Here is a 72,089-nt window from a genome sequence, read left to right as displayed (position 1 = left end):
TCCTGTTCTAAAGTTTACAGTGGTACTCTACTTCATTCTTAGTGAAAAGTCAAGGTCCTGGTACTTATAGTAGAAGTAATGACTATTTTTTTCTGATACAAATTAGCCATTTACTTATTATGAAAAGTAAAAGATAGGTATCTCTTTAGAAGCCCTTTAACTTTTTGTAGTAAACTGCAAGGCTTAGCAGAATGGTACATGAAAGTTGGAAAACATTAGACATTTTTATTATAGTCAACAAGCAAGTATTAAACATTTGCCACAAATAAAAAGACATGTTAGATAAGCTGGGGATTAAAAATCATAGACTAATCCTCTAGGGACTCATACAGATACATATTCATAGAGGTGCATGCCATAAGTGATTCTCATACAAGGGATACATGCTTTAGTAGAGGTACAAAGTACTGATGGAATATAGAGTAGGAATATTAGAATGAACTGAGTTTTAAACAGAGTTCTGAAATTTGGGGTAGATTTAAACAGACTGGAATACAGGGTAGTGCCAAACAAAAGCGTTGCATAGGGAAGTGAAAATAGGAACAAAGTCAAATACGAAAAAACTTCCAAACATGCTACAGTACCAATGAATAGTCAGGATGACTGAGGGGTAATGTGATTATCTGAAAATGGAGTACTAGAGAGGTTGTATGTAGTGTATAGGTAGAGACAAATGACAAAATTTGAAAGAGCTGAGGCCTGTTAACACAGGATCTTAAATTTCTTAGCTTGACATTCTAGTACTTTTCTTTATTCCAAGGGGAGCCATTAAAATTGTCAAGGGAGTGCCTTGCTTGATTCACAGCTTTAGTTTAATTAATCCAATTGTAATTTATTAAAGAGCCAATCTGTCCTCACTACTACTATTCTGGATATTTTGATATTCATAAAGAGCACGTAGGCCATTTGACAAAATACAAATTCCAGGGCCTATATCCAGATGTTATCTGGCATGGGATCCACACTGAACACAAACCTATGAATGATTGTGTGGGCAGTTGGTGTGCTGACCTATTTTGGTGAAATACTGATTTATAGTGTACAAAGCTGTAGAAGATTTTTAAGCTTGTGCTCTCTAGTAGAGCTTCTATATTTTAATGTTTTAGTTTGAGTCACCATTTATGTTCCTAGTCTGCAAATCTATGTGTGTATGTGTATAATGCTTTTAGACACAAACACTTCCCCTTTGTTCATACCATCCAAAAAATGTAATAGATGTTGTGAAATATCTTTTTTTTTTGTAGATCCCAAGAATAAAAGCATTCTTCTGCACAAAACATCATTGCCAGAGTTAATGAAACCAATAATTTGATACTATCATGAAAGGTGTAATTCATTATTAAAGTCCTACAGTTATTCCCCAAATATATTTTATAAACTATTTTCTTAAACCCAAGATTCACTCAAGGATTATGCATGGCACTCCCTGTTTAAGGGGAGTAAGAACCTTCTTACTGCCTCCTTTTGTTCTTCATGAGATAAAATAATTTGAGGAGTTCACTTAAAAGCTTCCATATTCTAGATTTTTCTGTTTTCTCATGATTAAGTTCAAATTTTTAAAAAATCTAAAAATAGTTCTACAAAGGCTATGTTCCATACTTTCTATCCATCACATCAGGGAGTACATGTCAGGTCATCCAGCAAAAAGATATACAACCATACAGATAAAATAATTTATTCAAATACACACAATTCTGATTGTACTCTTTTAGTGGAATATGTTCCCAGGACAAAAATACTGAAAAATTTTGGACTTCATTTTGCAGGTTTTCTTATTAGTTGCTTTGTCTTAGTAATTGTTGGGCAAAGCAAATGAGAACATGTATTATTTGTAGAAATATATTTTTGAGGGCAGCCAGGGTGGCTCAGTGGTTTAGCGCCACCTTTGGCCCAGGGTGTGATCCTGGAGTCCCGGGATGGAGTCCCACATCAGGCTCCCTGCATGGAGCTTGCTCCTCTCTCTGCCTGTGTCTCTGCGCCTCTCTCTCTCTCTGTCTCTCATGAATAAATAAATAAAATATTAAAAAAAATATATATATATATTTTATCTCATTTTCTCACTATTCAAGAAATGAAATACAAATAAGGAATAGCAGAAGCTTTTGAATTTGGATTAGAAGTATTAGTAGGAACTCATGATTAAAAGAAAGTAGGATGGGTCAGCCTGGATGGCTCAGTTGGTTAAGTGTCATGATCCAGCCCTAAGTTGAGCTCTATTTCAAGCTCCCTGCCCAGCAGGAAGTCTGCTTCTCCCTCTCCCTCTGCCCTTCACCCCATTCATGCTCTCTCACTCTCTGTCAAACAAATATATAAATAAGAAAGTAAGAAGAAATGATATTGTAAAACCAATTAGCACACATGTTTCTTAGTTATTGGTTTCTAAATATCATTTCTCAATTTTAGTGCCAGAATTCCTTGTAGAAATTGCTAATTTCAGGAAAAGTACAGGTTGAGCCTAGAATAAAAGCATCCTTTTATGCCAGAGCAAGAAAAGGCTCACATATTAATGAAGTTATGTCAAAAGAATAGGTGCTTACAGAAGTTGGTGTTAAGGGGATTTAGCTGGCCAAATTTGGGATAATTAAATTCTCAAATTAATCATAATGGCAATGGGTTATAACATAAGGAAAAAATATATGTATGAATTTACAGCAATATTCACCACCACCACCACCTAAAGAGAATAAAGAAGGGCAGATAGATTTTTTAAAATAGGATAATGCCACTTCTGATGGATTAAAGATTAAATTATTTGTTACTTTTCCCAATTAGAGGTGAGATATTGAACCTGGGTTGGATACATGTGGTAGAAGGGATGCCATGACAATTCTGGGTTTAAATTTTAAGAAGGTAGGAAATCTTCTATTTCCTTATTCTTTGAACATTGGATCTGGCATGATCATGCTCTCTCTGAGAACCCAGCTACCATGCAGTGAGACTCCAAACCCACAAGAAGGTGCTAAATTTTGGGACATGGGTCAAGAACCTCAGCTGAGTTCCCAGCCAACAGTTAACTTTACCTGCTAGCCAGGTAAGCCAGCCATCTTGGAAGTCCCAGCTAAATCCAACTCCTACATAACTACACTTAAAATCATATGAAGCTAAAGAACCACCCAGTTGGTCTCTGTCAATGCACAAAATCATGATGGATAATAAAGTAGTTGGTTTAAGCCATTCCATTTAGGTATGGCTTATAATGTACAATAGATAACCAAGACAGTGGCTAATACATATAGAGGGAACATTAGCATAGAAAATCTACACCTTTTTATACTGCAATATAATAATGGACTCAGGCAGGGATATTAAATGGATGCTAAAGCTTTTGGGGAAAATCAGACAAACAATAATATGTATTCTCATCTAAGGTACTTAGATTTATTTACATTTATTCAACTGGTCCTTTAAATCTCAGTAGATTTGGGGCTTTGACTTATTCACTATTAGCTATTATTTTTTCACCCAGCTTGGAATACAGTAGATTCTCAAAAAAGTTTATTAAATGAAAAATAAATGAATATAAGCTTAAGGAAATGGAAAAATGGAAAGTGAAATCACAAAGGATATTACCTTTAAAAGACTCTTTTCTCTGTTTGATCCTTGTCCCCAAGGATATTCATTTATCTCAAGAAGACAGAGGCATCCTATCCCCAGAGAAGAATAGGATCTTAAAACCATATTTGTCCAGATCATTTTCTCAACAATAAAAGACACATTGCAAACCAGCTGTGTACTTCAGACAATTCGTGGGTCCTGGTGTCAAGTGATTGACACTGAACTCTGAGTTGGAGCCTTATATTCTAGATGAAGTTTCATCCCTTACTCTCCCCTATGACCAACGACTGAGTCTTTGATCATGAGCTTCCACATTTCTTTATTTCTAATGTGGAGCAAATAAGAGATTAAAGTGAGAGAATATGTTAGCACAAGGAAGGAAATATATTTAAGTAAACATCTTTTGAACATTATATATTGTTGACTAGATGAAAGAAAGGGGGAAAGCTGAGAAGGAGATAAAGTAAACAGCTAATACTTTGATATTACGGTAATAGGAGGAATAATCACAGATTTCAAAAGTGAAAAGTACTGAATGAAAAGAAAATATAGGGAAATTCAGAGGGATCCAAACATAGAAATAGGCTCTGCCATGTCCTGAATATGTGATTGATGAAAAAGAATAGGTAAGCAAATCACTTGTTCTTAAATATCATCTTATTCATGATCCTGTTAGAATGCCAGGTATTACATGATTTTTAGCAGTAATTTGTTACATTGATAATGCTTGCCACAGAGAAGGTTGGGTAGTAGTTTGTAATAAAGGATGTCTCAAAATGGCTGCCACATGGGTTCAATTCATTAGTAATGGATAGTTAATATATGTGTAATCCCTGCTTTCTAGAGGACAACTGGAAACAAAAGTGACAATATTAAAAATATTTTTTAAGATTTATTTATTTCAGAGAGAGAGAGGAAATGCAAGTGGGGGGTTGGGCAGAGGGAGAGACAATCTCAAGCAGACTCCTTACTGAGCACAGAGCCCAACACAGAGTTGGATCTCACAACCCAAGCCAAAATCAAGAGTCAGACGCTTAACTGACTGAGCCACCCAGGTGCCCCAAAATATTTTTAAAAGATAGGAAAATGACCACACCTGAAGAGTGGTTGGCTGGAATATTTATGCAGTGATTGTCATGCATGGTGACGGGAGTGGTAGAGGCAGAAAGTCCTGACTGGCTAACTCTCGTTGATCCTTTCTATTGTCACTTATACAGGTTCAATTGACAAAGAATACTCACTAGCTGAATTTCTCTATTATCTAGCCCCTTCTTGCCTGCTATGTTTGACTAATTATGGAGTAGTAAATATCCAAATCAAAGTTTTATGGTTAATTGGTGAGTTAACAAGGCAACAGAAAGCACTTTAATTAATTCCCCTTGTTATGCTGACAAGATAGACAGGACTGAATCTGAGTATTTGCATTGGAGATGTTCAAAATCTTGATAACAGCACACAGATGACACCTCAAAAGAACTACAATCTGCATTCTATTTGAGGTTAGAATTTTCTTAAGACAGTCAACCTTTGAATAGTTGTCAAGATGTGGATTTCATATGAGTAACAAATAATTCCTTTTGTCCATAACCTGACTTCTCTGGTGTCAGAGAATATATACTCTGGTGTAATCAACCATTCCATCAATCTCCCAGTCACCTAGACTTGAAGCTCAACACAATCTTTTATTCTTCCCTTTACAAGTCAGTAATGAAAGGCAAGAATGTTAACAATTATTTACTAAAAACAGTATTGTGGATTTTACTATATCATTTATTTAATTACCTAATTTTATCCTGACAAAAATGCTATGAGGTGAGTATTATTAGCCCATTACATAAATGAGAAAAATTAGACTGGTGAAGATTAAGCGACTTGCCCATGGTTTCCCAATTATATCAATAAAAATTTAACAGGAAGTAATTTATATTGAATACACACACACACATATTATACACAGAACAGAAAAACATGTTGTATTTTAAGTATACAATAAACAAAATCCAGTGTGGGAAACTTTAAAGGTCAAATCATCTAGCTTTTTCAATACATGTTTAATTGGAACAAGATCAGATAGTTCAAAGAATCTACAGAAAATCTGAGAAACTAGACTTGGCAAAAGAAAGCACTTAAGAAGATTCTAAAGTGATAGATAGTATATTGGGCATTCTAGCTTGGGAATTCTCAGGGCTGTGGCCACAGAATTCTTATTAATCATTTCAAAAATCTTTTAAAACTCATTTAATTTTAAATTAAAACACAGAGAACATGACATAAAACAAATGTATAGCTTAAGGAATTATGATAAGGTGACTACCTCACCATTACTCCTAGAAATCTGCGCCCCCGCCCCCCAGCATTCCTCTTTCCTTCTGTGTCTCAATCCACTCACCCCCTCAAATGTCATCACTACTTCACTCTATATTAATCATTTCCATGCATTTAAAAATTTTCACCCAAATGTGCATCTCTAGACACTATAGTTTGGTTTTTCTCATTTTTAAAATACATATGTATGAGTTTCTATTTACAGGTTCCCTCTTCATCTCTATTTTACTTAAGATTTCTTTGTTGGAGAAGTGAAATCCATTTGACCTGTAGAGTTTCCTCTGTCTGAATTTTACTTCTTGCATACTTTCAATGTAGTGCAACATGCTGTTGTTGGTGTTGTTGTTCTTTAAATTAATCCCTTCTATATTGCATCATTCTCTGTTTTCTTTCAAAATGAAAATCCTGGTTCTCAAGGGATACAAAGGACAGTGATTTTAGAATATCAGATACTAATAATTTATTTACCCCAATTTTATGTCCACAGTCCACAGTGACAATACTCCAGCTACTATTTTAAATACTGAAAATAGTTGAATATTTTTGCATATGTTCTCTCTATTCACCAATTTATATTTTTTTTTATTATTTTTTTTTACCAATTTATATTTTTAAAAAACAATTATATTGTATCTATTTAACTGAGACTATAACCCTTGCTTACTATATTTTATTTATTTAATCTTAGCTTGAAGGTAACCACATTTAATGCTTACAATTCATACTTAACTTGTCTTTTTTTTTTTTTCTTTGTGGTTGATTGAAGCATGTATTCTAGTAAGTTCCTAAGGAGTGGCTCATGGGAGTAAATTTCTCTGAGTACTTGCATGATGACTTCAGTTTATGCCTTTACACTTGAAAGTCAGTTTAGCTGGATATAAAATCTTTGGCCCATATTTTCTCTACTTAATATCTCTTATTTTAAATAAAAATGTTATATACCTGAAGAAAATGGAATAACATACTATATAATTTTATTTCCTTTATAAATCATGTCTTGCTTAGATACTTGGGGGTTTTATATTTCTTTAAATTCTAATAGTTTTGCTATTTTATAATTTTGTTATGGGTCATTCAAATATCTTCAGATATATGATACAATTTTGATATGCAGTCAAATCCTATTTAATGTAATGGATTTTTAATAATTTTTTTTAATTATAATTTAATATTTGTTTCTATTATTTTGGATTACTTTTTCAGAGACTCTCAGCTACATTACTTTTCAGAATATTTTTATCTCTTTATTTCTTCTTGATTTTTCAGTTTTTTTCTTTGTTCCCTCTGTATGTTCTATGGTACAATCATTTTGTTTATCTGTCTTATGTTCTTTATAATTTAGTCTTTGTATTAGTTCTCTGGTGCTGCTGTGTTACAAATTACCACACAAAAAAAAAATGACTTAGAACAACAATAAACATGTTTTTTTTTTTTTTTTTTTTTTTTTTACCATTTCTGAGTCAGAGACTTTTGTAAGGTTGTGGTCATCTTAAAACCTGACTGAAGGCTAAAAAGTTCACTTTTAAGGTAGGTAACACTATGGCTGAAGGGTTGGTGCTGGCTCTTGGTAGGAAGTCTCAGCTCCTCTCCTTATTGGTCTTTTCCATAAGGCTGAATGAACCCACCATATGGAAAATGGCTTTCCTCAGAGCAAGATATCCAATAAGGTAAACGAAGCATACAGTGCTTTTTATGACCTAGCCTCAAAGGTCATGTGCCATCACTTCCATGGTCCTCTACTGATCAGTCCTGTGTCAATGTAAAAAATATTATAAAAAGGCTTAAATATTAGGAGACAAGAGTCACTGGAGGTTGTCTATCATATCTTAATGTCTAAGGTAATTTTTAAAGTTTTGGAGTTTTCCTAATTCTGGTTTATGCTGTTGGTAATGTCTTGTATCTATTTTTTAATATCTATTAGTTCTTTTCAATATAGATATTTACTTATTTACTGTTTTGATGTGGACTTTCAGCAAGACTTTCTGATATGCTTTCATTATCTGTAAAAATGGTATTCTGTTTATTATTCTCTTTTCTCTTATGACAATTTTAAGATAAAATTTGACTTTGGTACTTCTCTATTGCTCATTTTACATGAAATTAGTTTTCCTGAGCTTTTAGGAGATGTGGTTCATGGTAGCTATTATAACTTCACAGAAATTTATCTTCTCTTGTTTTCTTGGAGTAATCAAAGATATGATGGCTTGCTTTCTAAGATAGTGGCTTTGTTCTCCTCCCCAACTTTTATCTGGCCATCTCTTTGTTACATTTCTGTTCAATTTTGATTCAACTCCTAGCAGTTTCCTCAAAGTTCAAGGCTCTTACCTGAAAGGGAGTCCTAATGGGTTAGTTCTTAATGTTCAGAGAATGTAGACTCTTCTAGTTCCTTTAGTATTTGCTGTATAACCTTTATATTCATCTGCTATTAGATTGGACAAAACCCTTCCAGCTGTTGTTCTTAAATTGGTCCTCTATGCTTTCTAGTGAATACTTGTTGTTTACTTTGAGACTCTACTGTTCTCAGGTCCATTAGATGCCTTGTTACTTCCTTGTGCTTTCTCATCTGCAGAGATGGTCACTGAAGGTCAAATGGTTATTGGTAGTTTGTCTTTACCCATTGCATTTTGGAGTTTTGGGGGGAGTGTCTCATCACCTATTTTTTGAATAGATTGTAGGATTTTAGTTTTGTTGTCTAGTTGCCCTTTCTGTTTTTATGTTGACATTCAGAGAGACTGAAAACTAGGCTGTCACCATCTATCATATTCACATATTCACAGTCCCTCAATAGCTGCATTCTTAATGCAAATACTGCTACCAGTAATACCTTCTAGAGTGTCCCTGAATATTTGTGTCACTTTCTCAGCGTTTATAATCCTGTCCTAGAGCTCTAATCAACTGGCCTATGGGATATGCTCATGTTCCAGCTGCTAATGGGCACCAAGGTGAAATATATGGCCCTAAGTATTCAGACTGCACTAAACACAAAAAGGCATGTGTATGTCACACACATATGCCTCATTTTTCCATATTAAACAACAAATGACTCTGATTTTCATTATTTAGTTTCTTAGTCTGTTTGGGCTGCTATAAAAAATACCAGATACTGGGTGGCTTATAAACAATAGAAACTTATTTCTCATAGTTCTGGAAGCTGATAAGTCCAAGATGAAGGCACTGGCAGATTTGGTGTCTGGTGAAAAGTCATTTCCTGGTTCATAAATAGCTATCTTCTCAGTGTCATTATAACATAGAAAGAATAGAAAGCTCTCTTGGTTCTCTTTTATAAGGCCACACTAATCACATTCCTGAGAACTCCACCCTCATGGCCAAATCACCTCCCAAAAGGCCTATGTCCTAATACTATCACACTGGGAGTTCTGATTTTAACATGAATTTTAGGGGTACACGTTCAGTTCATAATAGTTAGTATACTCAGAATAAGGCCCAAATTATTGGACTCCTAGTCCTTCTAGGTCTTTATGATACTGAATCAACATTTTAACAGCATTGGACCAAAATGTAAAGTTAAGCACCACTAACATATACTGTATAAATAGAAGATGGGAGGGAAGTTGGTTTAACATATGAATATATACTTTGACATGCACCTGAATATGCTTTTTAGCCAAATACCAGATGGCTAAATGTTAAAAATAATAATCAGCTAAATCTTGATATTTCCATCATAAAATGAACTTTTAGGATACAGGAACAAATCTTAAGTATTAACACAAATTTAACTATTATTGAACTTTTAATATTAAAATTTTAGTGGTCAAATTTTGTTGGTTTGGTATTATGGTGTAAGGACAGCAGTTTCTCAGCTGGTAACTGCTATATTGTTTCTGTAATCATGCTGCACATTTGTGATTCTAAATAGATGTTCACTTTTCAGCTTGGATGCTGTAGGAACATGAATTTTTTAGGATAGATCATTTGCTTTACCACTCTTCTTTATTTCATATTCTTTATAGTCTTTAATATATATGGATCAAAGATAATTTATAAAGGATCTAGTTGCACATGCAATTGGAACTATTCCTCCCTTTGAAACTTGAAGGTAGTGAACTTGACATTCTGCTATTAATTCATACTCGCCAGATGTTAAGAATTCCCAAAAAGGGATTTTTTATGACGCCTGGCTTTAATTCAATTAAATAATTTAATATATATATATATACATGTATAATTTAATTTTTGAAGGCTAATACATCAAAAATTATGTATTAAGTTAGCATAAAGTTCTAATTTCTGTTACTTTTTCTCTAATACTAATTATACCTTAAAGACATTAGATATTAGTTTTCTCTAATATCTAGTTCTCTTATTTGTATTAAATGACAAATTATTTCTCTATTTTTGAACTATCTAAAAGTTTTTAATAATTTTTCATTCATAAAATTAAGAAATTTTACAATCCCTGTTAATTATGGCAACATTTTGCTTATGTAATATTTTTTTCCTTGAATCAAGTGACAAAATGTTAACATGTAAAACATACAAGATCATTATTTGAGATAACATATATCTGATAGTGAATATTGAAACATTAGGATTATATCCAGAGTATTAACAGACCAAATAATTTGTGCCAATCACTTTGCCATCTAAAAAATACTGATAAATTAGACAAAATATATTTTAAAAACATGCCTTGGAGACCTGAGAAAATACAAAGCACTGTACAAGTTAGGATCCAAGAGAGAAACCCAAAGAGGTGAGACTTAAATTTAGGGCCACTTTCCCCCAGTGGATAATTACCAACTTTAAAAAGAACATAAGAAGCTGAATAGTATTTTGGATCACCTCTGAGGCTATGAGTAGAAAAAATAGAGCCCTGGACCCACCAAACTTGGGGTGGAGGTCTACTAAACCTCTCATATCTTAGATTTACACTATAAATGGCTACAATTTGTAGTAAGGGTGAAGGATAAAGTAGATCAGTCCTCATGGTAACTAAAGGCCAGTTTTGAATTATCTAAAACACTGAAATTGGATTAAGCTGATCCCTGATAGCTTATGCCTTCAGCCACTTATTGGAATCAAATGTAATCTTCTTTGGAGGAAGGTAATATATCATTGTAGGTCTCAAATTATTTTTATAGTTTTTCAAATAAAATTTCTGGCATTCAATTAAAAAAGTCACATGAAGAGTGTTAGAAGTAAAATTGTGTCCCTCCAAAAGCTATGTTGAAATCCTTACCCCTGGTACTTATGAATGTGACCCTATTTGGAAATAGGGTCTTTACAGATATAATTAAATTAAGGTTGGTCTATATTCCATTTGGTGGGCCCTAATCCACATAACATGCAGACACAAACACACAGGGAGAATGCCACATGTAAACTGAGGCAGAAATTTAAGTAATGCATTGTAAGCCAAGAAATCCCAAGTTTTACTGGCAACTCCAGAAGCTAAGGAAAACACATGGAACACATTCTCCTCTAGTGTATGCAGAGAGAACAAGGCCTTGCCAAAATACCATAATTTTGGACTTTTAGCCTCCAGAACCATGATAGAATAAATTTCTGTTGTTTTAAGCCATCTAGTTTGCTGTATTTTGTTATAGCAGGCCCAGGAAACTAATACAACAGGACAGGGAAACATGAACCAACAATAGAAAAAAATAATAGGTAGTTTAAATAAATCCATAGGAATTTTATCAATTTCTGATAAAGATGGCATTTGTGAGTTTATTTTTGAATTTGCAGCTCTTCTTCAGCATAAGCCAATTATAGTTAAAATGTAAAAAGAGAACACTTAAGATAAATATCTCCATTGATCAAATATTACATGGAAATAGAGCTGTGATCAGAAATGAAATTATAGATTTGTTGACATAAAAGTCTAAAAGCAGAGAAAGGAAGCTGAGGCTGTGAGTTTGACTCCCAAAATTACAATTTTTTAAAAAAAATGAACCAATGTTGAAGGACTGAATCAGGCCAAGTGCATGAAGCTGGTGAGAGGGGGAGTTCACTGCCAACCACTGCCTGAAGCTGCAGCCTTTATGAAGCTCTCTGCCAGTAAAGGCAGAGAACACAGAGCTTCTAAACAGACCCTCATACAAGTTGTTTTTTACTTAATTACTGCACAGTGGGATTTGTGGATTTGTGGACATAAACACAAAATCACTAGACCTGGAAATGTAAATCCAGACAAGGCAGAAGAAAGAGAGAGGAAATCTCAAATTCATGAACAACGTGGAAACCTCTAAATAACTAACAAATAAATGAGAAGCTGTTCTTTGGTGGGTATAAAGCTTCAGTTGTACTAGATAAATAAGTTCTACATAAGTGCTGGACAGCATAGTGCCTATAAATAATAATTTGGTTTTGTGTACTTCAAAACTTGTTGAGAGAACACATCTCATATTTAATGTTCTTACCATTAAACAACAAAAAAAGAGAAACACATGAAAATTCTGGAAGGTGTTGGATATGTGCATTACTTTGTGGTGATAGTAACAAGGGTGTTGGCACAGACGCAAACTCATCAAAAGGCACACATTAAATATGTAAAGTTCTTTGTATATCAATTATAGTTCAATAAGGCATTTTTTAAAAATGAAAACATGACCACTATTAGTGGAGTACAAATTGTGCCACTAACATTAACACTGGGAGTAAAATTGTTCGTGTTACTCTTAACTTTCTTGTCATGTATCATATAGGAATGAGGTAGTACTAGGAGAAGAAATTTGAATTCTAAAACATGGGGAAAGCACCTCTTGGACCTTAAGCCTTCTTAATTTTTTCAGGAAAATCCAAGGTGCTAAAATAAAAAATGGACTGCTCCCTAAACTAGCAATAAATCAGCCAGTAAGCCACATCTTTTGAACCACTTTGTGTGGTTCTAGTTTTATTTATCTACACAGAATTTTTAGTCAGTGTTACAAGCATTGAAGTCTTGTCTCAACTGTGATCAGAGACATTAAAGAGTTGTCTATTCTTGGTGATTGTGGTTATTAATGATATATTATTAAGATAAAATTGAAACTGGGAACACAGAACAGGACTGTGGTGCCAGCTGCTCCATCTGCACGGATAGTCACATTCCAGGGGCAACCTAGAGAACTGGGGTCTATGGCAGTTTCTTAAATACTGTTAAACTCATTTCCTGGAAATGCAATTCTGATCCTGTTCCAATCCTCTGATAACTAACATCCAAACTCTTTGGCCTGATGTGTATGGCTCATCACAGTCTTTCACCTATTTTCCCTGTCTAGGATCCAACAATTATCTTTCAAGTAGTCTTCATTTTATCTCTGTTCTTTACTTTATTCCAGGCATGATGTCCTACATACATTCCCTCCCCGCCACCCACTCACACAATAAAAAAAACCCTACTGAACAGAGTCATTTTTTGTACATTTGAAACTACAGAAGCCATCTTGCTGCTATGAGGAAACAAGTATGAGGACAAAAACATAGGCTAAAGCTGTTTTTCTCAAATGGTAAATGAATAAAAGAAACAACTAGGAATACGTGGTTCTGATTCCATAGGTTAGGGTGGTGCCAGTAACTTTATATTTCTAACAAGTGCCTGGTAATGCTAATGTTGCTGACCCATGGACCACGTGTTACATAATACAGGCTAACATAGGCAGATGAGAATGGTAGAAAGAGCTTAGGTCTCTGAAGACATTGCAGAGCACTTGAATGCGAACAATAGCCTAAATCTGAATTTTTTGTTATGTGAAAAAACTTACTAAAATCCTATAAATCTTTAGTCCGCTCTTATTTTACTTCCAGCCAATCCCATTCCAAATGTTACCATTTATCATTATTATGAAAATCACCAGCATTTTAATCATCCTAGCCATTATTTATACTATGTGCTGGGCATTATATGAACTCTTTTGACAAAAATGTATTTAACAGCTTTGGGAAGTGAGTATAATTTTCTCTATTTCTGGTAGAGGAACATGAGGCACAGAGAGGTTAAGTATCTTTACCTAAGCTTATAATTAGAGGGTTACTATGAAGGCCAATATCTCCCAAATTTGCCTGCTCTTAACTTCTATGTCATAAGCCACCTTCTACATCAAGCATACAACGGATGCTTAATAACAGTCAGTGAGTTTTTTTTTAATTTACTTATTTGATAAATTTCTCAATTTACAATTTGTAAGTTTAAGGTATACAATGTGTTACTTTGATACATTTATATGTTGTAATATGATTGCCATTGAGGCAATATTTATGACATTATATTGTATTATTATATAGTATTATTGGCTACATTCATTATACTTTTCATTAGATATCTATAAAACAGGCACATGAAAGGATGCTAAACATCACTAGTCATCAGGGAAATGCAAATCAAAACCACAGAGAGATCATCTTACACCTGTTAGAATGGCTATCATCAAGAAGACAAGACTATTGTGCTGGCAAGGAAATGGTGAAAAATTCCTGGTGGGAATATAAATTAGTCCAACCATTACAGAAAACACTATGGAGGTTCCTAAAAAGATTAAAAATAGATCTACCATATGATCCAGCAATTCTACTGCTGAGTATATACCCAAAGGAAATGAAGAAAAGGATTTTGACGAGATATATACATGTCCGTATTTATCTTAGTATTATTCACAATAGCCAAGATACAGAAAATTAAAATTTTTTTGGATCATTCCAGGTGGAAGCTTTCTCTTTATATTATGATTGCATGACTCTTAACACTTTGCCATTTATTGCTAATTACCATATCAACACTTAACTGCTATGAGTAAGGATCTGTAGTAAACACTGAGAGTATAGAGGAAACAAGTCATCCCTGGTCTCAACAAAATTATAGGCTAATAATGGAAAAATGATTTTTTATAATACAAAATAAGTTTTATAGTGGTATTAACAGAAAATATATCCTCCAATTTTGGGTAGCTATTTGCACACAAGTGATCTTCCCTAATAGAATTGCTCTATTTGGCAAAAAATAGTTCCTGTTTATCTGACATTTGCATTTCCAGCACCTAATAGATCCCATGAATAGCAGGTTCTCCTCAAATTTGAATAAATTAATATATCTCTGCATAACAGCATATCACAAATATATATCCTCAGTATTATACTTTTTTTTTAAAAAGATTTAAAAAAAATCATTCATGAGAGACACACAGAGAGAAGCAGAGACACAGGCAGAGGGAGAAGCAGGCTCCCTGCAGGAAGCCTAATGCAGAACTCAATCCCAGGACCCAGGGATCATGACCTCAGGCAAAGGCAGATGCTCAACCACTAAGCCACCCAGGCACCCCTTAGTATTATACTTTTAAAAGGATTTTTTGCTTTTGGTGAATTTCTTATTGAAGTAGAAATATACATGTTATCTTCATTTTGTGATTTTGAAGAGAAACAGCTAAACAATATAAATACTTTAAAAATAATCACGAGCACCATTAAACAGTTAATATTTATTATATTATATCCTTTGCATGTTTATTTAAAATAATTACAACAATCCCACAAAGGTAGGATCATCTCAGTTTTATGCACACAGAAAATATGATGATTATGTAAACCAAGGGTTGGCCTATTTGGGGAACTAAATTTTTACTTCTTGTCTATGGCTGGCTTCAGTTTACAATAGCAGAATTGAGGGGAACAAAAGCCCTATTGTCCACAAAGCCTAAAATATTCATTAGCTGGTCCTTTATAGAAAAACATTTCTAATCCTCAAAGTAACTTTCAAAGTCACTGAGTCAGAAGTGATAAAAACCAATTTTAATTGGGTTCTGCCTATTTCTAAATCCCACTTAGGGTAGATGGGATTTGGAAATAATTAAGCTTTGATTCTCAATTCCAGTTTGACCAGGCGCTAGCTATGGATCTGTGGACTGTGTGAACATTGATACTCTTCTGCTCAGTATCCTCATCAGTAAACTGGGGATAATAGTTGTATCTAACCTGTTAGTGTTACTATGAAAATCACTGTGTTGATTCACACAGAAGTCATTGTCATAAGATCTATCTACTACCTGGTAATTAGCGGAGACATAGACTTTTGCCATTTCTAACACTTCTATCTTCATAATGATTACTTTTACTTTTACTACTTTTTTACTTTTACTTACTTACTTTTACTTTTACTACTTTTACTACTGCCATAACCACTCTAATAGAAGGCATCCCTACAGCTTCAGTTATTTTATGGCAAAACTGCAATAGGAATGCCATTTCTTATTTACTATTTTAGTACTTTGTCCTTTGTCCATTGTTTCAGAAATTGTATGACAGACAACACCCTCTGATTATCGTTTTAAATTTATATGGAACTAATGATGGTCAGTATAGGTCAAAACCAAGACAATAAATTCCATTATGGCAAAAACTCTGTGATATGTATGTATACATGCTTATGTGTGGCATAGACTAGACGCTGAATAATTGTTAAATTAACATTTAAACATTTATTAAAATATCACATATGAAAGATAAAGATAGGTATAAAAAGGCTACTTTATTTTCTAGGGGATAAAAAAGGGAAGCGATGTTTTGTCTCTGAGAGAGAATCCATGAAAACAACTTAAATTTGATATTTCAAATCTTAGTAAATAATCCTTTTATCTCTGCCTATTTACATATTGTATTGGTTCTGTTAGTGGGCAACTCACTTCTTTTAGACATGCACTTGGCACTCCCTTATATTAAACAGCTAAGGGGATTTTGCATTTAAATTATTTTCCACCCAAGTACAATATTGGGGAACCTGCATTGTTCCATAATGAAATATTCAGCTCCAAATGAGACTGTTGGTTTGCACGGCACAAAGCCATCTCACTTGTAAGAATCCTGCAGGGACAAAAAGGAGAGTAAAGAAGTCTTATATGTTTCCCTAGTGCTTTTGAAATTAATAGCTGGCACATGTTGAATCATAGTACAAGAATGACAAAAGAGATTTATTTTAATAGACTTGAATATATATCTGGAAGGATATAGTGAGAACAGAGATAAAATGAATTTGGCCATTGAGTATTCCAAAAGGATCTTGGTGTAGGTGAAGCTTTACAAGAAAATAACAAAATTGCTACACATGGTACCATATGTAATCATGTTCTTTCTTAGAGTGGAGAGCATATTAGATTTGGAAAACAAAACATCTATTAAACAATGAGAATTGATTGGAAACCATAAATACTAACTCATCAAAATATTAAAATAATTAAGAAACTTTCAGAAACCCAGTGGATTTTTGAAAAAGCTAGTAGATCAAAGGCGGAGTTAATAGAGTATTACAATTCAGTGAAAATGGAATTTCCTACCTCTAAGTATTGGCATACCCTTGATCCACTTTTTGTTAATTCAAACATGAATTATGTATTAGATGCTGAGGATACAAATATGGGTGTCAGTTTAGGCTGCTGTAATGAAATACTGCACACTAGGTGTCTTATAAACAATAAAAACTTACGTTTCTGAAATTCAAGATCAAAGTGCGAGCAGATTTAGTGTCTGGTGAAGACCCACCTCCTGGTTCATAGACAGGTATCTTCTCACTCTATCGTTGCATGGTAGAATGGACAAGGAAGCTTTCAGGGGTCTCTTTTACAAGGGTATCAATTCCATTCATAGGTCAACCCACCTGACTGAATTGCCTCCCCAAAGCCCTGTATCCAAACAGCTTCACATTAGGGATTAGGTTTTAACATAGGAATTTGCAAAGGATAGAAATAGTCCATAACAGTGAGATATGGTGATTTTCCTGAAATTGATTCTAGTTTATTGAGACATACAAATAAACAATTACATTTGCTAACTACAGTGGTAGAGTTATATGCTAAGAATCACATGGAGTCACAGTGAAGTGGGATGCAGAGAATGGTTCATGGAGAAGATGAGGCATGAAGTACTATCATTTCCTTGTTGATTCTGATATCAGGGCAATGCTGCCTTCATAAAATGAGTTGGGATGTGTTTATTCTTCTGTTTTCTGGTACAGATTGTGAGGAATTGGTATTATTTCTTCCTTAAGTGTTTAGTAGAATTCACCATTGAAACCATTCCAGGCTGAAATTTTCTTTGTGGGAAGAATTTTAACTTTGAATTTAATTTCTGTAATATATATGAAGTTATTCAGCCAATTTATTTCTTCTAGTTAGTGTCTTCAAAGGAGTATGTCCCTTTTATCAACGTTTTCAAATGTATTGGCATAGTTTTATTTAATATTTTAGTGTCTATAGGATTTGTAGTAATGTCTCTTTTATTCCTAATATGCTTTATTTGTGCCATCTTTTAAAAATTTCTTTGTAAGTTTGGCTAGAAGATAATAAATTGTATTGACTGTTTATTCAAAGAACTGGTTTTAGTTTGATTTATTTTCTCTGTTGCTGTATGGTTCCTCACTTTATTAATTTCTTAAGATAACTCTTTATTATTTCCTTTTTTCTTTATGCTTTGTGGTTTATCTGATCATTTTTCCTTGGTTTCTTAAGGTGGAACCTGAGGTCATTTACTTCAAACATTATTTCTTTTCTAATATATACAATTAATATTATTTATATTTTCCTATAAACACTGCTTTAGCTTCATTCCACAACCTTAATGTTTTATTTTCATTTCTAGTTTCCTTTTTTGATTATTGTATCTATGGATTACACATATATGTTTTAATTTCCAAATATTTGGGGGGATTTTTCTGGTATCATTCTGTTATTTATTTCTAGTTTAGTATGGTTGTAGTCAAAAAACATACTTTGTGTCATTGTAACTGTCTTAAATTGCCCCAAATTGGTTTATTTTTATGTATTTGTGTGTACACGTAAATTATAAAGGTGTGTTCTGATACTGTTGGATGGAAAATTCTAAAATGTCAATTACAATAGCTCTCAATTACTGAAAGGGGTGTTAAAATATCCAATTAAAATTATGGCTCTTTATATTTCTCCATTTAATTTCATTTTCTTTCATGTATTTTGTACTTCGACTATTGAGCAAGCGCTCATTTAGATATTCTATATCCTCTTGATGAGTTGATTCCTTTATTTTTTTTAAATGGCATTAGTTATCCTTGGTTGCATTTCTTGTTCTGAAGTCTAATTTCTCTAATATTAATGCATACACTTCATCTTTTTGATTAGTGTTTATATAGTAATTTTTTTCTTTGTACTTTGTACAAATGTGTTTATGTGTAAAATGTATACACATACATATGTATATATATGTGTGTATATACAGAGAGAGAGAAAAAGAGGTGGAGGGGAGAGATTCCATATATAAGGGTCTCTCTTTTTATTTTTTTTCTTAAAAGCCAATTTGACAATCTCTCCCTTTTAATTGAAATGCTTAGTCTATGTACTTTTTAAAGTAATTATTGTTATGGTTGGATTTGAATCTGCTACCATGTAGTTTGTTTCTTTTTTCCCCTCTATATTATTAGTTCTTTTTTTAAACTCCTTTTCTGCATTTGATTTTATTTTTTCCTCCACTATAGGCCTATTAGTCATAACTCTGATGTTTCTGTTGTTGTTCTACAACTTACATTATTATCATACCATTCCATTTATATTGTAATATTCTTTAAAAAGTATATCTCTATTGCCCCTCTCTTAGTTCTTGGGTTACTATTGTCATACAGTCCCAAGAATAATTTTTCATTTGTTACTTTTTTGTTTTATTTTATCATGAGAATGTGGTCCACTTTTTAATTTCCCAGAATTATAGAATTGTGTGTTATTTTACTTCATTTAAAAAATATCTATCTAGAAGTAATAAAAACTGAACTGGTATACTAGATAAATTTGGAAAAAATTTATTTCTCTTAGTCATTTGATCTTTTCAGATAAAAAAATACTGGCTTGAGGTAGACAGGTAAGTTGGTGGTAGTTTAAAAAATACATGTATATAGGGATGCTTGGGTAGCTCAGTCAGTTGAGCATCTGACTTTATCTCAGCTCAGGTCTTGATTTCAGGACCATGAGTTTAAGTCCTGCATTAAACTTAAAATTAAAAAAAATATATATATATATATACACACACACATATATATACACACATATATATTACACATATATAATATATAATATACAAATATAAATAAAAATCTGAATGCATAAATGTATATATTATTCATATATATGTATAATATACATATTTATACATACATTATATGTATAATATGTATAATATACAAATATGTATATATAAAAGCTGTATGCAGAAATGTTTGGAAGAGATTTAAATATAACTCTTGTTAATTGTTATGTGACTTATATTAATGTGATGAAATGAGATGGTATATGTCAGTTATACATAAGGTATAACACGTTCTATATAGAATGATAGTCATGTAAAGATTATAAGTTAGTTGTAATAATGTTGGTCTAGCAGTAGATATGAGAGAAAATATAAGGAAAGGTATCAGGCAATAGTAGTTTTTAAAAATTCTCTTTGAATACAGCAAACAAATAAACAACAACAAAAATAATCCACCTGTTTGATAGGTTATAAGATGATGAACATGATGCTAAAGAGAATTCTGCCTACATTCATCTTTAGATTCCTAATTATCTCAGTTTTAAGTATGATTCCATTGACATTTACATAAACTACTATTTTACAAAATGTACTTGGAATGGAGGAAGTTAGAATAAGAAAATAGAAGAAAAATCCTATTCTCAATCTATTCTAAATTGAAAGAACAGTTTTTTTAGAGATACGAAAATTCAAAAATGTTAGCTGTATTTTAAAGAATTCACAAAATAAAAGGAAGTAGAGTATGACACCATATACCTAAAATGCAGGAAGAAGAGAAGTAAAGAATGAGTTCAAACTTAAATGACCATCAACTTAAGATAGACGGCTATATGCAGAAGATATTATATACAAACCTAATGGTAACTGCAAATCCAAAACCAGTAATAGATAATAAAAAATAAAGAGAAAGGAATCCATGTGTATCACTAAAGAGAGCCAAAGTCTGGTGAAAGAAGGGAGCAAGGGAAGAAAAAACAGAGAAGATCCATAAAAAAAAAAACACAAAACAAATAATAAAATGGCAATAACTACATACTTATCATAACTACTTTGAATATAAATAGATTAAATGCTCCTATCAAAAGACAGAATGGATTAAAAAAATACACATCAAGACCCATCTATATGCTGCCTCCAAGAGATTCACTTCAGACCTAAAGACAAATGCAGACTGAAAGTGAAGGGATAGAGAAATGTTTATTATACAAATGGATATGAAAAGAAAGCCAGGGTATCAATAATTGTATCAGACAAAATTAACAAGAAACAAAGGACACTATATAATCACTGAAGGGACAATCCAACAAGAATACATAACAACTGTAAATATTTACACACCCAACATGGGAATATTCAAATACATAAAACAGTTAATAACAAACATAAAAGAACTGATAGATAGGAACACAATAATAGTAGGGGACTTTAACACTCCAGTTACATCAATGGACAGATCATTTAAACAGAAAATCAATAAGCAAAAAGTGGCTTTGAATGACACATTAGATCAGACGGATTTAACAGATATAGTCAGAACATTCCATTCCAAAACAGTGGAATCCACATTCAAGTGCACATGGAATATTCTGCAGAATAGATCACATAGTAGATCACAAAACGAGTCTCAACAATTTCAAAAGCAAAATTATGCCATCTTTTCTGACCACAACACAGTGAACCTAGAAATCAACTACAGGAAAAAATCTGGAAAGAGCACAAATACATGCTACTAAAAAAAGAATGTAGGTTAAATAACATGCTACTAAAAAAAGAATGGGTCAACCAGGAAATTAAAAAGGGAATTTTAAAAATATATGGAGATAAATGAAAATGAAAACAAAATGATCTAAAATCTTTAGGATGCAGCAAAAGCAGTCCTACCAGGGAAGTTTATAGCAATACAGGCCTACCTCAAGAAGCAAGGAAAACCTTAAATAAAGAAACTAACATTATACCTAAAGGAGCTAGAAAAAAAATAAAAAGGAATAAACTAAACCAAATCCAACAGAAGGAAGGAAATAATAAGGATTACAGCAGAAATAAATGATATAGAAACAAATAATAAAAACATAATAGAACAGATCGATGAAACCAGGAGGTGGTTCTTTGAAAAGATCAAGAAAAATAATAAACCTCTAGGAAGAGTCAGAGAGAGACACACACACACACAGAGAGAGAGAGAGAGAGAGAAAGAAAGAGAGGGAGAACTCAGATAAAATCAGAAATGAAAGAGGAGAAATAACAACGGAGCCCACGGAAATACAAAGGACCTTAAGAAACTATTATGAGAAATTATATGCCAATAATTTGGAAAACCTAGGAGAAATGGATATACCTCTACCAACAAGAAAGCTAAAAAAATTGAAGCAGGAAGAAACAGAAACATTTGAACAGACTGATTACAAGCAGTGAAATCTAATCAGTAATTAAAACACTATCAACATTAGGGATTTACCCCAAAGATTCAGATGCAATGAAACGCCGGGACACCTGCACCCCGATGTTTCTAGGAGCAATGTCCACAATAGCCAAACTGTGGAAGGAGCCTCGGTGTCCATCGAAAGATGAATGGATAAAGAAGATGTGGTTTATATATACAATGGAATATTACTCAGCCATTAGAAACGACAAATACCCACCATTTGCTTCAACGTGGATGGAACTGGAGGGTATTACGCTGAGTGAAGTAAGTCAGTCGGAGAAGGACAAACCGTGTATGTTCTCATTCATTTGGGGAATATAAATAATAGTGAAAGGGAATATAAGGAAAGGGAGAAGAAATGTGTGGGAAATATCAGGAAGGGAGACAGAACATAAAGACTCCTAACTCTGGGAAATGAACTAGGGGTGGTGGAAGGGGAGGAGGGCGGGGGGTGGGGGTGAATGGGTGATGGGCACTGAGGGGGGCACCTGATGGGATGAGCACTGGGTGTTATTCTGTATGTTGGCAAATTGAACACCAATAAAAAAATAATTTATTAAAAACAACAACAACACTATCAACAAATAAAAGTCCAGGACCAGATGGCCTCATATGTGGTGATTTCTACCACCTCTGGTGATAGAAGAAAGATTATCCTCAATCTTTTCCCAAAATAGAAGAGGAAGGAAAACTTCCAAATTCATTCTATGAGGCCTGCATTACCCTGATTCTAAAACCTGAGAGACACTACAAAGAGAGAGAGAGAGAGAGAGAGAGAAACTACAGGCCAATATCTCTGATGAATGTAGATTCAAAACTCCTCAACAAAATATTAGCAAACAAAATCCAACAATATATAAAAAAAAATATTCACCACAATCAGGAGGGATTTATTCCTGGGATACAAGGGCAGTTCAATATTTACAAATCAATCAATGTGATATAACTCATCAATAATAAAAAGGATAAAGAACATATCATTTCAATAGATAAAGAAAAAGTATTTGACAAAGTATGATATCCATTCATAATAATAAAAAAAAACCCTCAAGGAAGTAGGTTTAGAGGGAACATACCTCAACATAATAGAGGTCATATGTAAAAAATCCACAGCCAACATCATACTCAATGGTGCAAACCTGAAAGCTTTTCCCCTAAGGTCAAGAACAATACAATGATGCTCACTCTCACCACTTTTATTCAACATAGTACTGGAAGCCCTAGCCACAGCAATCAGACAAGAAAAAGGAATGAGAGGCACCCAAATTGATAAGGAAGTACTAAAACTTTCACTGTTTGCAGATGACATGATTCTATATGTAGAAAAGCCTAAAGACTACCAAAAAACCTACTAGAACTGATAAAAGAATTCAGTAAGGTCACAGGATACAAAATCAATGTAAAGAAATCCATTGCATTTCTATATACTACTAATGAAGTAGTAGAAAGAGAAATTAATAAAACTATCCCATTTACAATTGCACTGAAAACAATATCTAGGAATCAACCAAAGAGGTGAAAGGTCTGTACTGTATAAACTATAAAACACTGAAGAAAGAAACTAAAGACAACAGAAACAAATGCAGACACTCCAGGTCACAGATTGGAATAACAAAAATTGTTAAAATGTCTGTATTACTTAAAGCAATCTGCAGATATAATACAATCCCTATCAAAATACCACTTACATTTTTTTTTTGCAAAACCAGAGCAAATAATCCTAAAATTTATATATAACCACAAAAGACCATATAGCCAAAGCAGTCTTGAAAAAAGAAAAAAAAAAACCTCGAGATATCACAATTTCAGTCGTCAAATAAGAAATCAAAAAGCATGGTACTGGCACAAAAACAGACATATGAATCAATGGAACAGATTAGAATGCAACAAAATAAAATCACAATTATATGATCAATTAATCTTTGACAGAGGAAGCAAGAATATGCAATGGAAAAAGTGTATTCAACAAAAGGCATCAGGAAAATTGGACAGCTACAAGCAAAAGAATGAAACTGGATCACTTTTTTACACTATACAGAAAAATAAACTCAAAATGGATTGAGGACCTAAATGCAAGACCTGAAATCATAAAAATCCAACAGGAAAGCACAGGCAATAATTTCTCTGACATTGGCCATAACAACATCTTTCTAGATATGACTTCTGAGGCAAGGGAAACAAAAACAAAAACTATTGGGACTACATCAAAATAAAAAGCTTCTGCACAGTGAAGGGAATAACCAACCAAACTAAAAGGCAACCTACTGAATGGGAGAAAATATTTGCAAAAAACTTACCTAATAAAGGATTATATCCAAAATATATAAAAAACTTATAAAACTCAATCCCCCACCCAAATAATCCAATTATAAATGGGAAGATGATATGAACAGACACTTCTCCAAAGAAGACATCCAGATGGCCAACAGACACATGAAAAGATGCTCAACATCACTCATCATGAAAGAAAGGCAAATCAAAACCACAATGAGGTATCACCCCATACCTGACAGAATGGCTAAAATCCAAACCACGAGAAACAAGTGGTGGTGAGGATGTGGAGAAATAGGAACCCTTGTACATTGATGGTGGGAATGCAAACTTGTACAGCCACTGTGGAATACAGTATGGAGGTTCCTCAAAAGAATAAAAATAGAACTGCCCTACAATCCAGTAATCACACTTTTGTGTATTTACCCAAAGAATACAAAAACACTAATTCAAAGGGATATGTTTATTGCACTATTATAAATAATAGTGAAAATATGGAGGCAACCTAAGTGTTCATCAATAGATTAATGAATAAAGAAGATGTGATATATATATATATAATATTCCATTATATACGTATATAATGGAATATTATTCAACCATAAAAAGGCACAAAATCTTGCCATTTGCAATAGCATGGATGGATCTAGAAAGTATAATGCTAAGCAAAATAAGACAGAGAAAGATACATATCATGATTTCAGTCATATGTGGAGTTTAAGAAATAAAACAAATGAACAAAGGAAACAAAAGAGGCAAACCAAAAAACAGACTCTTACCTATAGGGAACAAACTGATGGTTACCATAGGGGCAGGGATAGATGGGTAAATAGGTGAAGGGGATTAAAAATACACTTATCTCTCTCTGTCTGCCTGTGTCTCTGCCTCTTTCTCTGTGTGTCTCTCATGAATAAATAAATAAAATCTTTAAAAAAAAAAAAGAGGGACACCTGCGTTGCTCAGTGATTTAGCACCTGCCTTTTGCCCAGGGAGTGATCCTGGAATCCCAGGATCGAATCCCACATCGGGCTCCCTGCATGGAGCCTGCTTCTCCCCTTCTCCCTCTGCCTATGTCTCTGCCTCTCTCTCTCTCTGTGTCTCTCATGAATAAATAAATAAAATCTTAAAGAAAAAGAATACACTTATCTCATTAAGAGCTTTGAATAATAAATAGAATTGTTGAATCACTATATTGTGCATTTGAAATGAATATAGCACTATACGTTAAGTACACTGAAATTAACATTTAAAAAATCAAATATACTTTAAGGACAAAAAAAAATCTTACCTGTGTTATTCACTAACAAAGAAAAAAATGATAATCACTAAGAAAATGGAGGTGGAAAAGTCTCTAGTATGTAGGAACTGCTTTGCAATACGTTTAGAATATGTCTTTATGCATTATAATTTTGAGTAGAATAAAATAATAAGTAAAATAATAAACAATAATAAATACTATGGAAGGATCTTTCTGATCATGGTAAATACGGGAAGGTGATAAGAGAAGATGCAAATCAGCCACACACATCAGTTAAGAAATAGTTGTAATAGCTGCGATTAGTGGATAAGAACTGCATAAAGACAGTGATAGATGGGGGCTGGGAGCGGATGTTTACAAGCTCTTTAAAAAAAAAAAAGAAGGAAAAGGTAGAGTAAAATCTCTGTGGTAAGTAGTTTCTAAAATGCCTCCCAATGATCGCAGTCTCTTGGCATTTAAATTGGGTAATCCCCTCTCCTTGAGTATGGGCTGGACCTAGTGACTTGTTTCTAAAGAATGGAATAGCGTGAACTTACTCTAAAGAACGGCAACAGTGACTGAGTGTCACATAGAGATTGTTATAAAAGACTGTGACTTCATTCTTGATCCTTCTTTTTCTTATTCTGTCTATATATCTGGAACTTCTTTACTCATTCTGATGGAGCAATGTGCCAGGATATGAATTGCCCTAAGAACTGAGATCCTCAGTTTAGTTGCCTAGGAAGAGGTGAATTCTACCAAGGACCACATATATGAGCTTGGAAACAAGTTCTTTCCTAGTTGAGCATTGAGATGGCTACAGTGCTAGCTGACATCTTAGTTGCATCCTCATGAGACACACTAAACTAGAAGGCACAGCTAAGATAGGACTGGATTCCTGACCCACAGAAACCGTGAGATGATAAATTGTGTTGGTTTAAGCTTCTAACTTTTGGAGTAATTTGGTATGAAATAATTGATGACTAATATAGTATCTAATTTACTTCTTCTCCCTCAATGCCTTCAAGAAATAATATATTAAATATCCTTTTGAGAATTTTGATGCTTAGGACAAGATAAATGTATCTCTTTGGTTTTCTTTCAGTCTAATTTATAATAGCATTCCATTATTTGAATAGCATGTGATGATTTTCACAGGGCTTTCACAGACATCTATAATAATACTATAACCTGGACTTTATTATCTCTATTTTACGCTGAAGAAACCTTGGCTCAGTATTGTTAGAAGATACAATAGTCATAACTGTCAGGGAAAAGAGATTAACCAAGAAAGAGCTGATTCAACTCCCAGCCATCAACACAATAGTGCATCACCTCTGAAATTACATAACAGTTAACGCTATGAAAATCATGGCAGAGGTAACTTTTGTTCACCAAATACAGGCCTCTCCACATTGCTCAGGCTTCTTTTAGTCATATGGAGCTACTTTATTGATATTGATTCTAGCTAATGCCCTGTTAAGAGAAGTGGCCTTCCCGTCTCTAGTTTTAATCATCCTAACCCTGATGCCTAAACCTTCATTGCTCTCTTCTCGTACCACAGAGAGCCCTCGTACTTCAGAGGCCCTGGTTCCAAAGGGCACAGCCACAAAAAGGTATGGCCCCTGCTAGCCTGGATCCCTGAGTACAGTATGGATCAATGCTTCCTGCTGACTCCAGATAAGTATACATCATGAGTAAGAAATCAATGTTTTGATGTTTTACTGCTGAAATTTCAGTGAAATTTAATTGCTGAATAAATTTACCTAGCCTTAATATAGCACAGAACTGAAGATATATCATCCCAAATGAGCAGGAAAAGTTCTGTTTTCTCCTTTACCTGAAGATGTATAGAGTATGTTATTCTCCCAAAGAAGATCTTTCTCCTTTCTTTTTCTTTCTTTCTTTCTTTCTTTCTTTCTTTCTTTCTTTCTTTCTTTCTTTCTTTCTTTTTCTTTCTTTCTTTCTTTCTTTCTTTCTTTCTTTCTTTCTTCTTTCTTCTTTCTTTCTTTCTTTCTTTCTTTCTTTCTTATTTCTTTCTTTCTTTCTTTCTTTCTTTCTTTCTTTCTTTCTTTCTTTCTTTCTTTCTTTCTTTCTTCTCTTTTTCTTTCTTTCAGCATATAGTGCATTATTAGTTTCAGAGGTAGAGTTTAGTGATTCATCAGTTGCATACAAAATCCAGTGCTCAGCCCATCAGGTGCCCTCCTCAATGCCCATCATCCAGTTACCTTATCCCCCACCCCACCCCCTCCAGTAACCCTCACTTTGTTTCCTATGGTTAAGAGTCACTTATGATTTGTCTCCCTCTCTGATTTCATCTTATTTTATTTCTCCTTCCATCCCCTATGATCCTGTTTTGTTTCTTGAATTCCACATATGAGTGATATCATATGATATTTGTCTTTCTATGACTGACTTTGCTTAACATAATACCCTCTAGTTCCATCCATGTCATTGCATATGACAAGATTTCATTCTTTTTGATGGCTGAGTAATATTCCATTGTATATATGTTAAAGTAGATTTTCTTAAAGACAATTTGTTTAATGAAATCATTTCATCTTCAGATTCTGACATACACCATATCACAACCTCAATTGCTGGTCACCACTCTAGCATGGCTGACTGATGGCAGGAAGACCACTTCCTAAAGATGGAAGGGCACCAATAGTGGTTGCACAGAGTCTGACACCAGAAAGACTTATGCTTAGGGTTTGGTGTTCTGTTGTTGCTCTTTTGAAATTCTTAATAATTTTACCTTTAAATTTGTGTTTCATAAGCAGAGCCCAATAGAATAATGGAACATGAGCCTGACCCTCTTAGCTCACATGGTCCTGCCTTTACCTGTCTTTCCAGGACAAATTCTCAGCTTTCCTTATCCTAGTCCCCTGCCTTGCCTGGCCTCTCCTTTCCCATGCTGATTTCCTTGCTACATTCTGGACCTGGTATAAACAGGATTTTGTAGTTAGGCACAGATATTCCATGGCTTCTAGAAGCAGGAGTTAGTGGTTACTGTCTCTGCCCTGATAGCTCAGTGGAGTGTAAGTGGAGAGCTTTGGTCAGGTACTAAGGGCATACAGGTATTCAGGTTATGATATCCTTGAGAGTTGCCTATAACATCAGGCTGGGAAGGTAGACCTATGGGAAGGGGAGATACCTGGCTCAACTTCTCAAGATGCTGTCCTGGCCAGTGCATGGTAAGTAATTCTGGAAGCTGTTAGGCAGAGCAAGTATGCACATGGCCTGTATCATCTGGCAGAGACTGGATGCCTGAGAGAATCTGGCTCACCCTGTAAATATCCTCCATGCCTGAGGGGTGCTTCCCTGGATTGCTCCAGGCCTAAGAGCATCCCTTATCCCTCATTACAGCCTTCCTGAGTCTCACTTTTAATTTTTATTTTTTGCCAGTTCCAGGCATTCTCTGGGAATAAGCCACAAATAAGAATTGTGTAATTTTAGTGATTCAGCATACAAGTTAAATGCTCTGATATTTGCATGTAAAAGTGGCATTTCACAATATAAAGATGGATGGTAAGATCCATGCTAATAATTTAGAATTGTAATTTTCCTTTACTTAGAATTGAATAGCAAATAAAGGGGGGAAAAACAAAGAAAGGGAAAAAATTTATATTCTAATATTTCTAATGATGTTTTTCCCTTGATTTTTGAATAAGAGGGTCAGCATTTTTATTTTGCACTGAGTCCTGCAAATTGTGTAGTAGGTCTTGAGGAAGAACCAGCATTGGAAAACAAAAACAAAAAACAAAACTAAGATGTGAATAAATCACACAACAGTGTGATCTCTTCCAATACAAATCTCCTACTGTAAACTCCTGGTGCCTTAAGATGCTGTTTAGTTGTCCAAATCTCTTTAAAAATCACAACAACCTACAGCTGGCTTCACCAAGCCACTTCTGAAGTCTTTCTGCTTTGAATTGGGTCCAGGTATACACAAAAGGCTTACATCCCTTCCTTAACTGTAATGCTAAAATAAAACATATGAGGTCTAAAAAGGAATTGCTGAATGAGTTTATCAGATCCCGGCAGCGGTGGGAAGTCACAAAGAAAGACAAAACAGTCTTTCGCTTCATACTTGCTTTTGAAATTCCATCCCTCCAGCTCCTCTGTGCTTCTTTCTTGCAAAGGGCAGACTTTATTTCTGCCAAAATCTTTGCAACAGAGCCAACAGAATTTATCTTGAGCTTGGCAGCCAATATACATTATCCACAGGTTTCTGGCTAAACTATTAAAATTAATCAGGTGGCAAACTTTCATTTTAGCAGCTCTAATAAACAAGAGAACCAGATTCCCAGGGGGTGGAAATGTCAGTAAATATAGCAGCTTTAAAAGGAAGAAATTCTTCAAAATGTCTAAGGATGTACTCAAGTTTTAGTCAAGTGGACCTACACTATAGTTACAGTATAGGTACAACCATTCATTTTTATTGAGACATGTTTCACTGCAAGAGGAATCAAGTCCATTCTCATATGGAATTTTAAGCAAACTTTCAGGTAGCATGAGAAGATGTTCCATTTGCAGGGTGGGAGTGGAAAAAAACCGTCTTTATGGATATTGTTTTCCTTGTGGACACTAAAATAATTCTGAAGCATCAGCTTCAAGCAATAGACCTGATGTTGGATTTTTAGAAGGCACACGTGGCAGAAACAGAGATGCTCACCAAATAATTCAGATGTTCTCTGCTTTCCAGCACTTGTGCAGTTAAGCAGATCCATATATAACTTGTTCTGAGCTAACGTGATGTGTATTACTTCCAGGCTAAAGCACAGAAGAGCCATGTGAATTCTCCAGGCTTCTCTCTTCCCCTGTAGCAGTGACAGGTTGGATTGCAGACTTCACTCAATTTGGATTCCTGAGAGACCACATGGAGCATGCCCCTTGCCAAATTGTGTTGGATATGCAGCCTGTAAAGGAAACAAGCACTTGTTGTGTGAAGCCACTGGCATTTGGAGGTTAATGTGTAATGCAGTATATCTAGCCTGTCCTCATTAATGATAAAATTAGTACCAGTGGTGGGATGTGGTTACTGAAAAACTAAAAATGATAAAGGGCAAGGCCACTAAGAAAACAGGCTGGAGTAATGCGATCTTTGTTCTGCAGTGGCCAAATATTTGATAAAACTGTGCTCTGCAGTAAACTTGCAAGGAAGATGATACACCTGATGAACTATAGCTCTGGGGGAAAAGCGGTGGAAAACAAAATGATTGTAGTGTGTACTTGTGGTTATTTTCTGCATTTGGTTTGGGATTACAGAGAGAAAGAGATAAACCCACAAAAGAACTGGCTGGTTGCAAATAGAAATTGAAGCACATAGAAAAATTCCAGAAATGCATGACCTGCCAACATCGAAAAAGACAAATTTGAGTGGCAATTTCAACCTTTGGGAAAGATTAGTTGAAGGGCATGACCTTCAAAACAGCTGTCACAATCCTTCAATGGATTAATGTACCACAGGAGAAATATCAGATTAAGGATATGATATGCAGAAAAGCTTAATAATTGATTAAATATAAACACAAAGCTCATATTAAACAAGTCATTTCTATCTACTATTTTAGGTAAACTCGATGTACCACCACTAATTGTCAGGAGACAAAAGTTTTGGTGTCAAGAAGATAAAGAAATGTAACGAATGTGAGGACCAAGTTTCTAAAAAGGCCTGTATGTTATGGGAAAGGAGGTGTTCTTTGCATTTGGAAATGACTGGAAACAAACAAATGAAGTCTACTACATCTTTGAGTGACAGAGAAACCAAGAGCTTGGGCTAGCACATAGTGGGCCACAACCTTCTAATGGATAGGGAGTAGATTACCCCAACAATCATTTTTGTATGTGGTGTGGAGGATAAGGGACAGTAGAGAACCTCCCAGTGAACAGGGATCACAGAACAAATGAGAGTACTCCAACCAGAAAGCAGAATTTGAGCCAAATTGAAAATTCTTTCCTATCCCTTGGGATGCTATTCTTTACATCTGCCAGTGGTGTTGCAGCACAGACCTGAGAGCTGCGTTGCATGAGTCCCATTTTAATCAGTCACTGTGATTATTTGGCACCTTGTATTGGGTGGGTTCACTGGAGGACTGTGGATTTCCTGGCCACATAACCAATAGGAACTTAGACTATGAAGAATTACCACTATATTTGATGCCAAGGCTATTATGCATTGCTAAAGACCTCAGGACTTTTGGATTCTCTGTATTGGGAGGATAGAAGCATGTTGTAGGTGTGAGAAGAAGAAAGTAGAGAGATTTTGATTACCAGAAAAACAACCTGTAGCGAAGATGGTAAAACAAATATTTCAAGCATTCCTCCACATTTTCCACGTAGGAGTCATGTGACTAATTATGTGTTAAAGAATATAATACCATGTTCAAGACTTTCCATTATTCTTCCTCTGCCATAGTGACCAGTGTCATATCCAGTGGTGGAAGTTCTGATCAGGTTGTATCCCTGAGGGAGCACGTGAAGCAGTTCTACACCCATATAACCACATTGCCTATGTAACATGAAAAAGAAAGATTCATTGACTTAAGCTGAGATTTGGGGGTTAATTTATTACTGCCACGTAATCTAACTTAACTGAATGCAGGAAGATATATGGAATTTCTAACAAATGGAAAAATGTGAGAATGAAAGCAGGGAGTTTCAAGAGTAGAGAGGGAGTTCGTCACTAGTGAAATTGATGTGGGAAGGACCTAATATCCTCACATGTAAAGTGGAGGCAATGAAACCTACCTCAGGTTGTTATAAGGGCTAAATTATATAACTTTATACAGAGGAATCAATGACTACACAAATGCTAGCTAGTTTTCCTCCCCACTCCCTCCCCTGCCAGCCCTACCATACCTTATTGGATGAACATGGTAAAAATTCATCAAATGAGGCATAGGAATACCTCCAAAAATTCAATTGCTTTTCAGAGAAAGGTCAAAAAGATAACACAAATTCTTGAAGCAGCTGGGCATAAAACTATTGAATTGGTGTCAAATTCTGGTGAACTTGAAAGCTCATAACTTTAAAGCAAATTATAAAACAAAACAAAAGGAAAGGAAAGAAAGAAAACAAATAAAATCTCTAAGCAGGTGGAAAAAAAAAAGAGTCAGTGGCTAGAAAATTAAGATTCAGCCATAGGTATGTCAGTATCTACCCTAGAATGAGAGAAGCCTTAGGTCTCTTACATAAGATTGCTTCATCTGAATCTCATTCTATCCACTAGTTTTGGAGCAAGTTTCTGGACGTCTCTAAGGATCAGTTTCCTATGTATTAAATTGGAATGATGATAGTTTCTACTTCATAGGTTGCATGCATTCCTCATATCTGTATCATACTGCCTGGCAGGTATGACTACCATCACCATCATCATCATTACCATGGTTCAATATGAGGTCAAAGTGAAGGGGACCTTGAAAGTTAGAACAGTGGGGATGAAATTGGTAGGCTGAGAATATGAATCTGTTAGTATTGTTTAGGAAGGTTTGAGCTAATTTTCTGATCCCTTAGTACACACTCAACAAGCAGATACACTTTCAATTTTCATTCTTAAAAGGAGAGATAATCAAATTAATAACATGGAAACTAAAAGTTGAATGCTGACCATTCAAGGTTTCAAGAAATCTTTCAGTAGTTACAGGGTAAAGGTAATGTTCTGAGATAGCTACTATGGCTAATTATAAATGATTGTCTTTTATTAAACATATATCTCATTTGTTGCACAAGTACTTCACTGATTACCTTAGTCATTTTATCTTAACCTAGGAGGTGAATACTATGCCATGTTCTGGGGATACATCAATAAAAAGAACAGACACTGAGTATCTTAGCCTTCATGGAATTCACAAACAAAAGCTCCAGAACAAATGAATCATTCATGATTCCCCAATATCTATTACTGTTCTTATCATCTTGCTCTCCCCTAATTTGTTTGACCTCCATGATAGCAATAGCTATCTGTCACTTGAGGGCAGTGACAATGCCTTATTCATCTTGATAACAAGTGCTAAAAGTATATTATTTTTATTAAAACTTGCTGAATTAATTAATTAATGAAAATGAATTAGCCTCAGAATAATCTATGTATTTATATCCCCAATTTTATATATAAATACACAGCTTGTTTTAACCTTTGACTGATGAGTTCTGAGATTGGGTTGAAACTTGCATACATAATACCTTTAAAACTTAAATAATATTTGATTTCCTAAGTCTGAAATAGATTCAATTTTACTTTTTATATTATGTTTCTTGATTTTATGCAGGTGTAGGAAGTCTGGATATCTTTCTGTCTTATAAGAGTCAAATGATTTCACAAATTTTGTGTTGCAAATAATGTAATTAAGGTAAGGAAACCCTACTCTGAACATTCATTCTCACTTTTAAATTAAATTGCAAAACATTGGCTTGCCCATATACATTAAGAATCTTTTCTCTTGAGTATGCAATGCATTCAACAAATAGGCAAGGTTGTCTATTTATAAACATCCCTTCCCCTGAGACACCATAACCAACCACTATGGGCACAAGAGCTGGGTTAAGTAGGAGTGGGATTTAGGTTCCTACAGAGAGATAGCTGAGACAAACTCCTATCAAAGGCAACTGGAGAAAGCAAGTGTGGATATTAAATTCAAAGGAATTGGAGTAGGAGGAGATCAATATTGGCTTCTTGAGGCCAAGAGATGAGTACATCAGCAAAGCTCTCATCATAATACAAGACTCAGGGTCTTACACCAGCTCAACCATTTATAACTCACATTATATTTAACAGATTATTTAGCCACCTTGAGAACTAGTCCTTGAACCTCAGTGAATTCATTAGGGTAGAACTGTACTCTTTCCTGGTGGCTTATTGTAATCCTTCTCTAAAAACCACATAGATGATATTTTTATTATGGCTCTATTTTCCTATTGTATTTCTAAATGAAACATTTAACACCAGCACTAATATGTACAACTAGTAAGAATGTGAAATGGCATGTCCTTCCCAGAAAATAATTTGTCAATTGGTTAAAAACAACAACAACAACAACAACAACAACAATAAAAAACTTAAAGTAGGCATACTTTTGACCCAATAATTCTACTTGTAGGAGTTAGACCTAAAAGCATTTGTGATCAAGGATTTATATCCAGCCTTTTAATTATAGCATTATAACAATGTGATAAAGCAGATACAATTTAAATGTTAAGTAGGAGAATAAGGGGTACCTCAATTGGTTAAGCATCTGCCTTCAGCTCAGGTCATGATCCCAGGATGCCTCACATGGCCTCCTTGCCCAACAGAGAGTCTTTCTTATCCTCTGCCTCACCCCCCAGTTTGTGCTCTCTCTCACACACACTGACTCTCTCTCTCAAATAAATAAATAAAATCTTAAAAAAATAGAGTAATATAGATAAATGAAAGCATGTTATGCAGCCATCGAAAATTTTCACAGAATATTTAAAGATATGTAGAAATAATTGTCATAGAGTATTATAAGAAAATAGATATTTTAAGTATTTTAATCCAAGTTCTATTTGTTTATGTGCATATGCACTTTAAATATGTATTTATGTAATATTAAAGAAAGAAATACACCAAAATGTTAAAGTGTGTTCCTATTATGGGCTAAATTGTGTCTTCCCCAAATTCATATGATGATGTTCTAAACCATAGTACCTTAGAATATAACTGTATTTGAAGATAAGGTCTTTAAGGAAGTAAAGTTAAATGAGGTCATTAAAGTACGCCCTATCCAATATGACTGGTGTCATTATAAAAACAAGAGATGCATACACAGACACACAAAGAAGAAAGACTATGTGAAGGCATTGGAAGAAGGTGGGTCATCTTCAAGTCAAGGAGAGAGGACTCAAAAGAAAGCAACTCTGCTAATACCTTAATATTGGTCTTCCAGCTTTTAGCATTGTAAGAAAATAAATTCCTGTTGTTTAAGTCACCTAGACTGTGGTACTTTGGTTTGGCAGCCCTAGCTAACTAATATAATTCCTCTGGAAAGTGGGCTTTTAAGCGGTTCTTATTTCCTTTTTTGAATGTGTTTATGTAGTTCCCAGCATTTTTGCCACGAGACCAAGCCCTGAGTATAGACACTATTTACTCAGAGAGAGATACATCCTCCCCCCCTTTTTAAAGATTTTATTTATTTATTCATGAGAGACACAGAGAGAGACAGAGACAGAGACAGAGACAGAAACACAGGCAGAGAGAGAAGCAGGCTCCATGCAGGGAGCCTGATGTGGGACTCGATTTCGGGTCTCCAGGACCACAACTGGGCTGAAGGTGGCACTAAACTTCTGAGCCACCTGGGCTGCCCTTTTCCCCCTTCTTTATTTTTGCTGAGTTATGGGTCCAGATCGTACTTTTGTAAGTAGTTTATCTATGTGTGTCTCTACGACTTGGCTGTGAGCCCTTGGAGGGCAAAGACTTTGTCCACATAAATGTTGTAATACTTCTGCCTGCTGTTGCAGTTGGTACATATTGGACTCAAACATATTGGACACAGACAAATGTCTGTGGAATGATATTTAGGTAGTACTGATTTATAATATGTTTGGTCTGTGCTCTACTATTATAGAACAGTTTACTCTGTAGCTATGGTGAACATTCTGAGTGTTTGCATCACCTCTAAAGAAGCATCATTTATGGATGCTAAGTTGAGACTTCCCTTCAACATAAGGAAAAATTCAACCTGCTGTTCTTTTGGCTTCTTACTAGTGCTGCCTAGTTTCTACTAACTTTCCACCAGCAACCCTTCTCCTCCCATACCTCTTTATAGTCTCTTTTCCTCCACAACCACTTAGTTTCACACACACACACACACACACACACACACACACACACACACACACACAAGGTCTTTGTCCAAAGGATGGGACAAAGATACTTTGAGCTCACTAAAAAGCATTTCATATAAAAGGCTATTGATCTAAACTCTGAACTAGAATACAGTTTAGGGAAAGTAAAAGGTCAAAAAATGGGTTTCTTTGTCTATTTGGAGAGAGAGGATGGAAGTTGGAGAAGACGAAGAAACCAAGTATGAGATCAGGCATCAGTACTTCCTGTCTCATTTTAGTCACTTTGCAGAAGTAAATTGGTCTATTTTTTAGAAAAGAAGAGGAATCCCTTGGAGGTTTGGAATCAAGGCTAACCCTCTTCTATCCACTGAATTTTCCCTCGAAAATGTCATTATTTTAAGACATTGATATACTTTTCTAGATACTTTTGAGCACCTACTAAATCCAGGGTACTTTGCTCATATAATATTCCTAATCCAGAAATCATCCCTGAAAAATAGTAGTATCAATATTAGATAAACCAATTTCTAAAGGTTAGCTAGCTTACCCAAGATCATAGGAAATGTCTTGGGATAGGCAGTCATCTTAGAGAAAGTTATTAGGATCATTGCAAGAAGAAAAGAATCACATTTATTGCAGATCTAATATGACAGTCATTTTTCATACATAGTCTTGTTTGATTTGTCCAACATTGCTAACAGGTAGGAATTAGCATTGCTAATCTTACATGGCAGGAAAGGTGGAGTAATCTGCCAATGAGCACAATTTTAACTGATAGAACTGAAATTTAAACCCAATTTCATCTGATTTGGAAGAAATCTAGATAGAGACTTTTAGGAAATGATTAAGAGAGTGCCTTCAAGTAGAAAAAGGTGTGAGGAGTATAATGGACCCTACATCATTACTGTCTCCAATTCAGTGAATTTCTCTTGGCTTAATAGAGATAAGAGAAGATAGTTCCGTATCTCCAGCATGGGAGTAAAGCTACTGCACATTTTGTTTTTAACAAGTTGTGCTGCTCTGCTTTTAAACACCAGCAAAAAAGATACTTAAATTCAGATCATATATTAATAATATATTCTCTGTTGCTGAGCAAATAAGAATCTGACATTCACTGTTATTCAGGTTATGCTTTGTCTACATCTAATCAGTCTAATATAGTAGCCACTGGCATGTGTGGCTATTAAAATTAATTTAAACTAAATAAAGTTAAAAACTCAGTTTCTTAAATGCACCAGTCACATTTCACATACTGGAGAGTCAGATGTGGCTAATGGTTACTGTATTGGACAGTGCAGGTGCAGAGTCTTTCCATCATGGCAGAAAGATCTATTGGATAACACTGGTTGATATTAAAATCTTACAGAGGGTTATAAGGTCTTCTTTGCCAACAGAGTATATAGTATAAAGAGCTGTTTTATTAAACAATGTCATTGAGGTCTCATGTTTTAATCTCCTCTATTCATGGAGGATGATTTTTCAAGGTTAGCATCAAGACCTACTGGTAGATGAATGAATTGTGAGAAGGAACCCAAGCAAAAATCATGGATTGAGATACCCATATTCATCTATATTTCATAAAAATCACAATCAAATGAGCTATTAAGGCACTAAGAGATGAAAATTAGAGAACTTGCAGAGCTTTGATTTACTTGTTCATTCATTTATTCTTTCAAGTAAATCATTCAACTTCTGCTACTGATATGGGTATTGTAGAATTTATAATAGAATACTCTCAAAGATTTCATAATCGGTGGCAGAGGCAGAAATAGACAACTGTATCTGAAACTCAATGGGATAACTGCTAGTGGATCATAAGCATTTTGTTCATAGTACAAGTTTTTGTGGGAGCTTGATTCAGGCTTTGTCTAAATAATGGAGGAGAGAAAGGACAGATCTGCTGGAGTGCGTGCTCTTGTGGGGAAACGGTGGTTGTGCTGGTCATCCTTAGCTTGCCACCCCAAATCTGTTCTCCCCCAATTTCTGTCTTACTCTTTGCAAGAAGGGAGGCTGACCTCAATGAATATATTACCTACACCCCTTACTGGCTAGTTTTCAGTTGAGTTTGACTAATAGAACCTACCTATCAGATATCAGAGGTCAGGAGGGAGGAGAACTAGGCTATTTTCTTCTGGTTCCATGGCAGGAGCTAGAACTCTCAAAGGTTACAACTCCCAGGTTTATCTCTTGGCTGGGAATTACAAACAATCTCCTCATCTGTCCCTCAGCTACAGGGCGTCTGCTAGCTCTCAGCTCTGGGTGTTTCAACATTGGTTTTTACTTCCTTAACTCTACCCAAATTCTAGAAGGAGTCCCTTCATTAAAGTGTCTCCATTTGAAACATCAGAGTTAAATTCCATGTCCATCTGGGACACTGACTTAATACAGCAAAAGAAGAAAAGAAACTGGTAGCTGAGAGCCAGAAAATGGGGCTTTTGAAGGAAGGCATGTTTGATGAGGATTTTTAAAAGCTAGACTTAAAAAAAAAAAAAAGTGGGAAACACCTGACACCAGTCAGTTAAACATCTGCCTTCAGCTCAGGTTGTGATCCTGGGTCTTGGGATGAGTCCTAAGTCAGGTACCCTGCTCATCAGAGAGTCTACTTCTCCCTCTCCCTTTGCTGCTCTCTTTGCTTGTGTGCTCTCTTTTTCTCTTACTCTCTCCATCTGTCAAATAAATTTAAAAAAAAATAAAGAGTTGGACTTCACATAGTGTACTAATGCCTTTGGTTTTGGAGGGATTATTTGAAGAGTTTACAAGATCTGTGTCCTACTTCCCAGCTCCCCACCCTCCATTCCCACTCCTTAGAGATTATCTTAGTGAACAATTTCTGTATGACCTTCTAAAGATTCTGCACTGCATGCTCAAACATATGGTTTGAGCACCCAACCATGCTCAAGCACACTGAAGGAAAATAAATTCACCTCCTATCTGTCAGGGAGGAGAATGGTAAACACCATCATAACTTTTCCTCCTTTGAGTACACACTAGAGGTTCTCAAAGGGTGATGCCATGACTAGCAGCAGCAACAGCAGCAGCAGCAACATCTGGGAACTAGTTAAAACTACAAATTCTCAAGCCTTTCTCAGACCTATTGAATCAGAAACTCTGGAGGTGGAGTTCAGAACTCTAGAGTTTTAATAAGCCCTCCTGGTTGCACACTTAAGTTTGAGAATCAATGAAATACACAGTTCTGAATTCCTGTCTTCCTCACCCATCTGATGGTCATTACTGCTTCACAGAGAGTTGGGTGGTCCTCCTGAACTTAGGCTCTGACACTGTCAATTGCTCAAACAGGCATTCTGTGCCAAAGTGAGTTTTGAAGTCATGGTGTTTTGCTTTCCTCTTTAAAAGTGAAAGTCTATGTGATATTTCCTTCTGCCTTGACTTTCTTCATGACTCACACAATTTCGCTTCAGTCTTCTCCAGAAGCCTAAGACCCACTGGTTATCACATCTTACCACATCTTATAATTGTATTCAATCTTCTAGTCCTCTTAATGTATTTCAAGAAATTTTGGCCTAAATTCAACAATATCTCCTATGTTCTCAAACACCTCTCAGAATGATCCTAACAGATACATAGATGTTTCCTGTAGTTCTCATGAGTCAAAGCTGATTTTCATTTCATGCTCCACATGCCTATAGTTCTTTCCTTTACTGTTTTCATGGTACATATTTTTCTATTTCCACCAAAACTCACAGTTTTCGGCCATTACAACTTAATATTTGGTAACCTCCCTTTTGCTTTTGTCTAGTAACCTCTTTAATTTATGTTTAGCATTTGACTTATTGCCTTTCTCTCTGTCACTAATTTCTTTCCAGCTTTAATAACTTCAGGATCCAGGGATCCCTGGGTGGCGCAGCGGTTTGGCGCCTGCCTTTGGCCCAGGGCGCGATCCTGGAGACCCGGGATCGAATCCCACGTCGGGCTCCCGGTGCATGGAGCCTGCTTCTCCCTCTGCCTGTGTCTCTGCCTCTCTCTCTCTCTGTGACTATCAAAAATAAATAAAAATAAAAAAAAAATAACTTCAGGATCCAAATGGATTATTTTTCAAGCTCTTTGGAGCTAGCTAGACTTCCTTACTTCTGATTTTCTTTTCCTTTACCCCACTTCAACCACCAACTCCTGTAAGGCCAGACTTAATATTTTCATCCACAGTAACTACATTCAAATAATAAATTATAAGGATGCTCATGTATAGCTACAAGTTCCCATCCTTCTAGAAGGTAATTATGATAGTTCAGAAGTTCAGATAGTTGTTCTAGTCTGCCAATTCTATGGAGGTAAGACTAATGAAGGATATGATTCTTGCCAGAGCCTGGAAGCATGGAAATTAAAGGAGTGTGCAGAGTTGCAAGTGAGGTGCAGCAGGAAACCAGAAAAGAAAATCCACATTGGTCATTGAAATAAATAGGTGCTCTAGAGTAGAAATCAGTGGTTGGGATTAGGAAATCAGTAATCCAAAATGATACAAGCAAAGAGTGATAGATCTGATAGGCATATAGGAAGATTCATAGTAGTAGCAAATAATCATCCAGAGGTTGTTATCTCAGCTGGTTTCCATGGAGGTATGATTTTTTTTCAAGAATCATGTGTTGATCAAATGTTATCAGGATTATTCCCAAGATCAAATACAAGCATGTTGTGGGTGCAGAGGAGCTTTCCAATGAAAATATTGGTTGTTACTACTATACTTGATTTAAATTACCCACCCTGACATTATAGGAAGTACTGATATTGTGGTCCCTCCTTTCTCTTTAAACCCAGCAAATGTTTCTTTCCTTATTTCTTCAGTGGTTAAGAGAATTATGCAGAAGCTAGCTGGGGTTGGTTAATTATTCAAATGTGCTTATTATACAAAAGCAGCATATTTGTTCTGTCCCTATTTGTGCATATATATTTATTTTTTATGAACCTTATTTCCCGTCAGTGAAGACAAGAGAATAGAATTAGCACATCTGTCCCATTTGTTGTGACAAAATATGAACTTAAGATCTGTATACTGATTTAGGGAAGCATATTCCTAGGAGTACATGGTGAGTCTGATGGAATAAAATTTCAGTAATAAATACAGTTGTGGGAATCTGCATTAAAAAAAGCAGCACTAAAACCAAATGACATGAAAAACTGTTATGGAAGCTTTTTAAAGAGAATCTGAACAGAAATAGAGCCATCTCTAGAGAGGTGGAGCATTGGGACAAATCATTTGTGGAAAGGGGTTGGGAAGAATTAGAACAAGGAGGAGGCTTCTCCCTGCCACGTTTCAAATTTGTGAATGCCAGCACTTTGGAGGAGTCATGAGAAAGATGCTGAAGAACACAGAAAGGAGGAGAAAGCTACAAGATGTATGCATTGCTTCGTAGGCAGGATATACACAGAATTCTGTATAGCTGTGGAGATAGTAGGAGAGGAGACATGCCTAAATGTGTTGGAGCTAATTGTATTTGCCAATTACATTTTCTTCTATTGACACTCTCTCACCCAAGTCACAATGCCTAAGGACAGACACTGCTATTGCTTTTTGAGACAGCCAGAGGAGTGTCCAGAGCACATGCTGGGCTCCTTGCTGCCTTATAGGGAATATATCTTCCTTGGAAAGCAGGTCCACTTGCAGCATACCCAAAATTCCTCCTTGTAAGGTATAATTAGGAACAGGAGGGAGGATGCCCTTTGAGATATTTTTCAACATAGATTGATTGTTCCAAAAAAAAAAAAAAAAGATTCATTGTTCCTCGGTGTGACATACGCTAGACCTGAAATACGGATTTAGGTAGGACACAAACAAATAGTGTTAATTTTAATATCTGTACATTCATCTTTTGCTTATAGCAACTGATACTGGTCTTCCATTTTCAGTAACCAATATAAATATTGTTATTAAAGACAATATACTTAAATGAATAAAATGAACTACCTATTTAAAAAAATAATTACCTATTTAGTATTATTAGGTCAGGCAGCATTATATGCAAAATTTGTGAAGGTAGTTCTCAAATGACTGACATTTGAGAATCACAATAAGAAAACATGCTGGGGCAGAAAGAAGATAGGACAGAGAATCAAAAGTTATGGGTGCTCACCCTTGCTTATAATTACCTGTGCATTTTGGACAAGTGGTTTAATGCATTTTGGACAAGTGGTTTAATGCATTTTAGACAAGTGGTTTAATCTTACTTAACTTTGTTTTTAAAATATTAATAATAATTCCCAATTTAGCTAATTTACAGTATTTTTTGGTGAGGATTCAATGGAATAGTGTATTTGATAGTCTTTAAAAAAAAAAAAAAAATACCCAGTGTTGCAATGGGGAAGTATTTTGGGTCCTTAAGAGGGCCTCTGCTGAGTCATGGTCTTAAGTGTCTCCTCATCTGAGTATGACCAGAACCTCTGACTCACTTCTAACAACAGAATATAGATTTCAAAGGTGATAAGATGTTACTCATTGATAAGGTTTGGTTACAAAGGTTTTAGCAGACTGTTGGCGTTGAAGAAGCAAATAGCCCTATTGTGGACTGACTATGGAGAAGGCCATGTGGCAGAGAACTGTGGGCAGTATCTAGGACCTAAAGTGGCCTCCAGCTGACAGCCAGTAAGAAACTAGAGCCCTGGGACATACAACCACAAGCAACTTAATTCTGCTAACAACCTCAGTGAGCTTGGAAGTAGATCCTTTCCTTTGAGAATTAACCACCCAGATGAGAACACAATCTGACCAACACTGATACAACGTTATGTGTTCCTAGGAAATTAAAAAAAAAAAAAAATCACTTCTTCAGTTATACTAGCCACATTTCAAGCTCATACAGTACAGATACAGAACATGTTCAACATTATACAAAGTTCTATTGGTCAAGGCTCCTTTGGAGCTCCCTGAAGAAACAAGCTGAGTTTGAGACTTCCCCTAAAATTTAACCCTGGTTTGGCTGCTTCCTTTTACCTGTTCCACTTCCCCTGCTCTCTTACTGCTATCTCCTTGGCACATTTCCTTCATAACGCTCTTGCAGGCAAGCCCTTGTTTCCACCTAAATTTAGGGAATTCCATCTAACATCCCAGAGAAATCCATCAGAAGAAATTTCAGTTCTTTTTATTTGTCTCTGTATGCTAAATGCCAAAATCAACTTTCATTACTACTGATTTTTTTAATCTTCATTCCTTCATGGTATTCCCCCTCAATTGTTCAATATGGAACTACCGGCTACTACATTTGCAGTTTACAAAGCACTTTCCTCGACATTTTAAAGGAACAATATTTAAAATTTTAGCATGTTTGTGCTGATTTATAGCAGGTGACCGATAACAAATCGTTATAGATATCCTTATATTAAGGATTGTAGAATTAAAACACAAAATGGTTTTAATAATTCTAAGACCATATTTCAAACAAGTGGCACATTTGGAATTCGTGGCTGGCTCTTTTGACCAAGAACTCTGTGCTCCTTCTATACAGTGCACTCACCTTAGAACTCAAGGGATATATACCACATCTAGCATGCGGTGCATGCATCTGTAATGGACAACAAAGTGTGTGTTTGTGAAGGGAGACTGTGCACTGGAAATGTAAGCAGTAGTTGGTTTCGAGATGACTATGGTTTTGCATGGTTTCCTTTAAAATACTGATGATTGTTTAGTGCCCTAATGGTTTACGTCTGCTTCAACCATGGAGTTATTCTGACCAATTTCTCTACCATGCATTCACAAAGTGACCTAAGAGGTCAAATACACTTAATTGTCATCATCATCTTCCTCCTCCTCCTCACCATGAGCAGCAACAGTATCAGCATCATCCATTTATTGAGCCAGGCAACATGCTAAGATTTGACAGTCACTATTTTATTCAACACTCATAACAAACGTAGGAGTTGGTGACATTATTATTATGTCCATTTTCTAAATGAGCAGAATGAGGTGAATATCAAAGACCTATAGTAATGACAGAGGGTATAACTTATTTCCTGCCCATCATGATCCCAATTCGACACAGTTATCCTTGCCAGGCAGGGAATAATGATTCTTAACCAATACTACTTGGTTGGTTAAGTCTGTGTCCTTTTTACCCAATATATTGTCAGTAGCAGTGGAGTAGATTACTAAGAATAATGCCAATGTCTTTTCTTTCAGATTTTCTGACTTATGCTAACTTGGAAAGTAGACATCAACAGATATGGTTCCATTACTTAAAAAACAGATAGGTATCATTTTTTTTTTTTTTGCGTCACTTCCAAAGAGCTGTTATTATTGTTTGAAAATAGAGCTAATTAATGCAATACAGCACTGTAATTAGATCCTCTTTGTCCTAGAAATTGGCCAGACACTGCAGGTTTATCCAAGAGAAAGTTCTTGGGAGAATAATGAGTCTCATTCATTCTTAGCCTAAGCCCGATGTGAGCTAGTGACCCAAGGGTGGATGGCTCAGAGGCCCATTACCAGCCTCCCAAGCAATCTATTGTGACAAGGGTGTTGATGGATCCAGCTTAATGCCACCCAGTTATTATCTCTGAATCTTAAGCAAAAGACAAACTGCGGCTACAAGGCAGATATAAAAGTCTCTTGCTGAGATTTGTAGAAAATGTTGTCATTTTAATTAACATTTCCAAACAATAATAATCATTATTTAGTGCTGTAAAGCCAGCCACACACCAAATGCTAAATTTCTGAGTATTTTAAAGCAGAAAAATGCTCTTCTGGGAAATGGAGAGAAAATTTGCTTTTATGTTTTTAGACTGGGAATATCAGATCAAGGCATTCTTTTTCTCCTTTTAAATAAAAACTGTGTGACTTATTCTAAAATCATTCTTCCTTTGCTAATTTGCCCCCTGACATGTAGCACCTTGGCAAAAATTCTTACAATGGATTAAAATTGTATTTTTAAAAATGAGCTTGAGATCTTGAGCTTTATGGGCTGCTAAAATGCAAGGTAATTGGGAGTGCTTTGGAACTTAGAACATGAAGGAATAAAACCAATTTCTACAAGAGATTAAATGTTCTTTTCATGCAAAAAAATCCCACCACTTCCCTTCATCTGTCTCCCTATCCCCATAGTCTATGAACCACTGATTTATCTCACAGATTGATCCCTTATCCCCTGCTATCTCCCAAACAGAAACAATGCTTAGTCACAAAAGGCAAAGTGCTCTGATCCTTCTAGCCCTTCACAGCTGGTCTCTCTCTTGAACCCAGGTTTTTTTTTTTTTACCTTTTCTTTTTGTCTGTGTTGCTTGACCCTCCCTGCTCAGCAATAGACCTCAATGCTGTACATCTCCAGGCTGAACCCCACTGAGCCCATAAACGCATTCGGACTCAGGCAGAGCAATTTTAGATTAGCTGATGGGTCAAAATATTAATAACAGCTAACATTTACTCTTCTCTTGACATGTGCCAGGCTGATACTCTGTATTATTCATTTGGTCCTTTTAGCAACCCTATGAAGTACTTACTATTATTCTGATTTTACAGAGGAGGGGACTGAGGTACAAAGAGGTTAAGCAACTTGCCAAAAGTAAATAACAAATTCAGGATCTGAATCCAGACAGTCTGGCACATTTGAGCCTCTTAACCTTTATGTTCCATTCCCTGTCCCTTAGCCAGAGTCACGTGGATCTAGGCAAGGCTAGAATTTGCCTTGCTCACTCTCCTGCCCAGGCCTTAGCATTGCTTTAATTAAAACCCCTGGGGGAAAAGAAAAAAAAAAAAAAACCCTGGGTGGAGCCAACTTTCCCTCAGTGTTTTACTTTGTTCTCTGGCTCTTCTTGGGAACTAGGGAGGGGTCTCACTTTGGGTCCTAAATCTCAGTCACTTGATGGTTCTTTAGAACCTCTTTCTGGTTCTCACCAGTCCTTCAAGCAACGAAAATTCCAGAGACATTCAACTGACCCTCAGTGGCTGACCTATATCTCCATTTAAACAGATGACATCTTGCCTCTTTGTATTTAATTTGGCAGTATTTCTCTTGAATATTCCACTTTACTTCATTTCTACTACCTTCACGTGCTTATCTGGGCCACCATCTCCTCTCACCAGATGAATGCAATAGATTCCCTGAGTCTCCCAGCATAAACTCCTGGCCTTTGCAACCCATTTTCCCTCCTCAACCAAAGAAATCTATGGACTTTGAAAACCTGGTCATTTTCATGATTAACATCTTTACTCTTGGATAATGGGTACTTATCAAGCCCTAAATCTCTGATGCAGTTTATGAGGCTTTGCCTGACAGGACCTCACCTTTACCTGTTGGTGGTTCCTCAGTGCACTCTCTCCAGATCCCATGCTCTCTCCTACTATAGGATTTTTGCACAAATTCCCTCTGCCTTGGAGCGATCTTCCTATTGTCTCCACACAAATCACAAACTCATCCTTCAGGTCTTTGCTTACAATTTTTTTCTCTAGGGAATTCTCATCGTTCTTACAGATCAGATCAAGCCTCTTTTTATAAACATTTATAGCACCTCCCTTCTGGGCGCTTAATATTAATTGAGCATGTACTGTGTGCCAGATACTTATCAGTTGTAATTTGTTACCACGTGATAGGACCCAATGGTGTTAAGGCCAGATTTGTCTTGTTCACAGCTATGTTCCCAGGTATCTACAGTGCACTATGTTCCCACAGCATGTATTAGATAAGAAATGAATGTATGAACTAATGAGCACATTGCTACATGGGATTTCCAGTTTCTGGCAGATTGGGAAGCTTCCTAAAAGATAGCATTTATTCAGCACCTACTATATGCTAAACCTTGTCAGGGACTTAAATATTTTATCTCATTTTATATTCACAACAACCTTATAAGGTAGCTTCTGATATTAACCTCATTTTACAGGTGAGTAAGAATTTTAACTGATAGACCAAATTGCTATGTATATATCATATAATCTATGTATGTATGTATATATGTACATATACACATGTATATATATATATGTATACACAAGAGCAAAAAGCTATTTGTGTATTTCCTCTATACATGCATATGCACACATATATATATATACATACACACAGGCACACACATGAGACAGAGGGAGAGAGAGGAAGAGGGAGAAATAGATATCCACCTACCAAATGTATTACCAGAAATGTAGGTCCTACAAACAGAGTTTTTTTTCCTTATAATTACAGACCTCTCCATTCCTAGCTCTATTATACTTACACTCATGTACTGTATTCCCAACTTGTACCTTGATTTATGATGCTTCTGATTCTATGGCCAACGTCAGGATTGGGGTGAAGATAAGAAAAGAAATATGTTCAAAGAGGACTTCACTCTTTTCTGCTCCAATAGAAAGATCCCTCTTATCCATGTGTTCCCCTTATTCTCTTGCAAATCAGCTACAGGGCAGGGGAGTGACCAATAAGAAGAAATGGAAGAAGGAAACAAAAATGGGCTTTTGTTTTTCTCCTGAGGCAAAAATCCCATTTATTTTCAACAAAGAATTTCCCTTTTGGAGACTCTTCAAGTGACTTCCCACCTCCTCTTTAGGCCCTCTAAGTGAATGAATGTTCTTTGGTGCGCTAGACATTCTCTGTGGGTTTAGCTCATTAAATAATCAAAGTGTGGGTAGCATATGCTGTGTGACTGAAGTGAAGAGGGCAGGAATTGGGTATATACTTTGCAAAATATTTCTCTTGATGAATTCAGGATTTTATCTGAAAACCGAAAACACTTGGTTCTTATGATTTTTCAATGACAATGAAAAACATTTTCTTTCTATCAGAAGTGAAAACATTCAGAAATTATTTGATAAATACAGCATTTGAAAGAAAAAATGTTTATTTTTAGTAAACATTAGCTAATTATGAGAATCGCCAAATGAGGAAACTGCAGACACTGTTTTTTGTTGTGTTATTTTGTCTTTTCTTATTCCCTGGGTTAATTAAGTTTTAAAATCCATAATTTGGAAATTATCAAACCGCAGCATGGATGCTGGAATCCTCCAACATATTTATAAAACACAGGTTTGATTAATTTGGGAAAGTTAAGCTCAGACCAGCACATTTTATTATGGCTTCAAGTTTCCTGCTTTGTATTTTTTTTTTAATTTAATAAATTGTTGGGTTTTGGTTCTTCCCCATTGAGAGCCATATTTTCACTTTTGACACCAGCTAACTCAGTCACTGGATAATGCCTTCAAGAGTTATCTGACAAGATGCACTGAAATCAGGATGACAGTTAGGTAGATGTGTTGTGCAATTAAATTATATCTAACAAAGGACCAGTGGCTTCTCTACATCTAAGAATGATTGGACAACCATGCTTATGTTTGATCATTCATCTCTGCTAAAGTTGGGATGACTGGCTCAACCTGATCAATGTGATATCATATAACTTTTACCATTCTTTAATGAAATGTTTTCTAGGGTAGATTCTCAGGTTCTTGACAGATTATATATTTAGCAATCTACAGAATTTCATTCATTAAGGTTTAGAAGGAATTTTCTTAGTGAAACAAGATACATGCCTGTTAATGTTAGCTTTTCATAGGAAACATCAGTACATGCATTATAATTTTTTAAACCTCTCAAGGTGATTTGAATATGCAATTTTGTATTTTCCACAATATACCATTAAGCTGATGTAGGTAGGAAGGAGGATGCCTTTGTTAACACAATCAATTGAAAGATGTATAAAGAGGAGGGACAAAATTAGTTTATACTAATCATGACTCCTTGATAATAGACTTGTCGCCATTGTAGTTAGAGAAAGATTCCTCTTCAAAACTAATTCTTCCAAGATAATAAAAACAACATTTCAAAAGCACATAGAGGAGTTCTTGCAAGAAGGTAAAATAATGAATTATTAAAGGTACTGCAGCTTCTTGATAAAAATTTTATGATAACTGTAGAGTGTTCGTCTAACCTTGCCTTTTAGCAACATGGAAACATGAACTCTGCTTATTTCAAGTTGTAAATTGGTTTCCTCTTATTGTCTCATTTAAACAATCTTTTCCAGAATAGACCCAGAGGTGCCAAATGACTCCCGATTGTAAACTACAGGTTTTTTTTTCTCCTCCAGAATTACTGTACCCATTATATTAACACCTTCCACTTTGTTGTAAAACTCCTTGCATTTACAGAGGTTATTATGCTTCTTCTCCAAAACAATGTGCCAACAGATTATGTGCACTACTGAAGAGAAAGAGAATCTGAGTGCTGAGCACAATCTTAACTGGGAAACATCTACAAGTACAGTATTTAGAATGCACCAAAGAGGAAAAACAGAGTAAAATAAAAATTTCATATTGGCATCTGCATCCATTATAGAATGACAGAGGTATCTGGTGAACATAAGGAATGCTTACACTGGCCTTTTCTGTCTTTGGGTCCCCTAATTGCTTGCTTTCTCTCTATCACAGACACATAGAGAAGGTGGGGGAAAAGAGGGACATACTCCCTTTGAGCACTTTTACATGTAGGTACCACAAAGCAAAAGTTTTTGTATCAGTTTTGCATGAGTTAGGATCTTCAGGTATGGTGACTATTGATTGCATGTATGTCTCTTACAGATTATTTATTCTAGAGGAATTGAAGCCTGACATCATAAGAAGGGATAATGCCTCATTACATTGCTAGTAGATACTACTGTCTCTCAGTCTGCCAGCGCTCCACCATAAAGCACATGGATTAAGGTGTTAATTAAAACTTGGTCAAGGGCAGCCCAGGTGGCCCAGCGGTTTGGCACTGCCTTCGGCCCAGGGCGTGATCCTGGAGACCCGGGATCGAGTCCCACGTCAGGCTCCCTGCATGGAGCCTACTTCTCCCTCTGCCTGTGTCTCTGCCTCTCTCTCTGTCTCATGAATAAATAAATAAAATCTTTAAAAAAAAAAAGAAAACTTGGTCAAAGCCACCCAACATCCTAGGGACTGTATTTTATGGAAATAAACAAACTGGAAAGCATTTCACTGAACAGAGTACTGAAGAAAGCCCAGCTTGCACAGACAGGAGATCACACCATTATCACTTATTATTGAACTTAAGTATATACTTTTCCTTTTTTAAAAAAAAAAAAAACTTTTATCTTTCTATAGGGACTGAAATTGAGATGATTCCATCTAAAAGTAAATGATTTAAGATAGGTGAACAGCCTAGTATAGTGTCTATCTCAAAGATTATTCTCAATAAGTAATAGTAAATTCACTTTGATTTATCTCTGGGGATCTGTTCTGCACTATAGAAGAGTGGCACACATTAATTTTGCCTCTGTAATTATGCTGATTGGTCAGAATGGCCACTAATTCTTCATTTTTAATATCATGAAATTTTAAGGATCAGGATAATCTGAGATTGTTCACCATGTAGAAAATATGGATATGTTAAAGCTAGGTAAGCTTATTTAGCAGAATTTTCTCAATAGAAACCCATAGTCTTGTAGTAACCATCAGTTGGGTTCTATATGGCCAAGAGATTTATATACGTATATACATTTGCTTAAGGAGATAGATGTTTCATTAGGAATAATTAATCCCATAGTTTGTAATGAAATTCAAAACAGTTGACCCCAGAGGTGGCCTGGGTGCCTTAGTTGGTTAAGTGTCTGATTCTTGATTTCGCTCAAGTCATGATCTCATGGTTCTGAGATGGAGTCCCATGTCAGGCTCCGTGCTGGCGTGGAGCCTACTTAAGATTCTCTCCCCTTACCCTCTCCCTCTGCCTCTGCCTCCGGTTGTTCACTCTCTCTCTGAAAACAAACAAACAAATAAAAACCAAAAACACAGTTGACCCTATTGTATATACATTGGAATCTAATGGTGGCTCCTAAATTTTCCTTATGAGGAAATGATACATGTTCTCTACGAGCATTCAAACAGGAATCTGTCATGTTTGGTTCTAGGCATTAATCTGAAAGTAACACTCAGGCCCTTTTTCCTGAGAAGGCAATCTCCAAGCACAGTTAGCATGAACTTACATAGTGTTCACTACAGGCATTTTCCAAGTTTTTATATTCATTTTCCTTTACTTATCACACATGAACAATAAGGAGATATTTCCTTCTAAGGAAAAAGGGAAAGATTATTGTTAGTTGAGAAGAACTTAGTGTCTTCAACTTCTATGTCTCAATCTTCCTCTTCAATATAAGAGTTACAGGAAGGAATGCCTGGGATGATCCTGAGTTTGTACATGTTGTTACAGCATGAATTAGTCCTGCTTCTTCCTTTTACATTCCAGTCTGAACAATAAATTACATAGTCTCCTGCTTATGGGATCTGTATTTATCTCCAGTTTGCCATGCCCTACCTTCTTCCCATGCTCAGCCTGAAGGTAGCTGCTGCTTTGGTCCACCTGTCTTGCCAGAGCCTTCTTTGCTTTGCCAAATAGCTCTACCCTAATCACACCTCAGGAGTGATATAGAGCAATAAGATGGCCAAAGGCTTTTTTTCCAACAGCTTGTGTTGTGGGATAGTCACTTTTTCTTTAGAATCTTAAAAACTATTTAAAAAACAGTTTATTTTATTTTATTTCATATTATCTGTGTAAAACCAATAAATACTCCCCATATTGTATCAAGAATATTGAAACTTAATGAGTTTGTGTTCAACAGCATATAAATAATTATGTTTCAGATAAGGGTGGCAACCAATTAGTGGGTAGTGAAATCTCTTTAATGGTTCAAAAGAAACATTTAAAAGTAAAGTAGAATAGAGAATATTAGAGTATGTTGTACATATAAGGCTATATGTTACTTTGGGAAAGTTTGGTTTTAAGTGTGTGTGTGTGTGTGTGTGTGTGTGTGTGTGTGTGTGGTGTGGGTATGGGAAGGAGAGGTTGCTAGTCTCCAAAATGGTTCCCCATTATCACTGCCTCTTGGTATTCATATCCCCGTATAGTTCCCTCCCATACTCATTCATGGTTGGTTTGTGTCATCAATAGAATATTACAAAAGTAATGGTACGTGACTTCTGAGGCTAGGTCATAAAGAACTGTGTATGGTCTCCTAGGGATTTGCATTGTTTTCCCTGTGTGAAATCATTGCCATATCATGAGGATGCTCAAGCAGCTGTGTAGAGAAATCCATGTGAGATTGAATGGAGCTTCCTATCAAAAGCTAGAACCAACTTGCCAGCCATGTGAATGGACCAAATTGGAAGTAGATCCTCCAACTGCATTTAAACCTTCAAATGACCACAGCTCCAGCCTACATCTTGACTAAAACATTCTGGGATACCTAATGCCAGAACCACTCTGCTAAGCTGTTCCCAAATACCTGACCCATAGAAATTGTGAGAGATAATGAATATTATTGTTTTAAGCTACTTAGTTTTGAAGTCATTTTTTTATGTGACAGTAGATTACTACATATATTCACATTCAGGGACATGTGCACATGCACACACACATATATAGAGAGAGGAATTTTAAACCTGTTGTGACATAAAATGTATTTCTTACCACTTATTGTGATAAAAAAGATTTTAAAATACTCATATAGAGGAACAGGAAATCTTATTGCTGATGGGAATGTAAAATGGTACAGCCACTTTGGAAGATAATTTAGCAGTTTCTTACAAAACTAAACATGCTCTTACCATAGACTCCAGCAATAGTATTCCTTGGTATTTATGTGAGGGAACTGACTATGTATATCCACAGAGAAATCTGCATATGGATGCTTATAATATTTTTGTTCACAATTGCCAAAATTGGGAAAGTAACCAAGATATCCTTTAGTAAGTGGATGGATAAACTATGGTACATCTACAAGATGGAATTTTATTCAGCACTGAAAAGAAATAAGGTAAAGACATGGTGGACACTTAAATGCATGTTACTAAGTTACATAGTGACAACTGTATGACAGGCAAAGCCATGGAGACAAAGAAAAGATTAGTGGCTGACTGTTTAGGAGGGATGGATAGATAAAGCACAAAGGATTTTTAGGGTAGTAAGACTACTCTGTATGATGCTATAATGGCAGAGATATATCATTATACATTTGTCCAGGTCCACTGAATTTACACTGCCAAGAGTGAAGCTCGAAGCAAACTGTGGACTTTGGGTGTTGATGATGCACCACTGCTGTTTCAGCAGTGGTGACAAATGCTCCACTCTGGTGAAAATATTGATAATGAGGGAGGCTGTGCATGGGGCACAGGGAGGGCATATGGGAACTCTCTGGACCTTCCTCTCACATTTTCTGTGAATCTAAAACTACTCTAATACAATAAAATCTTTTAAAAATGCCTGTATATATTAGAAATGAAAAGGAAGAGAGAAAAGAAATATGTGAAGCCCTCCAATGTGCCTTTTGCTGTGCAAAATTAAGATGTTTGTTAAAGATTATACTCTTTATATACTATTTATATTTAACTCTTATAATGTTGTAATCATTATAGACCATTTTTTAAACAATTAGACATTCTTATAAACACCGTTGGACAAATGGAAAGTCTGTATCATTTTATAATACAAATAATTGGTGTGGAGGGGATGGTTCAGTCAGTTCAGTGTCTGCCTTTGGCTCAAATCATGATCTCAGCGTCCTGGGATCAAGTCCTTGAATCAGGCTCCCTGCTCAGCGGGGAATCTGCTTTTCCCTCTCCCTCTGCTCTTCCCCCTGCTTGTGCATACGCACACACACTCTCTATCAAATAAATAAATAAAATCTTTTAAAAATAAATAAAACAACAAAGGGATTCCACTTAATTGAACAATAGTGGTTAATATTTAAAAAGATTATGAGAGGGGCACCTGGCTGGCTCAGTCAGAGGAATGTGAGACTTATGACCAAGTGGTCATGAGTTCAAGCCCATGCTTGGTGCAGAGATTACTTAAGTAAGTTTAAAAAATATATATAAGACTAGAAACTAAAAATCCTGAAAGAGAAGGAAGCTGCAGGGAATATAGAAAGCTTTGGTGAAAATACACATAACTGGGAGATAATAGAGAGTTCCTGGATTAGGCAAAAATGATGTTAACACCTGTGCGGAGCTTGATACTCTACCTATATCTCTCATACCCTCTCTCCCTTCCCCTGTCCTACCTATGAACTGCCTTCAGTGGACTTTGAAAACTGTTACCCTCTGACTGGCTGACTCCTGCTGGCAAGAATTATCTCCCATGAAAAAGTCATTAAGTTTCTTCCACAAAAACATTAACCCTGAATATAATTCATTACATTTCTTCACCAACTTCCTCACCATAGAACACAGCAAGACAAAAAAATTTAAATTCAGAGTAAGATAAGGGCTTCGTCAAAGCAACCCCCAAAATACTATTTTCCAAAATTGTGTAATTTCAACAGAGACTCAGTTTTTTAAACATTGATATAATATTTTAAAGTGAAACTCAGTAAAAGATAACATTTTTAGGAAACTACACATTGTGAACATAGCCATCCCTCACTGATTGTTTTTTAAAATTTTATTTATTTGAGGGCAAGAGAGAGAGAGAGAGAGAGAGAGAGAGAGAGAACGAGTGGGGAGGACAGGGAGATGCAGGAAACCAATGCGGGTCTCCATCTCAGGACTCTGGGATCATGACCTGAGCTGAAGGCAGATGCTTAACTGACTGAGCCACCCAGGTGCCCCTCCTTTTGTGGTTTTAAAATCCCATAGTAATTGGCTGGGTTTGTGGAGGTAAGAAAGCACTGTCAAGTCAGCTTCCATTTCTTCCATTGCCTTTACTCTTAGTAAAGACATCAGTGGACTAGTTCAATACTAACAAACCATCATCTGGGCCCCAGAGCACTTCACATCTTTTCCCTGACATGGAGAGCTGCCATTTCTGTTTTAGCACAGTGATTCTCAAAGTTGGCTGCACATGAGAAATGTTGATGACTGGGCTCCATGCCCAGAGAATCTAATTCAATGTTATATTTTGCACTGCTATTTTTTAAAAGCCACCCAGGTGATTTTGGTGTATGATCGAGCTTGAGAAACATTGCTGTAGAGTAAGTTATCTGGCAAGTTTGAAAATAACTTTCATGGTAGCTAGCACACAGAGATCTTTCTAAACAAACCATACGTCTAATTGTGTATCTCCACATCCTTAGCTCTTCCCTGGAGGATGAAGTTCAAGTTCAAGTTATTATTTCTCCAGCCTCACTACCTGATAGCTTGCTCCATTTGATTTATATTCCAGGCATACGGATGGCAGATTCCCAATTATATTCCTGCATATCATGCTTCCGTGACTTTTCCTCACTGAAAATACTCTTTGTCTTCCTACCCCCTTGTTTCTTATATTTATCCCATCAAATCACATTTCAGAGGTCTCCTTGCTGGAAAACTTTTCATGATGCTTCCTATGGCATACCTGCCTTAGTAACGTTAAACCTTATGCAGTTTTAGAGTTGTATATATATTTTGATGTAATTTATTTACTTCTGCAACTGTCCTAGGTTGTAAGTCCCTTAAAGATAGGAAGATGAAGGGCCTTTTCTCTGTATCCATGCATGAATGTGCACATACATATTTGTGAAATGGGCTATAGTCCCTTTCTCCCAAATTTTATCGTAAAGAAATAAAAAGGCACTTTTCATCAGATCAGTGCCTCCTGCCACCTAAACTCACCATTCTTTGTATGACACAAATTGAACCCATTGCAAAAATCCAAGGCTTTTCTTTTGCTTTTAACCTACTCACATTCTCTTCATTCACTTCAAAGGTAAGTATCTTATTTTTTTTTTAATTTTTTTTTAATTTTTATTTATTTATGATAGTCACAGAGAGAGAGAGAGAGAGAGAGGCAGAGACACAGGCAGAGGGAGAAGCGGGCTCCATGCACCGGGAGCCCGATGTGGGATTCGATCCTGGGTCTCCAGGATCACGCCCTGGTCCAAAGGCAGGCGCCAAACCGCTGCGCCACCCAGGGATCCCCAAAGGTAAGTATCTTAAAATGAACATTGTGTCGAGGACAGAGACAGGGCAAAGGCAACCACATTATCTTGCGTCTAACGAGACTCTCCTCAGTTACAAGAGATAAATGATTTCTATATATGCTATGGAAAGATTTTCAGAGAATAAGAAGAATTCCAAATATGGTCTAATATAGCTAAGCATTAAAAATACTTTGAAATTCTAAATAAGTGTTAGTATTAGCATGGGAATTTTACAATACATAAAGTTTTCCACCACAAAGAACTGCTACTAGACTACATAGATCAACATGATTCTGTTATTGTTTTTGTGTTTCTGTCTTCCCACTCATCTATTTTTTCCTTCCTCCCATCTTCCTTCTTTCTTCTTTCCTTACTTCCCTCTCTTCCTTTTTAAATTCCCTGGTTCTGTTATTCTTTTTTTCTCTAAATATGAAAAACAATCATACATTTTTTACTTATTTATTTCTCATAACACTATGTGCCATGACTGTACTAAGTACCAGTTAAATCAAAGATAAATAAGTCCTAGCCCCTACCCTCAGGGAACTCCAAGTTTCATGAGGCAAACACACCAAAAAAAAAAAAAAAAAAAAAAAAAAAAACCAAACAAACAACCGTCTTGTATGATATGTCTTAAAATAGTTGCATTGCAAAGTACTATAAGAACACAGAAAAGGAAACAGAATGCCTTACAAAGTATAAAATATATTTAAAAGATCAAACCAAAGATTAAGTAAAAACGATTTTGAGCTGCAACCACATACAAACCTCTTGCTAAGCACTGGTTTCTTCACATAAATGAACTCACACAATCCTGATAATTAACCATCCAAGATAAGATTATGACTGTTACCATTTATTTAGATCTGAAAACTAAATTTCAAAAAAGTTGTATGACTTTTCAAGGGCACACCTCTAGTAACAGAGGAAGTCTTATCTTAGATAGTGTTATAAATATAATTATTATTTGCAGCTTGGAGGTACCCCATGCTACTGGGATAGAAGATAAAGGTGTAAATTGGTAGCTAAATTTATGGAGAGCTAAATCTGTGCTAAGTGCTATTCTAGTTGTTTTTGATATTAACTCATTAATAGCCACATGAGGTAGGCACTGTTGTTACCTATCTTAAAGGTCAGTAAACTGAGCCATGAAGAAATGAAGATCATAAAGTTACTTAGTGGTTACTGGGCATTGGACTCAGCCATTCTTGAGCTGGCAACCCAAGACAGACAACTACAAGCACAAGTCAGGATATAAACTGTGAGTTCTAGGTGCCAATGAGTGGCACAGATGATATGGGCTTTATTTTTTTAATAATAAATTTATTTTTTATTGGTGTTCAATTTACCAACATACAGAATAACACCTAGTGCTCATCCCGTCAAGTGCCCTCCTCAGTGCCCGTCACCCATTCACCCCCACCCGCTGCCCTCCTCCCCTTCCACCACCCCTAGTTCATTTCCCAGAGTTAGGAGTCTTTATGTTCTGTCTCCCTTCCTGATATTTCCCTCACATTTCTTCTCCCTTCCCTTATATTCCCTTTCACTATTATTTATATTCCCCAAATGAATGAGAACATACATGGTTTGTCCTTCTCCGATTGACTTACTTCACTCAGCGTAATACCCTCCAGTTCCATCCACGTTGAAGCAAATGGTGGGTATTTGTCGTTTCTAATGGCTGAGGAATATTCCATTGTATACATAGACCACATCTTCTTTATCCATTCATCTTTCGATGGACACCGAGGCTCCTTCCACACTTTGCCTATTGTGGACATTGCTGCTATAAACATCGGGGTGCAGGTGTCCCGGCGTTTCATTGCACCTGTATCTTTGGGGGTAAATCCCCAACAGTGCAATTGCTGGGTCGTAGGGCAGATCTATTTTTAACTCTTTGAGGAACCTCTACACAGTTTTCCAGAGTGGCTGCACCAGTTCACATTCCCACCAACAGTGTAAGAGGGTTCCCTTTTCTCCGCATCCTCTCCAACATTTGTGGTTTCCTGCCTTGTTAATTTTCCCCATTCTCACTGGTGTGAGGTGGTATCTCATTGTGGTTTTGATTTGTATTTCCCTGATGGCAAGTGATACAGAACATTTTCTCATGTGCATGTTGGCCATGTCCACGTCTTCCTCTGTGAGATTTCTCTTCATGTCTTTTGCCCATTTCATGATTGGATTGTTTGTTTCTTTGGTTTTGAGTTTAATAAGTTCTTTATAGATCTTGGAAACTAGCCCTTTATCTGATACGTCATTTGCAAATATCTTCTCACATTCTGTGGGTTGTTTTTGAGTTTTGTTGACGTATCCTTGCTGTGCAAAAGCTTCTTATCTTGATAAAGTCCCAAAAGTTCATTTTTGCTTTTGTTTCTTTTGCCTTCGTGGATGTATCTTGCAAGAAGTTACTGTGGCTGAGTTCAAAAAGGGTGTTGCCTGTTTCTACTCTAGGATTTTGATGGATTCTTGTCTCACATTTAGATCTTTCATCCATTTTGAGTTTATCTTTGTGTATGGTGAAAGAGAGTGGTCTAGTTTCATTCTTCTGCACATGGATGTCCAATTTTCCCAGCACCATTTATTGAAGAGACTGTCTTTCTTCCAATGGATAGTCTTTCCTCCTTTATCGAATATTAGTTGACCATAAAGTTCAGGGTCCACTTCTGGGTTCTCTATTCTGTCCCATTGATCTATGTGTCTGTTTTTGTGCCAGTACCACACTGTCTTGATGACCACAGCTTTGTAGTACAACCTGAAATCTGGCATTGTGATGCCCCCAGATATGGTTTTCTTTTTAAAATTCCCCTGGCTATTCAGGGTTTTTTCTGATTCCACACAAATCTTAAAATAATTTGTTCTAACTCTGAAGACAGTCCATGGAATTTTGATAGGGATTGCATTAAACGTGTAAATTGCCCTGGGTAACATTGACATTTTCACAATATTAATTCTGCTAATCCATGAGCATGGAATATTTTTCCATCTCGTTGTGTCTTCCTCAATTTCTTTCAGAAGTGTTCTATAGTTTTTAGGGTATAGATCCTTTACTTCTTTGGTTAGGTTTATTCCTAGGTATCTTATGCTTTGGGTGCAATTGTAAATGCGATTGACTCCTTAATTTCTCGTTCTAAAGTCTCATTGTTAGTGTAGAGAAATGCCACTGATTTCTGGGTGTTGATTTTGTATCCTGCCACGCTACCAAATTGCTGTATGAGTTCTAGCAATCTTGGGGTGGAGTCTTTTGGGTTTTCTATGTAGAGTATCATGTCATCGGCGAAGAGGGAGAGTCTGACTTCTTCTTTGCCAATTTGAATGCCTTTAATGTCTCTTTGTTGTCTGATTGCTGAGGCGAGGACTTCCAGTACTATGTTGAATAGCAATGGTGAGAGTGGACATCCCTGTCTTGTTCCTGATCTTAGGGGAAAGGCTCCCAGTGCTTCCCCACTGAGAATGATATTTGCTATGGGCTTTTTGTAGATGGCTTTTAAGATGTTGAGGAATGTTCCCTCTATCCCTACACTCTAGAGTTTTGATCAGGAATGGATGCTGTATTTTGTCAAATGCTTTGTCTGCATCTAATGAGAGGATCATATGGTTCTTGGTTTTCCTCTTGTTGATATGATGAATCACATTGATTGTTTTACGAGTGTTTAACCAGCTTTGTGTCCCGGGGATAAATCCTATTTGGTCATGGTGAATAATTTTCTTAATGTGTTGTTGGATCCTATTGGCTAGTATCTTGTTGAGAATTTTTGCATCCATGTTCATCAGGGATATTGGTCTGTAATTCTCCTTTTTGGTGGGGTCTTTGTCTGGTTTTGGAATTGAGGTGATGCTGGCCTCATAGAACGAATTTGGAAGTACTCCATCTCTTTCTATCTTTCCAAACAGCTTTAGTAGAATAGGTATGGTTTCTTCTTTAAACGTTTGATAGAATTCCCCTGGGAAGCCATCTGGCCCTGGACTTTTGTGTCTTGGGAGGTTTTTGATGACTGCTTCAATTTCCTCCCTGGTTATTGGCCTGTTCAGGTTTTCTATTTCTTCCTGTTCCAGTTTTGGTATTTTGTGGCTTTCCAGGAATGCATCCATTTCTTCTAGATTGCCTAATTTATTGGCATATAGCTGTTCATCATATGTTTTTAAAATCGTTTGTATTTCCTTGGTGTTGGTAGTGATCTCTCCTTTCTCATTCATGATTTCATTAAATTGAGTCTTCTCTCTCTTCTTTTTAATAAGGCTGGCTAATGGTTTATCTATCTTATTAATTCTTCCAAAGAACAAACTCCTGGTTTTGTTGATCTGTTCAACAGTTCTTCCGGTCTCGATTTTGTTGAGTTCTGCTCGAATCTTTTTTAACTCTCTTCTTCTGCTGGGTGTAGGATCTATTTGCAGTTTTTTCTCAAGCTCCTTTATGTGTAAGGTTAGCTTTTGTATTTGAGTTCTTTCCAGTTTTTGAATGGATGCTTGTATTGCAATGTATTTCCTCCTTAGGACTGCTTTTGCTGCATCCGAAAGATTTTGAACAGTTGAATCTTCATTCTCATTAGTTTCCATGAATCTTTTTAATTCCTTCCTTAATTTCCTGGTTGACCCTTTCATCTTTTAGCAGGATGGTCCTTAACCTCCACGTGTTTGAGTTCCTTCCAAACTTCTTGTTGTGATTTAGTTCTAATTTCAAGGCATTATGGTCTGAGAATATGCAGGGGACGATCCCGCTCTTTTGGTATCAGTTCAGACCCGATTTGTGACCCAGTATGTGGTCTATTCTAGAGAAAGTTCCATGTGCACTTGAGAAGAATGTGTATTCAGTTGAGTTTGGATGTAAAGTTCTGTAGATATCTGTGAAATCCATCTGGTCCAGTGTATCATTTACAGCTCTTGTTTCTTTGGAGATGTTGTGCTTAGAAGACCTATGGAGGGTAGAAAGAGCTAGATTGAAGTCAACAAGTATAAGTGTATTATTATCTAAGTATTTCTTCACTTGGTTATTAATTGGTTTAAATATTTGGCAGCTCCCACATTCAGGGCATATATATTGAGGATTGTTAAGTCCTCTTGTTGGATAGATCCCTTAAGTATGAGATAGTGTCCCTCTTCATCTCTCACTACAGTTTTGGGGGTAAATTTTAGTTTATCTGATATAAGGATGGCTACAGCTGCTTTCTTTTGAGGACCATTTGAATGGTAAATGGTTCTCCAACCTTTTATTTTCAGGCTGTAGGTGTCCTTCTGTCTAAAATGAGTCTCTTGTAGACAGCAAATAGATGGGTCCTGTTTTTTTATCCAGTCTGAAACCCTGCGCCTTTTGATGGGGTCATTAAGCCCGTTCACATTCAGAGTTACTATTGACAGATATGAGTTTAGTGTCATCATGATACCTATTCAGTCCTTGATTTTGTGGATTGTTCCACTGAACTTCTTCTTAAAGGGAAATTTTAAGAGTCCCCCTTAAAATTTCTTGCAGAGCTGGTTTGCAGTTTGGTTTGGAGGCCACATATTCTTTCAGTTCCTGCCTGTCTTGGAAGCTCTTTATCTCTCCTTCCATTTTGAATGAGAGCCTTGCTGGATAAAGTATTCTTGGTTGCATGTTCTTCTCATTTAGGACCCTGAATATATCCTGCCAGCCCTCTCTGGCCTGCCAGGTCTCTGTGGAGAGGTCTGCTGTTACCCTAATATTCCTCCCCATAAAAGTCAGGGATCTCTTGTCTCTTGCTGCTTTAAGGATCTTCTCTTTACCTTTGGAATTTGCAAGCTTCACTATTAAATGTTGAGGTGTTGAACGGTTTTTATTGATTTTAGGGGGGGATCTCTCTATTTCCTGGATCTGAATGCCTGTTTCCCTTCCCAGATTAGGAAAGTTTTCAGCTAGGATTTGTTCAAATACATATTCTGGCCCTCTGGCTCTTTCGGCGCCCTCGGGAACCCCAATTAAACCTATATTTTTTCTTCCTCAGGCTGTCATTTATTTCCCTTAATCTGTCTTCATGGTCTTTTCATTGTCTGTCTCTTTTTTCCTCAGTTTCCCTCTTTGCCATCAACTCTTCTTCTATGTCACTCACTCGTTCTTCCACCTCGTTAACCCTCATCGTTAGGACTTCTAGTTTGGATTGCATCTCATTCAATTGATTTTTAATTTCTGCCTGATTGGATCTAAATTCTGCAGTCATGAAGTCTCTTGAGTCCTTTATGGTTTTTTCTAGAGCCACCAGTAGCTGTATAATAGTGCTTCTGAATTGGCTTTCTGACATTGAATTGTAATCCAGATTTTGTAACTCTTTGGGAGAGAGGACTGTTTCTGATTCTTTCTTTTGAGGTGAGGTTTTCCTTCTAGTCATTTTGTTCAGTGCAGAGTGGCCAAAAACAAGTTGTATTGGGAAAAGGAGAAAAAGAGGGGAGATAAAGAAGAAAATAGAAAAAGAAAAAAGAAAAAAGGAAGAAAAAAAGGAAGAAAAAGAGAAAGAAAAAGAAAGAAAGGAAAAGAAGGGTGGGGGAAGCAAACAGAAATCAAAAAGCAAAAAAGCAAAAAAAAAAAAAAAAAAAAAAAGAAAAGAAAAAAAGAAAAAAACCACAGGGGAGTATCTTCTGATTCTGTATACTTTAAGTCCCTTGACTCCCCCCGGAACTTGTCCGTCTATTTGGTCTTCTGGGGGAGGGGCCTGCTGTGCTGATTCTCAGGTGTTAGCACTTGGGGGAGCTGCTCTGCCCCTGCCTGGTGCAGGGCTCAGTGGAGGTTGTTTACCCCGTGAGGCCCCAGGAGGAACAGCCCCAGTGGCAGGGCCAGCTCTGCAGCGCTGGAGTCAGCCCCCGCAGTAACTCCGGGGCTCTCTGTCTGCAGGGCCTGGAGGCTCCGCGGGGCCGCTGATCTGCTCAGCTGGGGCAGGAGCGTCCTTGCTGTCCTGGGCCCTCCCGGCCTCTGCCTGTCCCTGGGGGAGGCCAGATCCTGGGCTGTGTCCCGGCGCCCTGTGCACCGGGGCCTGCGCTGTTGGATTCGTGCTCCCACTCCGCAGCCTCCTCTGCGGAGCCACCGCCCGAGCTGCCCCCACCCCCCCCAGCTGCTCCGGGCCTGCTGTGCGCGCTGCAGCCCTTAGGGAGCTCGGTGCACTCTCCCGGGCGCAGGTGCCTGTTAGTGTCCCAGGGAGCCCGAGGGCATCCCCGCCCTCCTGGGTCCTGCTCTAACTCCCTGCGAGGCCTTTCCGCCCGGGAAGGTTGGTGCAGCTCCTGCTCCTCCGGGACGGGGCTGTCCTGTCCTGGGGACACTCGCCCCGGCCTCAGCCCGGCTCCTCGCGGGGCCCCTCCCCCTTGGAGGCCTTTTGTGTCTTTATTTCTTTTTCCCCGTCTTCCTACCTTGATAGAAGCGCAAACTCTTCTCACTGTAGCATTCCAGGTGGTCTCTCTTTAAATCTCAGGCCGAATTTGTAGATTTTCAGGATGATTTGAAGGTTATCGAGGTAATTTGGTGGGGACAGGTGACTTGGGGACCCTACTCTTCTGCCATCTTGCCCCTCCTCCTGTGCTCGATATGGGCTTTAAATAAAAAGTTATCCTTGGGAGCAAGAGCTCTTCCTTCTTTTACTAGTCTGACCTGCTAAGGTAGTAGAGCATGGTGTGAGGCAAGTTGCATGGGCTCTGAAATCAGCACAGGGTTTCAATCCTGCCTTTGTTCTAGCTTGTGTGATCTTGGGCAGATTACTTAAATTGCAAAGCCTCAAATTCCTCATCTCTCATTTAATAATGAGACTGATAAACATTCCAACCGATTGATAGGAGGGCCAATTGGATCCTTTGTTAAAAAGTGCCCAACACATACTAAATGCTCAGTAAATGTCTCCCCTGCCCTCAGTCATGCTTTGTCTGACCCCAAAAATTTACTGGTGTTTTAAATAAATAAGGTAAGAATAAAGCGTTGCTTTGGCAAGATTCTAAACCTCTTAGATCCCCTTAAATCTCCATAGCAGTTTTATCTTTCAGCCAAATTCAGCATTTAAGGTATTTCTCTAAGAAAAATGCCCTATGTTTTTAACTTTATAATACTGTAGAATTTAAGCCACCTACCACTGTTGTTAATGAGTCTACTGACATCATATCATAGAACCTTTTAGTTCAGAGCCATTATTTCAGTACATGTGGCTGGAGTAGATGCCTCTACTCCATTGTATCAAAAGCTCAGAAAGAAGGCTTCACTTCCTTAGCTCTCAATCCCATCTATCTTCAAAGAAAGAAAGAAAGAAAAAAAAAAAAAACCCTGCTAAGCAGGAGCTGAGGGAGATGGGGTGGCAGAGAGAATTTTAATGAAAGAACTTGATTTAGGAATATAAATCAGCTGACGATTTAGCTTCTTGTAAGGGGGTAATTTTTGGCACCTGAGGCAACTGCTATGGACTCACACCTGTGCTATCTCTTGCTTTATTTCTGTCTCTAAACTTCTAAGCTATGTTTTATTTCTTTCCTACAGCTTGTCTTGTGGCATATCCTTAAATGGCATCAAGGTTTTCTCATAGGTGTGTACTGTAGCCCATCACTGCCTTGGGAACCAGCAAACCAAGAAGCAAAGGATAGTAATGAGTCTTTACATAACACTGCACTATTTGCTGTTCCCAACAGCTCTGTTCCTTGCTAAGGCAGTGTGGGGACCAATTACCACTACCCATATAAAGTCTGACTGGCTTAATCATTCTTGGAAAAACAATTTCAGTACACTCATTAGAGCCAAAAGAGTTTCCCGTTCTCCAAAGGGATTTCTGAAATGGGAACACTGAAGTAGAATCTGACAGAGCAGAAAAGCAGAGGGAGTTCAGAGAGATGAGAAAGCAAAAAGAAGAGTTTTGTTTCAGTTGTGTCTTTGGATATGAAATAAGCCCCATTTTGATTCAGGTGTTTTGGGGTTTTTTTTGACCATTATGATAGAGATAGCCACTTGAAAATACTGAGATTTCTTCCTATGTGTGTAATAAAATGATAAATTAATAGCCCAGCCCCCTTTTTTAAAAAGATTTTATTTATTTATTCATTAGAGTCACAGAGAGAGGCAGAGCCACTGACAGAAGGAGAAGCAGGCTCCTTGCAGGGAGCCCATTGTGGGACTCGATCCCGGGACCGGAATCATGCCCTGAGCCAAAGGTAGATGCTCAACTGCTGAGGCATCCAGGTGTACCAAGCCCAGATCTTTGAATGGAGATGCCAAAGTCAGATTGATCTTCTTTTGTGATTATCCTTTGAGAGTTATGGGGGCAGGATGAAAGAATCTTCTACTGCTGTCCATGTTAGGGCAGCATGGATGAGGCCAGAGAACGCCTGACTTCAAGGACCAGGTGGGTCTGGGAAGATTCCTAACAGATTATGGAGAAAAGCATGCTCACCTACCCTGTATTACTGCTGGTATGGGTAGTGGGCATGGGGCTTCTACTTCCAGAGGCATATGCCTGACACCCAGTCCCACCAAGCAAACAGTGAGGGGAAAAAACAGTGACCTTTTGATTTAAAGAAAGGCAAGTTCCAGACTCAGTGTATTCATACTGCCAGATTTTGCCCTAACTTAGCGACTCTGGCACCCCTTCCATATCTTGGAAAAATGTTGTGCATGTTTGTATGCATGCACTTAAAAAGTAGACTCACTAAAGACACATACGATGGGGACATCCAGACCGAGGCATAGAACACTCTAATCTTATGTTTAGCACAGCACTGAAGAGGAAGGACCTCTTTCCTGCTCCCCTACCCTTCTTGACTGTCATGCATCCACATACAAGGGAACCTTTACTAGGCCAGAGAAGGAATTCAAACACTTTGGGCAACCCCATCTAACAAGTACTGTATCGGTTGCCATGCGGCAGTTATACAGATGGCAACAAAGAACACAGGATTTGGTGAATTTGGAGCATTAAGTTTTCTTTTCTTTCTTTCTTTGAGAAACTAGGACTTAGGAGTTAGCTCTCTAGGGTTTGTGGACTCATCTTAGGACCAGGGTGACTGAAAGAAGGAAAAACAGCATTCCTATAAATAGCCTGATGGAGTCATGGTGTAATTTAACCTGAACACTAAAAAAAAGCATGATCCTATTTTGTATCCCTCACTGGGGATTTTCACCTCTTGTTTCTCAATATAAACATCTTTAAGAGCTTGAGGAGACTTTGAAGGGAAGAATGCCAAGATGAAGGGAAAGGAAATAACATTTATTGAGCATATTCTGTCTTAGGTACTCGTAAGCTTTCTAGATATGTTAGTTTATTCAATACTTGCAAAATTCCATAAGATTTATGGTTGGGTCCTATTAATGAACAAAGAGTTAAGGCACAGGAGATGCTAAGTAATTTGCCTTAAGTCACGTGATTGCTGGAAGGCAGATGTAGATTTGGGAAGTGAACTAGCTAGCCCAGCAGTGCCTTCTCTTTAAAGGTGGACAAAATGAGCTGGAAGAAGAAGGGAAAGGGATGCAAAACCAAAACTAGACTTCCGATTTTCTCACTCCCAGCAAGCGCTCTTTCCAGCCCAGTCTCACCTAACACTGTTCAATGCTTAGGCAAGTAAGGAAGAGAAATAAGAAAGGGAAAAAGTTGAGAAAATTGTATTTGCCACAAGTATCCAAGATTATGACTCCTCCTTTCTCCCCTCTATGTGGTTACATAACTTAAGCAAAAGAACTTCAAGAATTTTCAGTCACCACCGTAATGTCCCTGGTAATGTTTTTATGTAGCTTTTATTTTTCCCATGCATTGCTTTTATCACCTGCTGGGTATTATTAGATTTTACACACTATTTGACATGAAACTTGGCCCCTGATGAAACGATGCTATTTTGGATTCTCGTGAAAGCCTACAAGACTGGAAACAGATTTATTATGCCATTTCTCCTTACCTTACTTGAAGAAATCTGCATGAATACACTGTAACTTTGCTCTTGAGACTGGAGATTTTTTTAAGGGATACATAGATAATAAAAGATAATGCCATTTTATCTTTCCATTTTTTAGCATATGGAAGCATACACGAGCAAAGAGTGCTTTAAGAGGACAAAGACTTGAAATGATCGTTTCTTAATGAATTGATTCATTTAGTAACTGGTAATATTTTGCCTTATGGACAATTCAAATCATATAACACCTTGTTTTCTCTTTATGTTTGTAATTCGGGAAGCCTGAGATCAATTTGCAGTCTTCTTAGATAAATGTAATGACCTGAATTCTTTATTACTATTTGTTCCTCTGGTCCTAACTTACATATTTTACCTTTACTTTCTCATCATCTGTTTTAAAAAAATATTTTTGTATTTTTTTATAATTAATTACATTTACTTTCCTTGTTTCAAATCCTTTCAGAAAAATGGAGGGATATAGGTAGAGAATTAGCAAGCAAGCAAGCAAGCAAGCTACACTTACTCAATGGCATCGTGTCAATAAGAGACAGTTTCTTTTTTTACAGTTTAAAATGAGAAATTTCTTAAAGGGATTTAAAATTTCATCCTGTTTGGCATGGCTCCTAATACCTATAAAGCACTGCCTGCTTTCTATTTTGAAACAAGAATGATAAATTGGGTTAGGTTGGTGGAATTGAGCAGCAATGCATGTGTGATATGTTGCTGTCATGTTCACAGAATATAAATTTTACATTGTGGTTGAAACTAACATATGCACTGTAATGCAGAAATGGCTATTCAGTTTGACTATTTCACTATATATGCTGATCAGTTTTCTTATGTTTTTCATTTTATTAGTGGTTTGATCACCTTAATTTGAGTTTTTATTTTTTTGAAATGGTTATTAAAAGATATTTGAAACATTTTGCAATGACTTTCTTAGGTAGTCTAACAAATGTTGTTAAGCAAATATTAAAATTAACTCATAAAATCTGAATTGTATAGAATAATCTACAAAATAAAATCCTACTAATTTAGGAGCTCAGTTATCAGAATCACTTAAGAGTTGTTTTAGCTCTTTCATTACTATTCTTTCAAAATACAGTCTGAAGACAAATCCTAAGAGAAGAAATATGTCAGATTTGGAAGGTCTTACAATATTTTCAAGATATTCATCTGACTCTGGCTCTTACAATAAAATATACCCAATTCTAACTTCATCCTTTCTAATATTAAGCAAAAAGTTGTAAGACATAACTCTAGCCTCATTTATAATTATACCATCTAAAAGGAACCCTAGTGCTAGTGCTAATCTTATTTAAAACCCTAATATTAATGCTAAGCCTTGTTAAAGCCTCTCATACTAGATTAACATTTACTCTCAAGATAAAGCTAAATCCTAACCTTCTCTTAACTCTATCCTTAATACTAGCATCAACACAAAACCCAGAAAAGAAGTAAGTTTCAACTCACATACATTCAGACTGGTGGTGTTTTCTCTGGGTCACTTCTTTGGAGAATAATTTCAAGGCTCAGGAGGAAAGAGTTCTGAAATGCATTAGCAATGCCTGCCTTAATCTATGAGGCAGGAATTGCTACATGGATACCAAGCATTTGCCATCCCTGGTAATACTAACTCTTGCCCTGGTCTGGCCTTAGCTCCCTGAAGGAGGGATGGCCAGATTTGTGTGGCAGATCATAAGTGACAAAAAAGAGTTTCCTGCTTTTATCTTAATTATAATTAACAGTTAGGACTTGAGTTCCTCACTAAGGGTTTTTCTTTCCTAGAGGGGACTGTAGGAATCCTTTAAGGAGGAAGATAATAGATTTTTTTTTTAATTTTGAGGAAGATAGATTAAAATTTTTCTTTTATTTTACAGTTTGTCAGAAGGAGTCATTCATTCCCTAAAAATGAAAGAATTCCAACAAAGAGTTGAAATTTAAAAGCTCAATACTATATTCTAATTAGAAAGTGGCCAATTTTCAAAGAGGCCACCTAATGATCATTCTGCTACCGAGGTAATAAATTGTCCCATTTCTCTAGGACTTTTATTTAATATATCCAGTGTGCTTAATCTCTGCCGATTGTTAATTTGACACAATCGATGGTATATTTCACAATATGTAAGGATCATTCTTATAGGGCAATGTTTCTCAGCACATGGGGCAAGATCTTCAAATAATGGTTGGGAAAATTATTTTCTTAATTGGTTTTATTGAAAATTTTGAGCATAGACAAAACTTGAAAGAATAGAATGATGAACTCCCAGATACTTCTGACCAGCTTCAACAATTATCAACCTACGGCTAATCTTGTTTAACCAATTACATACCTCTCCGTGGATTTTGACTCAAATTTTAGACATAATTTTATGTTATTTGGACATCTCTCTGCAACTTAATGACTTGATTTTTTAAATCAGCCTTGAGATATATTCAAATACCATAAATTCACTAATTTAAAATGTACAATTTAGTGCTTTTTAATGTGTTTGCTGGGTTGTTCTAGAATCACCACAATAATTTTAGAATATTTTCATCACTCCCAAAAGAAACCCAAGACATGGGGCACCTGGGTGGCTCAGTGGTTGAGTGTCTGCCTTCCGCTCAGGTTGTGATCCCAGAGTCCTGGGATCAAGTCCTGCATCAGGCTCCCCACAGGGAGCCTGCTTCTCCCTTGCCTGTGTTTGTGTCTTTCCCTCTGTGTCTGTCATGAATAAATAAATAAAATCTTTAAAAAAGAAAACAGAAATCCAAGACATTTTGTCATTCCTCATTTTACTTCTACCCTCCAGCCCAAGTCAACCACTCATCTAATACTTTTCAGTATAGACTTATCTATTCTGGACATTTTATATCAAAGGAATCATAATATTTTATCTTTGTGTTACTTTAACTTAGCATAGTATTTTCAAGACTCATCAGTGTTGTATCAAGTATTAGTACTTCCTTTTTAAAAAATCAAATAATATTTCATTGTTTGGATAGATCACATGTGGTTTACTCAATCATCATCATTTGATGGACATTTGGGTTGTTTGCATTTTTTGGTTATTAGAAATAATACTGCTATGACTGTTCATGTATGGATTTTTGTGTGGACTGATATTTTCATTTTTCTTGGATGTATAATTTAGGGTAAAATTAATAGGTAATATGACAATGGTGTTTAAAAAAAGTTTAAGGGGCATCTGGATGGTTCAGTTGGTTAAGCATCTGCCTTCAGCCCAAGACATGATCCCAGGGTCCTGGGATGGAGTCCTGTGTGATGCTTCCTGCTCAGCAGGGGGTCTGCTTCTCCCTCTCCCTTTGCCTCCTCCTACTCCAGCTCATGTTCTCTCTCTCTGTCTCAAATCAATAGATAAAATCTTTTGTTTTTAAAGGTTAAAAACTTTTTGAGGAACTTATCAAACTCCTTCCAAACTGGCTGCACCATTTTACTTCCTCACCAGCAATATATTTAAGTTCCAATTTCTCTATATGTTCACCAACACTAATAAGTGTTTTTTTATTTTTTATTATAACTGTCCTAGTAAGTGTGAATTACTGTGGTTTTTGTTTACTTTCCCAAATGATTAATGACCTTGAGCATCTTTTCAAACATTCATTGGTCTTTGTATATCTTCCTTGAAGAAATGTCTATGCTATTCTTTGCTCATTTTAATTTTTTTTTAATTTTTATTTATTTATGATAGTCACAGAGAGATAGAGAGAGAGGCAGAGACACAGGCAGAGGGAGAAGCAGGCTCCATGCACCGGGAGCCCGACGTGGGATTCGATCCCGGGTCTCCAGGATCGCGCCCTGGGCCAAAGGCAGGCGCCAAACCGCTGCGCCACCCAGGGATCCCTCTTTGCTCATTTTAAAATTCAATCACTTGTCTTTATATTATTGAAGTGTAAGAGTGATTTACATATTCTGGATACAATTCGCTTACTGGATATGATTTGCAAATATTTTATCTTATTCTGTGGGTAGGATTTTCACTGTTAGGATGCTATTGTTTATGAACAGTTGCTTGGGTTTTTTTTTTTTTTAATTTTAATGAAGTCTGTCTATGTATACTTTTGTTACTTACGTTTTTGGTGACATATCTACTTAACCATTTCTAAATCCAAGGTAAAGATTATTTTGTTTTCCTAAAGATTTTATTTATTTGACAGAGAGTGAGAGAGCGAGAGAGAGAGCACAAGTGATGTGTGTGTGGCAGAGAGGGATAAGCAGAGAGAAAGAGAGAAGCAAGCTTTCCACTGGGTAGAGAGCCTGATGTGGAGCTCAATCCTGGGATCAATACCTGAGTCGAAGGCAAACACGTAACTAACTAAGCCACCCAGGTGCCCCAAGGTAAAAATTATTGACCCTATGTTTTCTTAGAAGAGTTTTACAGGTGAGATACTCATTCTCTACTGAATTTTTTTTGATATCCTTATCAAAACTAATTGACCATAGATGTAAAGGTTTATTTCTGGACCTTAACTTTTCAGTTCATTGATCTGTATATCTCTCTTTATGATTGAACCACACTGTCTTGATTAGAGTAGCTTTGTAGTAATTTTTGAAATCAGAATGTATGAGTCCTTTATTATAATTTTTTGAGCATTGTTTGGCTATTCTGAGTCCTTTATTTTCCAAACAAACTTTAGAATCAGCTTGATAATTTCTAAAAAAAAAGGGGGGGGTGGAGAAAGAAAAGAAAAAAAAAAGAAAAGAAAAGAAAAGGTAGCTGGTATTTTAATGGGCATGTTGAATTTATAGATGATTTGGGGAGTACTGCCAACTCAACAATATTAAGTTCTCCATTTAATGACATAGAATATTATTCCACTTATTTAGCTCTTCTT

The sequence above is a fragment of the Vulpes lagopus genome, chromosome 12, assembly GCF_018345385.1.
Source record: "Vulpes lagopus strain Blue_001 chromosome 12, ASM1834538v1, whole genome shotgun sequence".
Lineage (NCBI taxonomy): Eukaryota > Metazoa > Chordata > Mammalia > Carnivora > Canidae > Vulpes > Vulpes lagopus.
This window is presented reverse-complemented; position numbering follows the sequence as displayed.